Source organism: Hordeum vulgare, chromosome 6H (genome assembly GCF_904849725.1).
Source record: "Hordeum vulgare subsp. vulgare chromosome 6H, MorexV3_pseudomolecules_assembly, whole genome shotgun sequence".
In the NCBI taxonomy this organism is placed as follows: Eukaryota; Viridiplantae; Streptophyta; class Magnoliopsida; order Poales; family Poaceae; genus Hordeum; species Hordeum vulgare.
In genome coordinates, this window is record NC_058523.1 from 527694032 (window position 1) to 527766120 (window position 72089).

At 44.8% G+C, this 72089-nt stretch overlaps 3 protein-coding genes and 1 pseudogene across 4 annotated transcripts; 2 read left to right on the plus strand and 2 right to left on the minus strand.

Annotated features, from left to right (window-relative positions):
- Positions 1–9471: 9471 nt before the first annotated feature.
- On the plus strand, positions 9472–14123 carry LOC123403212 (fatty-acid-binding protein 2-like). 2 transcript variants are annotated; one of them, XM_045097161.1, is made up of 11 exons: positions 9472–9880; positions 10807–11393; positions 11564–11774; positions 12082–12157; positions 12275–12377; positions 12795–12863; positions 12985–13021; positions 13109–13183; positions 13260–13311; positions 13538–13582; positions 13711–14123. In XM_045097161.1, the coding sequence occupies exons 2-11, from the start codon at positions 10888–10890 to the stop codon at positions 13806–13808; spliced, it is 1272 nt and encodes a 423-aa protein (XP_044953096.1). In that variant the 5' UTR covers positions 9472–9880; positions 10807–10887; the 3' UTR covers positions 13809–14123. The 2 variants fall into 2 exon arrangements, with proteins under 2 accessions (XP_044953096.1, XP_044953097.1); XM_045097162.1 differs by having other exon boundaries at positions 9473–9623.
- A 27457-nt stretch (positions 14124–41580) lies between these two features.
- Positions 41581–46400, minus strand: LOC123405758 (annotated as a pseudogene).
- A 12432-nt stretch (positions 46401–58832) lies between these two features.
- On the plus strand, positions 58833–61157 carry LOC123404201 (endoglucanase 8). Its single transcript, XM_045098118.1, has 2 exons — positions 58833–59136; positions 59600–61157. Exons 1-2 carry the CDS (start codon positions 58903–58905, stop codon positions 60854–60856), a joined length of 1491 nt encoding a protein of 496 aa, XP_044954053.1. The 5' UTR covers positions 58833–58902; the 3' UTR covers positions 60857–61157.
- Positions 61158–63322: 2165 nt separating this feature from the next.
- On the minus strand, positions 63323–68662 carry LOC123405759 (probable CCR4-associated factor 1 homolog 11). The gene is made up of 2 exons (XM_045099326.1): positions 68314–68662; positions 63323–64269 (listed from the first exon to the last, which is right to left on the minus strand). Exons 1-2 carry the CDS (start codon positions 68660–68662, stop codon positions 63323–63325), a joined length of 1296 nt encoding a protein of 431 aa, XP_044955261.1.
- Positions 68663–72089: the final 3427 nt, after the last annotated feature.

The window sequence follows — 72089 nt, forward strand, 5'->3', positions numbered from 1 at the left end:
GTGGCACAACAACCCCCCTCTACGGCGATGGGATCATGCCTCTAACCTTGACTGAATCGTAGAAGGGCGTTGGTGGCACCCCTGCCCCTCACTTATGCTTCAGGATCTCGCCACTTACCACTGCTCTACGGAGACTCAACAACAATGAACAGGTAGCAGGTCCTGGGATTCACCAAATCCACAATGTGCGTGGTTGTATGGTCATCTATGCACAGATAGAATCTATGGACCTCGAGCGCAAGAAATGCATCACCATCCAATCGAATGCTACCTTCTGTACCTAGAATGGATACGAGGTCCATTTCTCTCCTTTTTTCACTCATTTGCAATTAATCCATTTAGCTCTCTTTGGTTGGTTGTTAATGAAAATAATGGGAACTTGGGTTATCATACAATGACATGATACATTTGATGTGAGAGAATGATCTATTACCTCATGCCTTTCCACTGTTTTGGAGCTAACTGTAACTCGGTTTCGTTAATCAGTGTGACAATATAGCATTCTTTTGGGTGCTTCTTTCACAAATTAGTAGCACATATGGTTTCTTTCGTAGAAGCTTAATTGGTCGATGGGTGTTGGGGAACGTCGCATGGGAAACAAAAATTTTCCTACGCGCACGAAGACCTATCATGGTGATGTCCATCTACGAGAGGGGATTTCCGATATACGTACCCTTGTAGATCGCACAGCAGAAGCGTTAAGAAACGCGGTTGATGTAGTGGAACGTCCTCACGTCCCTCGATCCGCCCCGCGAACCGTCCCACGATCCGCTCCGATCTAGTGCCGAACCGACGACACCTCCGCGTTCAGCACACGTACAGCTCGACGATGATCTCGGCCTTCTTGATCCAGCAAGAGAGACGGAGAGGTAGATGAGTTCTCCGGCAGCGCGACGGTGCTCCGGAGGTTGGTGGTGATCTAATCTCAGCAGGGCTCCGCTCGAGCTCCGCAGAAACGCGATCTAGAGGTAAAACCGTGGAGGTATGTGGTCGGGCTGCCGTGGCAAAAGTTGTCTCAAATCAACCCTAATAGCTCCATATATATAGGAGGAGGGGAGGGGAGGCTTGCCTTGAGGCTCAAGGAGCCCCAAGGGTTGCGCCACCAAGGGGAGGAGGAGTCCTCCTCCAATCCTAGTCCAACTAGGATTGGAAGGTGGAGTCCTTCTCTTCCTTCCCACCTCCTTTTTTTCTCTTTGATTTTTTATCTATGGCGCATAGGGCCTTCTTGGGCTGTCCCACCAGCCCACCAAGGGCTGGTGCGCCACCCCCAAGGCCTATGGGCTTCCCCGGGGTGGGCTTCCCCCCCGGTGAACATCCGGAACCCATTCGTCATTCCCGGTACATTCCCGGTAACTCCGAAAACCTTCCGGTAATCAAATTAGGTCATCCTATATATCAATCTTCGTTTCTGGACCATTCCGCAAACCCTCGTGACGTCCGTGATCTCATCCGGGACTCCGAACAACATTCGGTAACCAACTATATAACTCAAATATGCATAAAACAGCGTCGAACCTTAAGTGTGCAGACCCTGCGGGTTCGAGAACTATGTAGACATGACCCGAGTGACTCCTTGGTCAATATCCAATAGCGGGACCTGGATGCCCATATTGGATCCTACATATTCTACGAAGATCTTATCGTTTGAACCTCAGTGCCAAGGATTCATATAATCCCGTATGTCATTCCTTTGTCCTTCGGTATGTTACTTGCCCGAGATTCGATCGTCAGTATTCGCATACCTATTTCAATCTCATTTACCGGCAAGTCTCTTTACTCGTTCCGTAATACAAGATCCCGCAACTTACACTAAGTCACATTGCTTGCAAGGCTTGTGTGTGATGTTGTATTACCGAGTGGGCCCCGAGATACCTCTCCGTCAGAGGGAGTGACAAATCCCAGTGTCGATCCATACTAACTCAACGAACACCTTCGTAGATACATGTAGAGCATCTTTATAGTCACCCAGTTACGTTGTGACATTTGATACACACAAAGCATTCCTCCGGTGTCAGTGAGTTATATGATCTCATGGTCATAGGAACAAATACTTGACACGCAGAAAACAGTAGCAACAAAATGACACGATCAACATGCTACGTCTATTAGTTTTGGGTCTAGTCCATCACATGATTCTCCTAATTATGTGATCTCGTTATCAAGTAACAACACTTGCCTATGGCCAGGAAACCTTGACCATCTTTGATCAACGAGCTAGTCAACTAGAGGCTTACTAGGGACAGTGTTTTGTCTATGTATCCACACAAGTATTGTGTTTCCAATCAATACAATTATAGCATGGATAATAAACGGTTATCATGAACTAAGAAATATAATAATAACTAATTTATTATTGCCTCTAGGGCATATTTCCAACAATGGGTGCATCAACTGCCTTTACTAAATCCCAAAAAACAACCTTGAAAAAATTATAAGAGATCCAACCTTATTTGTAACCAACTAGCAAAGTTTATGTTCTCGTGGATATATTAGCTTTAACTAATAAATAGTCTGTAAGTACGTCTAAGTGTTATATATTCACCGGGAGTTTAAATACTAAAACTAAGTTGATTGATAATATTTATCACAGGACAATAGTTTGTTGTCGTACTTATTATTTATTATCCGCAAGAGTCCTTACTGAACCTTTCAATTTTGTGTTCCACTCGGTACTGAAAGTTTGTTCAATGTTGCATTGAGATATTGAATCAGACCTTTTGTTTAGAGTATTGCAGTCGTATATTGATATCTGTAGCTTTTGGTGCCTACACCTCACCAAGATGCTTGTGCCAGCGGCCCGGGGGTGACACACATGAATGGTAGGTGTAGCCGTGTTTCGTCATCTTCTTCCCATGCTAGCTCAAACCTTAAGTGTGCTGAGATCCATACCCTGCCCCCGCTGGTTGTTACATTGGTATTCTTCATTGGCCTCTCAGGAGCTTGATTTGTGACTTTCCTGATCAAAGAATGTAGTAAAGCCTTTTATATGGAAGAGCTAACCTTCTCAACACGTACTCAATCAAGATTCACACCCACATATTACTTTTACGTATCTTAACTTTACCTTATATTTGTGGATGGCATTTTTCTCCAATAGGTTTCACTGGTAAGAAAACATTTCTTGATTTATCACCGATGTTGTTTGTTTGTTCGCAAGGGAGAAGTGCTGGCCTCCCACTTCACTACATGTCCGTTACTTCTTATGTTCTTGGTATCATAAAATTGTTAAATTCATGAATTATAAATTTTTAGGTACCCACACGGCCACCGTCATGGTTCAAGCTTAGTTAATATGGAACTTGGTTGTGTTGATTTTGTAAGGAAAGATGACTCTAAAACAGAGGTGTATGGGTTGGTGAGAAGACCCGTATCAAGTATATGGTTTTGTATCAAGGGCTCATAGCCTCATACCTACCATAAGTTGTGATCAGCTCTACATACCTGCAATGTTATCTCGTGACATTTTTGTGGCAAGAAGGTCAAGACAACACATATGTTTGAAAGTTGAATGTTGATCCTAAATAAAAATATCAGGAAAATTCTTGTACTACAAATGTATACAATATATTGTTTTCATGATTTATGCCCAGCGAGTGTTAAGATTCTACAAGTCATGACATGCATTTTTTCACCATATCTTTATTATTTGATACTAAGTTTGCTATGGTTATGTGCTTGACAATAATCTTATATAATGTATGAGTAAAATATAGAGTTTATAGTCAGTTAATAAGGATAAGCATTTTCTTGGTTAATGCATAAAAATTAGTTTCCAGGCTGAGTATGGAAGCAATCTATGGAAGCAATCTATGTTAAGCATGATTGTTATTGTAAGAGTCAAGTCTACTTTAAACCTCTCCTCGTGCTCTGAGTTGAACCTCCAAGTTCATTACTAATAACACCCCCTTTGCAGATCAAATGAAATTTACCACTCATTTTGATCATCACTGTTCTCCATTTTTGCAAACTGACCAAAGTTGGAAAAGTTTTCAACTCGATTATTAACAAAATATGGCTCAGTTTACACACTTTCGACATACCTATCATTCTAAGTAAAAATGGACGGGCGTAGCAACGCGCGTCATTAGTGAACTAGTATTTCTAAAGCTAGCTGCTTTGGGCCCACCCAATGAAGCGTGTGTAGCTCCGCCACTGCTCACACATTCCTCCAAAAACAAAGTCAGTATATGTAGTAGCGGCCAGGAGCTGGTCAAGGTGAGCATAGAAAAGAGAAAAAAAATTCGCTTGTACATGATTTTTTTTATGTATTAGGCATGGTTGAATGACAAGTAGGTTTTGTGTTTTGCTTGATCGACCTATTTTCCTTGTAGGATTCCATTTCCTATTTTCCAAACTAAAAGTTTGCAATTTTTCCCATGTTCTTCAAGCATGTGCTTTACACATGGTTTTCTTTCTTATTTCTCTATTTTTTCTATTCCCTTATGTTGCATATCTACCATACGTTTTAATTGAGAGTTCGTAAATTTACCATACACCTTTTTTTCGCTGAACAATTCAGATCACCACCATATTGTTACTGATAGAAATAAAACTATTTTTAAATCAGGTGTTTTGTAAATAGTACTCCCTCCGTCCCAAAGTTATTGTGTTGGATTTGTCTAGATACGGATGTATCTAGTTATCTAAATGAATCCATATATAGAAAAATCTAAGACAATAATTTTGGGACAGAGGGAGTAGGAAATTATATGTTCTTTCAAGAATAGAAAATTACATAGATGTTTGCTATACTTTCTTTAGTTCTTTTAGGCACTAAAACTTAAAATATTTTTCCTTAAATGGGGAATTTACTGTCCACTTAATGTATGCGCATCTGTTTGATAATCATGAACAGATTGATCACAGATTTATTTGGATAATTGAAATTCTACTAAATGTTTTTTCTGTGGTGTACGGTTAGCAGAAGGGAAATTCACAACAAACACAAATAAGAGGATAGCTTGTCATGGATTGCCTTGCTGATGTTGTAATAAAAGTGTATTCCACATCATTTCAAGCTAGCAGCCTAGCTAATTGAAGCAACATTACTCAGTCTTTATCATGCCAGTAGGCTAATGTGGCGAAATTAGATAACAGGGAAGGTAGAAAGTCACCAACCCCGAAAAGCATATAAAATATTTCAGTTTTAGGCCACTGCTCAATTTTGAAGAGCCATTTGCGTGAACTTTTTCTGAACTTTGGGACTTTTCGAATCATACTTCCGCTGTCCCAAAACTTTTGTCTTAGCTTTGTCTATAAATAAATGTATCTAAATAATAAAAACTTGATTAGATACATTTATATCTAAACAAATTTAAGAAAATAAATTTTGGGATGGAAGGACTACAAAATAGGCATCAAACATTGATTTTCTTACTTCTTTAGTATATTTTATACATTCGGTTGTTGAGCATGACAACCGAGCAACCTGAAATATACTTCAAAATATGGTAAGAAAATTTCATAGGACATTTTTAGCTCCCAGGAAATAATAAACGTTAAACATTAGTAGCTTTCTTACACATAGGATATGAGTGTAGCTTTTTTTTCCGCGCAGACATAGGAGTGTAGCTTCTTGACCTCTATGATTTAGAGCATCTCTAGCAGACCATGTAAAAACGTAAACTGTAAAACTGAAATACATGTAAAAAAAAGGCATTTTAAGGGTCCATTTTTGTTATGTCCGAATAAAAACTGCAAAACTGCCGTAATGAGCTTCTTCATTCAGTTCGGCGGCCGGCCGTGCCGGCCACGTCCAACCCCGTCGGACGCGCCCCGTCCCCTGTCGGTTGTGCCCCATCGCCCGTCGGCCGCAGCCCGTCCCCGTCTGCCGTGCCCCATCACCACGCCGGTCGCGCCCAGCCTCGCCGGCCATGCCTTGTCGCCTTCGTCGTCACCGACTTGCTCTGTTGCCAGCCGTGCCGGCCGAGCCGTGCACCTTTGCCTGCCGCCCTGGGATGATTCCGACGGCCAGGCTGAGGTCATGGGAGGCCATAGCGAGATCGAGCTCGTCCAATTCAAACCGACGGCGATCGATTGCGGCGTCCAACGACCTTTTCCGGTGTGGGTGATGAATTCCGGCAAGTTTAGGGTTTCGGCAAACTCCGCGGCGGGGTGTTTGCTCCGCGGAGGCCCTTAGAATCGGTCTTCCAACCTTCAAAAATAAGGGTTTCGGATGTGGCTTTACCGTGCCCCTTAAAATTTTACGGGTTGGATCACTTTTACGTTTTTTGTTCTGCATACTTTTTACGACCAAAACTGTAGAATGCAATTTTTTTACAGGTTTGACCACTTATACAGAGTCTGCTAAAGATGCTCTTATGGTTTGGAAAACCTGTAGCAACGCACGACCAAGTTTTCTACTCCCTCCGTCCGAAATTACTTGTCGCAAAAATGAGTAAAAATGGGTGTATCTAGAACTAAAATGCATCTAGATACATCCACTCCTTTCACAAGTATTTTCGGACGGAGGAAGTGGTTTATTTTTAATAGGAGGGTTTATGGATAGACCGGGTATATATGGATGATTTGAGGGGTTAGGTTAAATCATTTTATTCTTCCTTTTTCTGTTCGATCATTGATTACAAATGTGTGGGAGGTGGTTTGAAACGTCCGGATGTAGATACGCGGCAGCGATAGAAATGAGTTTGTATGCCCATGCACACGGCTCGTAGGATCCCCGGAGGAGAAGGACAGCTTGGCCGTTTTGCGAAGAGGCTCGGCTCACCTTCCCACCGTTGGGGATTCCGGGCCAGGTTCAGTGAACACGCGGCAAAGCAGCAGGATGCATCCCGTCATGTCGCGTAGCTAGCTCTACAACGAGATGTCGCACGAATCATCAGGGGCATGCATGCAGACATGTGCACCGGGGCGAACGGGCGAATGCGGTTAACCAGCATGCTGATGCCGCATCATTATTCGTTGCTTAGAAGTTGATGAAGCCTTTGAAGGGAAAGTTGGGCGAGCAGAAGCAGCCCAGTCGTCCATGTGAGCGGCAATAAGTTAAGCAGCAACAAGAGAAAGCTGTCATGCTAATCGATCACTCCATCAGTCCGGTCCGGGGTCCCAACGAGTGGACGAGAGAGGGCCCTGTCCATTGCCAGCATAGTTTATCAGCAGGAATGTGCCAAGATCAATCACTTACACGCTAAAAATAAATGAAGTGGAGTTAATTGTATATATACTTACATGAGTGTCGCCCTCGTCTGATGGAATGTTACGTGCGGGAAAAGATGATTACTGGTTGCCGGCCGTGATGGTAAACGTCCACGTCCCGTCTCCGCGGAGGCCTGGACGATTCCCAGAATCCACCGGCCGATTCGACGGCCGTGCGTACGTGCCGCTCGCAGGCAGCCTCCAACGTGCGACCGAGGACAGCATATGCCGGGAGCCCGGGATTCCATTTTTTTACCCCAAAATTCGCAGGCGTTCTCTTCTCCTACAGATCACAGTCACAGGTGGTGTTATGCGTTCAGGTGGCTAAGCTTTTGTATAATTCGCGATTTTCTACGGAAGGAGGATGAGTAACAGGGCGCTATTTGTTACTGCAGCTAGTTTTGCATTATTTCAGGCGTTTAATAAAGTTTCTAGAGAAACTAATCTAAGACTTTACCCTTATTTTCTTTGCAAATTTGAATAAGACACACCCTCTCCCGTCTAAAACAACTGTCATGGTTTTAGTTTAAACTTGAACTTGGGCCGCGACACTTATTTTATATCAGGGCGGTGTATGTTGCCATAGGGTAGAGGAGTGGTCAAGCGAGGATTCTGGGGCCTCCAAGCTTTAGCGAGCCATCGTTTCAAAATGTACGCTTCAAAGGGATTTTAGGATCCGTGCAAAAATAAAAATAAAAGATCTCAGGAAAAAGATATAATGAAATATGACCGTCAAAAATTCTGTAGAAAATGTTTTCGAGAGGTGCATGCACAAAAAGGGGAGAACGTATATCTTGGTCTGAAAATGATAATCATGTATTGACTACTATTGTGGTAGTAAGAATCATCTTACATGGTTTAGCCCCTCCTAAAACTTATGATCAAGCTCCGCCATTGCACGTCGTTACCATGCTCCGGGACCTCGAGCGACTGTCATGACATAGTGTAATTACTGTCACCATACGATCATCATATTTTTGCTGCTTCTCCTGCGCAGCTTTGCTAGCCTTGATCAACAATAGACGGTGGAACAAAAAACAGCCACCGAGTCCTAAAACCAAGGAAGGGCGACTCACCCCTGCCCTTCCCGATCGGGAGCACCAGCGGTGGCTTCCGATGCGCCTGCCTTTCCCTTCACCTCACCACTTTGGTGGCTCTAGGGTGGTGGAGAAAAAAGAGCCTATGGTGGCTGAACTCCACCCTTCTCCTCGAGTGCAGTGGCGGCAACGGCTGTCGATGTGTCGTCAACTCACTACTCCTTCCCACATCGGTGGCCATTAGGAAGGGGCTAGTTCATGCTGGAGTGGCGCTAGATTGAAGGACCCGCGCCGAGGTGGAGCCTAGCTCCCTTGGCGTTTGACAGCGAGAAGCCCTCCCTGTCAGTGTGGCGGCCCTAGACAGAAGGATGGTGGCGCGAGGCGGTCGAACGACATTCCACGATGGCTCTGCATGGCTTGTCAGTTCGTGCAGGATGGTGTTGTGGTAGCAGCGTCGACCCTATGCACGATAGATCTAATGTTTGGCAATGGCGTGTACAAGTTTGATGGTCGGCATGTAGTCAGGCTCCCGATCTATGATGGAACATGGAGGCATCGAAGGCTCCTCCGTTCACTTGAAGAACGTTGGGGCAACAACCTTGGGGTTATGGTGGATCCTGCAGGCCGGCTCACGCTGGTATGAGGTGCATCGACTACTTCTCCAATGCGGCATGGCCAGCCTACTGATGTCCATGGTGATGGTCTTTGGTGGGCTTACATACCACACATCCGCTAGTGCCACCCTGATCTAGCGGTGAGGATTGATAGACGTAATTTTTTGAATATCCGTTGCCAAGATGGTATTTAAAGCACACTTCATGTCCGGGGTGAAAACCCTTGTCCCGTCCTTTGTTGGCCGGGTTTAGCCGCGGCGAACTCGCGTTGCTCTATCGATGAAGGCGTTGCCACAGTGACTAGGACGGCGTCAGGGAGTATCCCTTCGTGTAGGCGCCGTTGTGAAAGAAGTCGACATAGTCCTATATGCTACTACATTCATGTGTGTATAATGCGTGTATCGTAATTGCTTTCGTTACGAGGTCCCAACCTTATTTTCGAGAAACACAGAAAAAGAGCTTTGCTAGCCTTGTAAACGTGTGCTTCATTTTTTATGCCCGGATGGAAAAGCCCTTTCGGAAGAAAGAAAGAAAGAAAGAAAGAAACTGGGATCGAAAAGCAATCAGCAGTTTGGGCCTGAGAAGAGTTTGGACGTAACAAGAGGGCCGGCACGAAAAGAAGTCCGGTTCGTCTTAAAAGTTAAGACCCGTAGCACAAATCAGACGGACGCCGACCCCGACCCCAAAGCCAAAGCATCGGCGCACGTGCCGCTCGCCGCGCCCGCACGCACGGACGGACGGACGGGGGAGAGCCGGCCAGCCAGCCCGAGCCGCCGCCGAGAAAGTTTCCAGCGGCAGTTGGGCGGGCCTTGGGGAGGTGAGTTAACACGAAACCGAACCCTCCTCCCGCTTCCGGTTCGTCATTCATTCACCACCGCCACCGCCACCTTCCCCTCTGCCTCCCCCATTCCATTCCATTCCCCTGGGTCCGGTTTGGAATCCGGGGGGGAAGCCACCGGCAGGCGGAAGCCACCGGCGCACGGCATCCCCCACCCCCTCGTCCCCAGCCGCCAGGCGTGCCCCTCCTCCCCGATCCGCCGGCAGCAACGCGCGATTCCGTGCGCCCAAGGCCTGGTGAGCTTCCTTCCTTCCTCGAGCTCTTGCTTTCCGCCCCCTCCTTCTCTACGCGCGTGTCGCTCTAGACGGGACGAGCGGCGGAATGCGGGCTGTTTGCATGATTCGTGGGGGGGGGGGGGGGGGGGGGGGGTTCTGGCTGGCGGCGGCCCGTGGACGATGGGTTTGGTGGCGTTTCTTGCGCGTGAATCTGGCGGGGTGTTTGCGGGATCATGGTGCGTGTTTGTTGCTGATCCGGGCGTTCTGGGCGCCGTGCTTGTGGATTTCTGTACAATCTCTGTGCCCGTGATTAGGCGAGGGAGGGGGAAATTCTGATCCAGCCAGGACAGAACCGTGTTGTATGTAGCTGCTCGGCGTTTTCTGTATTTTTCTTGGCGTCAGCGGGATCATAAGATTTCCTTTCCCTTTTGTGCTGATGGATAACTTTTGGGGAGCTCCAATTGCTGTTTTTTCTCATGGTTAGTTGCTGCTTTCTTATGCCAAACTACTGTGAATGGCTTGCTTCCTGGTGCCAACTACTGTCAATGGCTTGCTTTGCTGTGTCAACTACTGTGAATGCCTTGCTTTGCTGTGTCAACTACCGTCAATGGCTTGCTTTGCTGTGTCAACTACTGTGAATGGCTTGCTTCGTTGTGCCAACTACTGTCAATGGCTTGCTTTGTTATGCCAGCTACTGTGAATGGCTTAAGGGGTAAAAAATCACTAGCTCATGTGTGGTGAACGGATGGCTTCTTAGAGTGTAGTATCGCTTAATGACGAATCGGAAAGTAATATGTCAAGATAACATGAGGGCTTCGTTTGACATTAGTTGATACATTTTGATGGGTAGGCGCAAACACCGTCGTAAAACTATTGTATGCAAGCAGGCGCCAAATTCGTTAATATATGTGTTGCATCTGTGCCCTGATTCAGTTCCTCTGTTCCAGTTGACAGATCCGGTTAAGTTCTCCTGTTGGCAAACTCCCTGACCTGGTTTAAAGGCTTCTGAAGCTGCATTCTGGCACAATATGAAACCTGATTGGTTGATTTTCTCCAAGCTTGATCATAATGGAGGATACCTGCATAAGTTTCCAATTGGCTCTCCAATATCGCATGACATCGGGTTAGGATTGGTATCACAAGTTGGAGCTTTAGTCGAGAGTTCCTTTCAGCATCCGCGGCATGTATCTTTTACAGCAAGTGGTGCAGTTCAGGAAGCATTCAGCTGCTTCAACAAGGTTGCTGGGGCTTTCTATTTCTGCCTTTCTAGAGCATCAAATCCCAAGATTTTACACAGGTTGTCAGCTATTGCGGGCTCTGGTTCAAGAGCCTGTCGGGCACAAATAAAGCAAGCGACCTCTTGCATGCAGCATTTGGCTGGATTGCAAGTCAGAGAAGAACATGCTGTACAAATGCTCTTAGCCAAGCTTGCAAACGCAACGCTTGGGCGAGTGTGGAATGAGGTTGAGGAGCGTCATGCCTGTAACATTCTTATGCTAGCTGCTGCTAGTGTAATACCACCATTTGAAAACATGTAAGGTTCGAACCCCTGCTTTTTATAGAAAGGGAATACAATGCTCTATCGTGATATATCTTGTTGGATTGCTACTGCTTCCTTTCTCTGCCCCGTTTATTCCTGTAGGCTATGCTTTTATTTCATTTTTTTTGCTTTATTAACTGATCATCATTATATGCATTGATAAGATCACCAAAGATGCTTGCGGATTCAATGATGTTGGGAAAAGATGGTGGCCAAATCAGAGAACATGTTGATCAGCCTTATTTGGACGAAAGGCGCCCAGGTTGTGCTCGTGTTGCTGTGCCAAGAACAATATTGCCAGAAAATCTGACAGAACCAACAACTGGGATCAAGTTCCCTACTCTTCTTGAGGAGAATTCCAATCCAACCGCAGAGGTCCTTTTTCCTACTCTCTTTTGTGGATAATTGTGTCATGCACCATTTCCCTTCATACCAAACATTGTTTCCTTTCCTGTTGACCTATTACATGTTCTGCTCTCAGTGTTGTGGCAATTATTTGGACACTTTTGTCTGTATCTTGTTATTTTGACAGTGTCACAATGTTTTATACTCCCTCCGCAAAGAAATATAAGAGCATTTAGATCGCTAATGCTCTTATATTTCTCTACAGAGGGGGTATCAAACTTTTAATCTTTCTTAGGCCTTCAGCATTCCCTTTGACAACAAACAATTAGAATTACAGGTGCTTGTCGGGATGGGTTACAGAAGTATGCGGGTAATGAAGGTCAAAAACCTGAATCTTTATGCCTTTGGATTATGTGAGTAGGCTAAATTTCCCTGTCTGCTGCTATTACTTATGAACTGATAAAAAACTGAGGTACTGCTTAAAGGATGCTCCTTTGAGTTACTGATGTCGTATTCGACTATTCTTATAGATATACAACCAGATTCTATCTGCAACAAGCTGGGTTCAAAGTATGCTTCTGTTCCAGTTGCTGAGCTGAAGGATCACCCGGATTTCTATGAAGATCTTCTGAGGTGTGAATGCTTTATTGATCATGTACATGTGTTAAAATTCTTTGTATGAAGATCTTTCCCATATTCTTGAGCTTACACAGCCTATTTACATGTAACACTTGTGTAAGCTGAACTAGAGAAACGGTTCCATCTGGCAAAAATTCTGGAAATCGTCAAGAAAGATAGCCGTTTAATGTGTCTGTTCATAGAGAAACGGTTCCAAACCTGCAATTCTTTCATGTCATTTTTAGGATTCCCTATTTACCAGCTGTCAGTAGATTCCATCTGTAGGACGCTGTAGGATTACGAGTTTTGATGATGTGTAGGATTTTTCTTTTTCCCTGATACTACATCAGAAACATTCAATTTCTTCCCCACCTGCAACTCATTTGCCTCTGTTGCTAATAAAGTTTTCATTATACTTGCGCTGTTATGCAGGGAAAATATTCATATGACAGTCAGACTGGTAGTTAGCTACAATGGGCTAAGCATAAGCGCAGTGCGAGAGTAAGTATTCTTAAATTCTCGTGCCAACAGTAGCATATTTTGATCCTTATCTATGGTTCAGAAGATATGGCCAAATGCAAGATTGAAGTTAATCGTTTATTTGTATTAACAAACTTTTCAGTGCATTTGAGAAATCTCTTGGCTTTCGTCTGCAAAAGGTGATTGTTGTTAATTCAGCAGCTAGTTTAATATTCTTTGCTATCTGTGATAGGCTTAACAGACCTTTTTGTTTACTTTACGGTCAGATGAATCCTAATACTGATTACCATTGCTTGAAGACGTTTGGGTCTTACTTCAGGGAAGACATCCAAATACCTGTTGTAAGCTTCTAGCCACATCTGGTTAATATTATTTGTTGCGCTTAGCCATGGGATACTATAGTCAGTTTAACTGCAGGGTACAAAGATCGACTTCCGTCAAACATGTGATGGCCAGCTTATAACTGAAGGTTAGTACTTACATGTACGATAATAAGTGCTCCCTGCTTCCCAGAAAATAAGCCCTTCAAGTTTTGTCGTCAAGTCAAGCTTTCTTAAGTTAAACCGAGTTTATGGAAAAAAAAATCAACATCTACAAGACAATGAAATATGTGTTCACAGTATAAATGATTCTTTTAGTACGATTTGAGTTATTTTCCACTATAATATACATTAACAAGGAAACTCTGTGTGCAGTTGATGGCAAACAAATCGGTGCTGTCCAAAGCAAAGATCTTTGCAGTAAGTGCATGCTCCTATATATTTTTTCTGCTGCAGAACTATAGATCATTTACTTACAGCGAGAAGCCTTACGTAAATTACTCTGTCTGAGTTATAATACGCATTTACTAAACCCTGTCTACCAACAGGGGCTTTCTTCGATATGTATATTGGTGACCCACCTGTTTCAGTGGAGACCAAACAAGACATTGCCCAGAATGTGGGTGGACTCATTAGAAGATGCTAGGGTAGCCGACGGTTGAAATTATTTGATTCTTCTATAAGGGGGAAACAACATATATATAGACGGGAAACCAGGAGAAGATCGCTTGTATGTATAGTAAGTAATATATCCGTAACTTGTATACTAGACTAGACTGTGCAAACCTGTAGCGTACACAGAGGCTTGACGTCTTCTCCTGGGCGGATGCCTCCATGATTTTCATATGGGCTGGCATTTGCTATTCCCTGGCCATTGTATCATGTACACTGATTCGGTTATAAGTGTAGCAGAGAGCGCGTGTTTCCTGCATCAATAACAAAACAATGGCTTCGTTTTTTCCGATTGATATCCATGATGCGGTTTTTTTTTAAACCGACCCTCCCATTTTCAGTAAGCAAAGCTATGGCGACAACGGTAGATTGTCTTGAGCCTTATTTCCCCTTTTTACCTGTGATGCGCACTGGATTTTTGGTAGATAAGATCAAGTTATCGGACACCACTCTTTGCAGGTTTTTGTGCAGTGGCGACACCGCTGTCTGGTGATGAAACAACACTTGGTGACCCTTTTCTGTTCTGGTACTTATTTTGTGCCTATGCACACAAAAAATAGACATGGCATTTCAGACGAATTCCATTGCTTCCAGGTGAGATAAATTCACCAGCGGTCATTGTATTTGATAAGGAAATTCACTTTAGTCATTGAACTATGGAATACCCTAATTACGGTGTTTATTGTCACGTTAACGAACATTGCCGGTCACCGCGCACGCTGTATCGATGTATTTGGCACACATGGCATGCTATTTGACCTTTTTGTTAAAAGTAAACGAGAGAGAGAAGCGAATGATTGAAAACGAACAGTCTTCTCATTGATGAATGTTGGGGTATTTATACCCAGTACAAGGCGCTAACTGCACAGGCAGTAACTAGACGGTTGCTAACTACACAACCGACATAAAGCATGGATTATTAGGATGTTAATTAATCCTTAACACTCCCCCTAATCTATGCTTGACTAGGTTAATGTACATCATTTTGATAGACTCATCCTAATATATAGCCGCCCTTGAAAATGTTCATCATCTTCATCTTGAGAAATCCTTGTATAATCTTTAAAATCTCCTCCAAAAATCCTGTGAGAAAAATATGAGGAGAATAGTGTAGATATGTTGCTAAAACTCCTTTAAAACCCCGTGGGGAAAAATAAGGAAAAAATGGTACAACATATAATGATTATTGTCTCGTGATAACTCATTTGAGAAAACCTTTGTAGAAGGATAAAACTCATCTTTGAGTTTAGAGAACAATAAATATGTCTTGAGTACTTCCTTTAAAAAACCCGATAGGAAAAATAGAAAGTATAACATTTGATGTTTGATAACATATTTCCTCATTAAAAACCATTATGAGAAATTTTGAGAGAAAATTCATAAAGGAAAAGAGTGCATCTGACATGCCATTGAAAACTTCTTTAAAACCCAGTGGAAAAAATATAAGGAGAAAATGATATGATATATACAAACACTTGTGTTTATATTGTCTCGTTAAAAACCTTTTATGAGAAACCATTAGGGAAAAACTCATCAAGGGAAAAAGAGTACAATATATGCAATCTAATGATTGCTAACATGTTATAGTTTGGGAAATTACTCCCCCTAAACTTTGCAAATTTGGAGGATGTGTCATACTAATTCCATTGATATGATCATGACATTGTGAATAATCTGTTGGATTTTCATAGTATTTTGTTTGCAAATGATTTCCTCACTTTTCTATAACTATGAGGATAAGTAATTTAGGAGCAATGTGATTTATGATATCGCTCTTCATATAACCTGTAGGTATTGAGTAACACAAGTGGAAGTATCTTGATAAATCAAGTTATGTGATTCTGATGAATCTCAATGACATGATTTTGAGTGTGGTTAATCATTCTGCCGAGTCATACATATTTTTCAATGCTTTTAGATAAAGCAATTATGTCAGAATGATAAGTGAGAATAATCATTAAAGTCCATTTACATGTCTTCCATATGAAGGCTATTCCAGCAAATTCAGTCATTTGATATGGCATCGTTTGGATCAAATAAAGAACCAATATCATTACATCATATCATGGTCATATCTTCTATTTCCTCATGGAAATATCCAAGATTTATTGTAATCTTCAAATATAGGATGATATTCCATATATCAAAGCTTGTACCTTTTGTTGGGGGTTGCACTCTAAACAAATATAGAAAATATGGTGTCAGGCCTGACATAGTTTGCAATCATATGAGTTCTTTGATATTAGTGAGATAGAACTTCGCGTCTTTATGTCACTTTATTATCACCCATATGTAAGAATATATTTGTACCCGATCGGGGCAGTATGACCATACATGTCATTTATTATTATGATATATCCAAATCGAACTTCTCGTATATGTTTGAATATATGTAGAACGATATGTATTCTTGAGAGAATGCTCAAGTTGTAAACTTAAGCTTTTGGTTAAATTCAAAATTTCCGTCTTGAGATGATTTTATGTATGTTTAGGTCTTGTAGAGACATTGATGACAAAATCATCGATATACACAGAGGTGATGTAAGGAAATAAAATTTTGAGATTCCTTTATTAATACATCAACAATTATCATCCTTTGAGTAATCCTTTGAAGAAGGAACTCATTTAGTCGGTAGTACCATATGATTTCCGACTATTTTGAGCCATAGAGTGACTTCTGAAATTTTACACAAATATGTTGCGATTTATTTTGGATTCGGAATTGTAAGCCCTTCAGGGACTTTGTTATAAATTTCCGAAACGAGTGACCCATATGAGTATGTAGTCACTGCATCCATTAACTGCATGGATAATATTATTTGTACTGCCAATTATATTTATTATCTAAACTTAATTCCACTCATACCAAGAGGGTATCTTACATCATAATTTGATGTCGGGTCTCTGCGTGAACCCTTTTGCTACAAGCCTTGCTTTCTCACCACCTCATTGACTTTGTCTATGAATGAGAAGTTTTTAGTATCCCATATGGAAGACACTTATGAGGAGTAGGTATTACTGTGGTAAATACCACTCGTTTGTAGAGCGAGGCTATTCTTCATTACTTGCTTCCTTTTATGTGAACCAACATGAGTGCAAGAGGCACTCTACCATGGATTTTGGTTCAGGGCCCAAAAGGTTTTAGCAATTTTCAGAAGAAATATATGTCGACAAATGTAGACTTAAGTTATATGATTCTGGAGGAATCAATGAAATTTGTGGAAATGTATTTATTCATTTTAACTCCTTATGATTTCCTACAACAATGGAGTCAAGGTGTTTCGATGTCCCGACACAAAAACATTTGTGCACATTTATGTCAGGCTTTGGATGATGAGCATCCAGTGAGGTGTTCTTTCAACTTGATGTTGAATTACATTTACTGGTTGAGGATTTGATTTCCTCTATTTCCGCGGAAGCATATGCGAGATTATATCTCGTGTGGTCAGATTTCTCCCCCTCTTGCTCTCATTTCGGGAGAAGAGTGGATTATTAGGTACCTCCACTCTTTCTGACATTTTACTGTAGGAATATAAAATTGAGTGACACCTTTGTCATGAGTAAATGTATGTGGCAGATTTGCAATGAGTTGCAAATATGTGATTCTAAACTTCTTGTTCAGATTCTTTGAGTGCGTGGATATAATGACTGAATGTCAATAACATATCTAATTTATTTTTCGGCATTCTTTGTGGTACTAATCTCCCCCTAATGCCAGAAATGTCCTTATTGCTAATGCAATCAGCATACGGGCTGTGAATAATTTGATTGACGGATAAATTGTTATTCCTCACATAGATCCCTATTTTTCTGTGAGAGCCCATTGATGTATGCTGGAGTGGTGATATTGGTATGTAACTAGATTATCGCAGATAGGAAATACTTTGTTGATTTCCATGTAATTACTACAAGGGAAAATAGTATGGTATGCAGTTGGTATGATTTATATCATACTTACGGTGTGTAATGTCGTATCTGTCTAGCAAGAGGCTAGTAAATTGCAATTCTATAAGTTTGGTCATGTTATTGATTTCACTATCTTTGATAAGATATTTAACTAAACCATTCTGGGTATGCACATACAGTATTATGTATAATCAGACATTGCTTGTGAAATGAGTTCAATGAAGTTGTCCATTCGAATGGATTTATCCCTTTTTAGGATAACTTGCTCTTACTTTGAGAATTTGAGCAATTAATTTAGTTATATCATTCATGATTTTGTGTGACAAGAGACACACTAGAAATCATTTTATAAATGTTTCCAGGAGTGCCATGAAATATCTATATAATACCACATAATGGTTGAGTAATCCACATATATCTTCTGAATGTGTTCAAGAAAAAATGAGTGGCTCATTTAGAATCTTAAGGTGAGAGAGCCTTAGAACTTATTTCCCCTATGGCACATGCGGTGCATATAAAATCTTATGATTGGGGAAGTATTGTAACTTAGAAAGTTGTGACCAATAGAATTTCCAATAATTTTTCTAATCAATCCCAAACCAGGATCGTAAGGCTTAAAGCCAAGTATTTTGTAAGATTTAGAAAATTATTTTGTACGCAACAAAACTGAGTATGAATTGATTCATACATTCAAAAATTATCAAATATAATGTCCAAGAAATAGGATATTGGACATTGCACTACATGTAGCAGTACAAGTATAGCCAAACAATATTTTGGGAATAATCAAGATATTATATGAGGTCTCCCATATTATTGAAAAATGAATTACGCAAACATATCATAAGCGCAAACGAATTGATCATTCTTTTCTTGCACTATGTTTTTGATTCTCCTTGTGATGAAGATTCGAGAACATCAATTACCAGAATATTTTCTGGTTGTATGTTTGCAAATTTTCAAATATCCCAATGAACTTATTTTCCTTTTAATAAATTTGCGATGTGGTTTGACCATATGTTTGAGGGTTTGGTAATCATATGTACGATATATATGTAACCACACATTTGACATATGTGGTTTGACCATATGTTTGAGGGTTTGGTAATCATATGTACGATATATATGTAACCACACATTTGACAAATTTGAGAGTTGTCTTTGTGATCATTTAAAAACGATCAATTACCATTTAAAAGGTAATTATGTCATTGGTTGTCTTTAGCCTCCACTTTACTTTGAATTTCTCATGGTTCTATTTTGTGACCATTGACTTGCTTCTTAATACTAGCAAATATTTTGAAATAATGGTATAGCACCCATTGGGTGAATATGATGATTTTAAGAAATACTATGTTTCTATACCATGAAAATGGTAATGTCATCATAAGAGGATGTAAAGTGTATTATGGGATATTCAATCGGATTCAAATATGAAAAATATCTGATCATAAAATCTCAACTTCAAGTTGATTGTATAATTACCAAAATTGTAAGGTGCGGTAGACTTGAGGCCTTGAAAAATTATTGGGTGATCCTTCTAAATGTGCTCATGGCAGCATGTTTCTCTTAAGTGAAATATTCAAGGTGAATAAATATTCGTCCATTATGTACTTAGTTTGAGAACTAAGTGAAGTTGGTGATAGACGAAATACATACGAACATAATTAGATATTAAGAGAATAGCCATGGCACATATTCCGAAGGAGGAGTTATAGTGGCCACAGATGCCGCATGTGGATACAATGACTGATGTCATGAATCATCTTACAATAAATACTCCCACAAAATCATGTGTTTACTGTATTTGGAAATGTGCCATGCATTACTTGAAAATGCTAATGCATTTATTTAATTTACTGCTAGGAGTAAGTGGCATCTATGAATAAATGATTTGTTTGAGAACAATCATGGCCAAGGTGATCCTTGGTAAACCTGGGTGTATCCTTCAATATAACACATGTGATAAAATCATTGCTAATGTTTTGGATGTCATTCTCGAGGAAGTGTGTGACTTTAGAGTCATTGCCAAAACGTATAGATTTTGCCTGTTTAACATTGGTTAGTCACTGTGAAAGTATAACCACGATGTGATGTGGACCTTGCATAAGTGTTGAGACACTCAATCATTGCCATAAATTATGGGGTCCATCTTGATGGTGGACGACACTATAATTAGAAATAATGACGTAGGCTCCATTTTCATGTATTTTACCAATGTAATAAAAGGTAATCATTGGAGTATGCAAATTTTTGCATAATTTTCCAAGACCGATTCAAGCAAATTTAGGCTTGAACAATTCATAATGGCACAAAAATACCATTTTAGTATATCACAAATGTGCAAGAGCAATATTTACTATGAGAGTAAAATATTTTGGTGAACAACAACAATGAATGCTTTAGAGGAACAAATTCTAGTACGATTGATGCCTTATAGCCATATGTGTAGACCTCAATTTATATACGATAGCACTTTGAAGATAATCACCAATATGGTGTAGATCTCACAGTAATAGCAAACATAGTCTGACTTTTGTCAGTAGATGTTCATAATTCTATTACCTTATGTTATGCTATAAGAAAATCACTTTGAAGGTAGTCATCAGTCAGAATGACATGATGTAGACCTTGTAGCAATAGTGAATAGTATGCAAAAGTTTGCAGTAGATACCAATATTACCTTATGATATCTTGAGGTAGTCAAATATTAATTTTTGAAAGAGCACTTTGAAGGTAATCATCTTGTAAAATTGACAAGATGTAGACCTTAGAGTAATGGTGAATAATCTGCAAATGGTGCAGTAGATGTCACCAACACCTTGTGTTTCACAAATAATATTTAGGCTATATACACATTAATATTTGGAAAAACACGTTAAAGATAGTCATCTTGCCAAAATGACAAAATGTAGATCTCACAGTAGTGATGGATAATCTGCGAAATATACAGTAGATCCCATCAAGTACCTTGTGATTCCAAATTCAGTTTTAATTATATAATATAGTTGTTGCACTAAAATTACATGTTACGGTGAATGCTTGAGGCAGACACAATGAACATGTTCATTTAATTTCTCTAGATAGAATTGTCATTTACAATCTTAAATGCAGTCTGGAAAATGAGTCTCGTGTCCAAACTTGCAAAATATTTGATCGCCAAGTCTACTATTTAAAGTACGTACACATACTTGATGGAATATTTTGCATGCTATGTACAGAACATAGTTCCAAAATGTTGGAGAACTAAACCGAAGGTTTAGTAAATGCTATAGTAACCCAGGTTTCTGTACAATAAAACTGCATGGACATGTATTGATTATACAGAAGTACAAGGGCGAAATTGAATAATAGACGAAGAGATAAGGTTCGTTCTGGCCTTCCTTCCTCTCCCGTGCGGTTAGGGATTTATTCCCCAAATCCACCGCCGCCAAGGCCAGCCGAGCGCCGATGCTAGAAGGAGGAGCCGCGCTGGAGGGCTTCTTTCCTTCACGCGCCGGAAGGCGTCACCATGCCGTGCACCGGCCGTTGGCCGCTGCCACCGCTGTGCGTTAGGCGGCGAGCGCCGCGCTTGGAGCAGCCTGGCCGAAGGATGCAGCCACGGTGTAGCCGTCCCGCGAGGAACTTGGCCGAGGAGGCGTCTTCCGGACCATGGGTCGTCATTGGAGCTTGCCTTGGACAACATTGATACGCCGTCCTGGAGGTTAGTCTGTCGTCTCTCTACGATTTACCTTTTGGAGATCGTGTTTGAGGTGTTTGGTCGTTGAATCGATGTATTCTTCTCTATTCTTCTGCTATGAACTCAGATGGATGTAATTCTCGTGAGTGTTGGGGAACGTCGCATGGGAAACAAACATTTTCCTACGCGCACGAAGACCTATCATGGTGATGTCCATCTACGAGAGGGGATGAGTGATCTATGTACCCTTGTAGATCGTACAGCAGAAGCGTTAGAGAACGCGGTTGATGTAGTGGAACGCCCTCACGTCCCTCGATCCGCCCCGCGAACAATCCCGCGATCAGTCCCACGATCTAGTACCGAACGGACGGCACCTCCGCGTTCAGCACACGTACAGCTCGACGATGATCTCGGCCTTCTTGATCCAGCAAGAGAGACGGAGAGGTAGAAGAGTTCTCCGGCAGCGTGACGGCGCTCCGGAGGTTGGTGATGACCTTGTCTCAGCAGGGCTCCGCCCGAGCTCCGCAGAAACGCGATCTAGAGGAAAAACCGTGGAGGTATGTGGTCGGGCTGCCGTGGAAAAGTCGTCTCAAATCAGCCCTAAAACCTCCGTATATATAGGTGGGAGGGAGGGGAGGAGGCAGCCTCAAAACCTAAAGGTTTGGCCGAAATTGGAGGTGGAGGAGTCCTACTCCAATCCTACTTGGAGTAGGATTCCACCTTCCCACTTGGAAACTCTTTCCACCTTGTGTTTTTTCCTTCTCAAACCTTATGGGCCTTAGTGGGAACTCATTCCAGCCCACTAGGGGCTGGTTTATCTCTTCCCATAGCCCATGAGACCCCTTGGGGCGTGACACCCCTCCCGATGGTCCCCGGCACCCCTCCCGGCACTCCCGGTACACTACCGATGAGCCCGAAACTTTTTCCGGTAATGCACGAAAACCTTCCGGTAACCAAATGAGGTCATCCTATATATCAATCTTCGTTTCTGGACCATTCCGGAAACCCTCGTGACGTCCGTGATCTCATCCGGGACTCCGAACAACATTCGGTAACCAACCATATAACTCAAATACGCATAAAACAACGTCGAACCTTAAGTGTGCAGACCCTGCGGGTTCGAGAACTATGTAGACATGACCCGAGAGACTCCTCGGTCAATATCCAATAGCGGGACCTGGATGCCCATATTGGATCCTACATATTCTACGAAGATCTTATCGTTTGAACCTCAGTGCCAAGGATTCGTATAATCCCGTATGTCATTCCCTTTGTCCTTCGGTATGTTACTTGCCCGAGATTCGATCGTCGGTATCCGCATACCTATTTCAATCTCGTTTACCGGCAAGTCTCTTTACTCGTTCCGTAATACAAGATCCCGCAACTTACACTAAGTTACATTGCTTGCAAGGCTTGTGTGTGATGTTGTATTACCGAGTGGGCCCCGAGATACCTCTCCGTCACACGGAGTGACAAATCCCAGTCTCGATCCATACTAACTCAACTAACACCTTCGGAGATACCTGTAGAGCATCTTTATAGTCACCCAGTTATGTTGCGACGTTTGATACACACAAAGTATTCCTCCGGTGTCCGGGAGTTATATGATCTCATGGTCATAGGAACAAATACTTGACACGCAGAAAACAGTAGCAACAAAATGACACGATCAACATGCTACGTCTATTAGTTTGGGTCTAGTCCATCACATGATTCTCCTAATGATGTGATCCCGTTATCAAGTGACAACACTTGCCTATGGCCAGGAAACCTTGACCATCTTTGATCAACGAGCTAGTCAACTAGAGGCTTACTAGGGACAGTGTTTTGTCTATGTATCCACACAAGTATTGTGTTTCCAATCAATACAATTATAGCATGGATAATAAACGATTATCATGAACTAAGAAATATAATAATAACTAATTTATTATTGCCTCTAGGGCATATTTCCAACAGTCTCCCACTTGCACTAGAGTCAATAATCTAGTTTACATCACCATTTGATTCCAATGAATCCCACACCCATATAGTTATGGGGTCTGATCACGTCTTGCTTGTGAGAGAGGTTTTAGTCAACGGTTCTGAAACTTTGAGATCCGTGCATTCTTCACAAATCTTTATGTCATCTTATAGATGCTGCTACTACGTGCTATTCGGAAATGCTCCAAATATCTACTCTACTATACGAATCCGTTTCACTACTCATAGTTATTCGGATTAGTGTCAAAGCTTGCATCGACGTAACCCTTTACGACAATCTCTTTAACCACCTCCATAATCGAGAAAGATTCCTTAGTCCATTAGTTACTAAGGATAAATTTTGACCACTGCTAGTGATTCAATCATGGATCACTCTCTGTACCTCTCAACAGATTTTGAGTCAAGGCACACATCAGGTGCGGTACACAGCATGGCATACTTTAGATTCTATGGCTAAGGCATAGAAGACGACCTTCGTCTATTCTCTTTATTCTGCCGGGGTCGGGTTTTGAGTCTTACTCAAATTCACACCTCACAACGCAACCAAGAACTCCTTCTTTGCTGATCTTATTTTGAACTCTTTCAAAACTTTGTCAAGGCATGCATCTTATTGAAACTTTCATTAAGCGCTTTTGATCTATCTCCATAGATCTTTGATGCTCAACATTCAAGTAGCGTAATCCAGGTACTCCTTTGAAAACTTCTTTCAAACAACCTTGTATGCTTTACAGAAATTCTACATTACTTCTGATCCACAATATGTCAACCACATATACCTATCAGAAATTCTATAGTGCTCCCACTCACTTCTTTGGAAATACAAGTTTCTCATAAACCTTGTACAAACCCAAAATCTTTGATCATCTCATCAAAGTGTATATTCCAACTCCGAGATGCTTGCACCAGTCCATTGAAGGATCACTGGAGCTTGCATACTTGCTAGTATCTTTAGGATCGACAAAACCTTCTGGTTGTATCACATACAATGTTTGCTCAAGGAAACCGTCGAGAAAACAATGTTTTGACATCCTACGTGCAATATTTCATAAATAATGCATCAACAACTAACATAATTCTAACATACTTTTAGCATCGCTACGAGTGAGAAAGTCTCATCATAGTCAACTGTTTGATCTTATCGAAAACATCTTTGCGACAAGTCGAGCTTTTCTTAATAGTGACTTATCACCATCATCGTCTGTCTTCTTTTAAAGATCCATTTTTACTCAATAGTCCTATGTGTTGGGGAACGTCGCATGGGAAACAAAAAATTTCCTACGCGCACGAAGACCTATCATGGTGATGTCCATCTACGAGAGGGGATGAGTGATCTACGTACCCTTGTAGATCGTACAGCAGAAGCGTTAGAGAACGCGGTTGATGTAGTGGAACGTCCTCACGTCCCTCGATCCGCCCCGCGAACAATCCCGCGATCAGTCCCACGATCTAGTACCGAACGGACGGCACCTCCGCGTTCAGCACACGTACAGCTCGACGATGATCTCGGCCTTCTTGATCCAGCAAGAGAGACGGAGAGGTAGAAGAGTTCTCCGGCAGCGTGACGGCGCTCCGGAGGTTGGTGATGATCTTGTCTCAGCAGGGCTCCGCCCGAGCTCCGCAGAAACACGATCTAGAGGAAAAACTATGGAGGTATGTGGTCGGGCAGCCGTGAGAAAGTCGTCTCAAATCTGCCCTAAAAGCCCCATATATATAGGAGGAGGGAGGGGGACCTTGCCTTGGGGTCCAAGGGACTCCCAAGGGGTCGGCCGAGCCAAGGGGGGGAGGACTCCCCCCCCAAACCGAGTTGGACTTGGTTTGGTGGGAGGAGTCCCCTTCCCTTCCCACTTCTTCCCTCCTTTTTTTTTCTTTTCCTTTGATTTTCTTTTCTTGGCGCATAGGCCTCCTTGGGGCTGTCCCACCAGCCCACTAAGGTCTGGTGTGTCTCCCCAAAGCCTATGGGCTTCCCCGGGGTGGGTTGCCCCCCCCCCCCCGGTGAACTCCCGGAACCCATTCGTCATTCCCGGTACATTCCCGGTAACTCCGAAAACCTTCCGGTAACCAAATGAGGTCATCCTATATATCAATCTTCGTTTCCGGACCATTCTGGAAACCCTCGTGACGTCCTTGATCTCATCCGGGACTCCGAACAACATTCGGTAACCAACCATATAACTCAAATACGCATAAAACAACGTCAAACCTTAAGTGTGCAGACCCTGCGGGTTCGAGAACTATGTAGACATGACCCGAGAGACTCCTCGGTCAATATCCAATAGCGGGACCTGGATGCCCATATTGGATCCTACATATTCTACGAAGATCTTTATCGTTTGAACCTCAGTGCCAAGGATTCGTATAATCCCGTATGTCATTCCCTTTGTCCTTCGGTATGTTACTTGCCCGAGATTCGATCGTCAGTATCCGCATACCTATTTCAATCTCGTTTACCGGCAAGTCTCTTTACTCGTTCCGTAACACAAGATCCCACAACTTACACTAAGTTACATTGCTTGCAAGGCTTGTGTGTGATGTTGTATTACCGAGTGGGCCCCGAGATACCTCTCCGTCACACGGAGTGACAAATCCCAGTCTTGATCCATACTAACTCAACTAACACCTTCGGAGATACCTGTAGAGCATCTTTATAGTCACCCAGTTACGTTGCGACGTTTGATACACACAAAGCATTCCTCCGGTGTCCGTGAGTTATATGATCTCATGGTCATAGGAACAAATACTTGACACGCAGAAAACAGTAGCAACAAAATGACACGATCAACATGCTACGTCTTATTAGTTTGGGTCTAGTCCATCACGTGATTCTCCCAATGACGTGATCCAGTTATCAAGCAACAACACCTTGTTCATAATCAGAAGACACTGACTATCATCGATCAACTGGCTAGCCAACTAGAGGCATGCTAGGGACGGTGTTTTGTCTATGTATCCACACATGTAAATGAGTCTTCATTCAATACAATTATAGCATGGATAATAAACTATTATCTTGATACAGGAATTATAATAATAACTATACATTTATTATTGCCTCTAGGGCATAATTCCAACAGTCTCCCACTTGCACTAGAGTCAATAATCTAGCCCTCACATCACTATGTGAATTACATTGTAATAAATCTAACACCCATACAGTTCTGGTGTCGATCATGTTTTGGCCGTGGAAGAGGTTTAGTCAGCGGGTCTGCTACATTCAGATCCGTGTGCACTTTGCATATATTTACGTCCTCCTCCTCGACGTAGTCGCGGATAAGGTTGAAGCGTCGTTTGATGTGTCTAGTCTTCTTGTGAAACCTTGGTTCCTTTGCTAAGGCAATGGCACCAGTGTTGTCACAGAACAAGGTTATTGGATCCAGTGCACTTGGCACCACTCCAAGATCCGTCATGAACTGCTTCATCCAGACACCCTCCTTAGCTGCCTCCGAGGCAGCCATGTACTCCGCTTCACATGTAGAATCTGCTACGACGCTTTGCTTGGAACTGCACCAGCTTACTGCACCCATTAAGAATAAATACGTATCCGGTTTGCGACTTAGAGTCGTCCGGATCTGTGTCAAAGCTTGCATCGACGTAACCTTTTACGGCGAGCTCTTCGTCACCTCCATACATGAGAAACATCTCCTTAGTCCTTTTCAGGTACTTCAGGATATTCTTGACCGCCGTCCAGTGATCCACTCCTGGATTACTCTGGAACCTACCTGCCATACTTATGGCCAGGCTAACATCCGGTCTAGTGCACAGCATTGCATACATGATAGAGCCTATGGCTGAAGCATAGGGGACGGAGCGCATATGCTCTCTATCTTCATCAGTTGCTGGGCACTGAGTCTTACTCAATCTCGTACCTTGTAACACCGGCAAGAACCCTTTCTTGGATTGTTCCATTTCGAACCTATTCAAAACTTTATCAAGGTATGTGCTTTGTGAAAGTCCTATCAGGCGTTTTGATCTATCCCTATAGATCTTAATGCCTAGAATGTAAGAAGCTTCTCCTAGGTCCTTCATAGAGAAACTTTTATTCAAGTAACCTTTTATGCTCTCCAAAAGCTCTACGTTGTTTCCAATCAGTAATATGTCATCCACATATAATATTAGAAACGCCACAGAGCTCCCACTCACTTTCTTGTAAATACAAGATTCTCCAACCACTTGTATAAACCCAAATGCTTTGATCACCTCATCAAAGCGTTTGTTCCAACTCCGAGATGCTTGCACCAGTCCATAAATGGATCGCTGGAGCTTGCACACCTTGTCAGCATTTTTAGGATCGACAAAACCTTCGGGTTGCATCATATACAACTCTTCCTTAAGGAAACCGTTAAGGAACACCGTTTTGACATCCATCTGCCAGATTTCATAATCGAAAAATGCAGCTATTGCTAACATGATTCTGACGGACTTAAGCATCGCTACGGGTGAGAAGGTCTCATCGTAGTCAACTCCTGGAACTTGTGAAAAAACCCTTTGTCACAAGTCGAGCTTTATAAACGGTCACATTACCGTCAGCGTCCGTCTTCTTCTTAAAAATCCATTTGTTCTGAATAGCCTTGCGGCCCTCAGGTAGTATCTCCAAAGTCCACACTTTGTTCTCATACATGGATCCTATCTCGGATTTCATGGCTTCTAGCCATTTGTTGGAATCTGAGCCCACCATTGCTTCTTCATAATTTGCAGGTTCATTGTTGTCTAACAACATGATTGACAAGACGGGATTACCGTACCACTCTGGAGCAGCGCGTGATCTCGTCGACCTGCGTGGTTCAACAGAAACTTGAACTGGAGTTTCATGATCATCATCATTAACTTCCTCCTCAATCGGCGTCGCAACGACAGAGGTTTCCCCTTGCCCTGCGCCACCATTCAGAGGGATGAGAGGTTCGACAACCTCGTCAAGTTCTATCTTCCTCCCACTCAATTCTCTCGAGAGAAACTCCTTCTCGAGAAAAGTTCCGTTCTTAGCAACAAACACTTTGCCCTCAGATTTGAGATAGAAGGTGTACCCAACTGTCTCTTTTGGGTAACCTATGAAGACGCACTTTTCCGCTTTGGGTTCCAGCTTTTCAGGCTGAAGCTTTTTGACATAAGCATCACATCCCCAAACTTTAAGAAACGACAACTTTGGCCTTTTGCCATACCACAGTTCGTATGGTGTCGTCTCAACGGATTTCGATGGTGCCCTATTTAAAGTGAATGCAGCTGTTTCTAATGCATAACCCCAAAATGATAACGGCAAATCAGTAAGAGACATCATAGATCGCACCATCTCTAACAAAGTACGATTACGACGTTCGGACACACCATTACGCTGTGGTGTTCCAGGCGGTGTTAACTGCGAAACAATTCCACATTGTCTTAAGTGAGTACCAAACTCGAAACTCAGATATTCACCCCCACGATCAGACCGTAGGAACTTGATCCTTTTGTTACGATGATTTTCCACTTCACTCTGAAATTGCTTGAACTTTTCAAATGTTTCAGACTTGTGCTTCATCAAGTAGACATAACCATATCTACTTAAATCGTCAGTGAAGGTGAGAAAATAATGATATCCGTCGCGAGCCTCCACGCTCATTGGACCACACACATCAGTATGTATGATTTCCAACAAGTCACTTGCACGCTCCATTGTTCCGGAGAACGGAGTCTTAGTCATCTTGCCCATGAGGCATGGTTCGCACGTGTCAAGTGAATCAAAGTCAAGTGACTCCAAAAGTCCATCAGCATGGAGTTTCTTCATGCGCTTTACACCAATATGACCCAAGCGGCAGTGCCACAAAAATATGGCGCTATCATTGTTTACTCTAACTCTTTTGGTCTCAATGTTATGTATATGCGTATCGCTATCAAGATTCAATATGAACAATCCTCTCATATTCGGTGCATGACCATAAAAGATGTTACTCATAGAAATAGAACAACCATTATTCTCAGACTTAAAAGAGTAACCGTCTCGCAATAAACAAGATCCAGATATAATGTTCATGCTCAACGCAGGCACTAAATAACAATGATTTAAGTTCATCACTAATCCCGATGGTAGTTGAAGTGACACTGTGCCGACGGCGATTGCATCAACCTTGGAACCGTTTCCTACGCGCATCGTCACTTTGTCTTTCGCCAACCTTCGTCTATTCCGCAGTTCCTGCTTCGAGTTGCAAATGTGAGCAACAGAACCGGTATCGAATACCCAGGCACTACTACGAGAGCCGGTTAAGTACACATCAATAACATGTATATCAAATATACCTGATTTTTCTTTGCCCGCCTTCTTATCTGCCAGATACTTGGGGCAATTGCGCTTCCAGTGACCCATACCCTTGCAATAGAAGCACTCTGTTTCAGGCTTAGGTCCAGCCTTGGGTTTCTTCGGCGGATTGGCAACAGGCTTGCCGCTCTTCTTCGAATTGCCCTTCTTGCCTTTGCCGTTTCTCTTGAAACTAGTGGTCTTGCTCACCATCAACACTTGATGCTCTTTATGGAGTTCAGACTCTGCGACTTTCAGCATCGCAAACAACTCGCCGGGAGACTTGTTCATCCCTTGCATGTTGTAGTTCAACACAAAGCCTTTATAGCTTGGCGGCAGTGATTGAAGGATTCTGTCAGTGATAGCTTCTTGCGGGAGTTCAATCCCCAGTTCAGCTAGACGGCTTGAGTACCCAGACATTTTGAGCACATGTTCACTGACAGACGAGTTTTCCTCCATCTTGCAAGCATAGAATTTATCGGAGGTCTCATACCTCTCGATCCGGGCGTTCTTCTGAAAGATAAACTTCAACTCCTGGAACATCTCAAATGCTCCATGACGCTCAAAGCGACGTTGAAGTCCCGGTTCTAAGCCATACAAGACTGCACATTGAACTATTGAGTAGTCCTCCTTACGTGCTAACCAAGCGTTCTTAACATCCTGATCAGCCGTAGCGGGTGGTTCATCTCCTAGCGCAGCATTAAGGACATAATCCTTCTTTCCAGCTTGTAAGATTAGCTTAAGATTACGAGCCGAGTCTACAAAGTTGCTTCCATCATCTTTCAACTTAGCTTTCTCTAGGAACGTATTAAAATTCAGGATGACACTTGCGTGAGCCATGATCTACAACACAAATATATTCAAAGTGGACTTAGACTATGTTCAAGATAATTAGAGTTCAACTTAATCAAATTATATGCTAAACTCCCACTCAAAAAGTACATCTCTCTAGTCATTTGAGTGGTTCATGATCCACTTACACTATCCCTAGTCCGATCATCACGTGAGTCGAGTATAGTTTCAGTGGTAAGCATCCCTATGCTAATCATATCAATTATATGATTCATGATCGACCTTTCGGTCTCATGTGTTCCGAGGCCATGTCTGCACATGCTAGGCTCGTCAAGCTTAACCCGAGTGTTCCGCGTGCGCAACTGTTTTGCACCCGTTGTATGTGAACGTTGAGTCTATCACACCCGATCATCACGTGGTGTCTCGAAACGACGAACTGTAGCAACGGTGCACAGTCGGGGAGAACACAATTTCGTCTTGAAATTTTAGTGAGAGATCACCTCATAATGCTACCGTCGTTCTAAGCAAAATAAGGTGCATAAAAGGATTAACATCACATGCAATTCATAAGTGACATGATATGGCCATCATCACGTGCTTCTTGATCTCCATCACCAAAGCACCGGCACGATCTTCACCGGCGCCACACCATGATCATCCATCACCGTGTTGCCATCGTGGTTGTTGTGCTACTAATGCTATTACTACTATAGCTACATCCTAGCAAAATAGTAAACGCATCTGCAAGCACATATGTTAGTATAAAGACAACCCTATGGCTCCTGCCGGTTGCCGTACCATCGACGTGCAAGTCGATATTTCTATTACAACATGATCATCTCATACATCCAATATATCACATCACATCGTTGGCCATATCACATCACAATCATACCCTGCAAAAACAAGTTAGACGTCCTCTAATTTTGTTGTTGCAAGTTTTACGTGGTGACCAAGGGTATCTAGTAGGATCGCATCTTACTTACGCAAACACCACAACGGAGATATATGAGTTGCTATTTAACCTCATCCAAGGACCTCCTCGGTCAAATCCGATTCAACTAAAGTTGGAGCAACCGACACTTGCCAGTCATCTTTGAGCAAAGGGGGTTACTCGTAACGATGAAACCAGTCTCTCGTAAGCGTACGAGTAATGTCGGTCCAAGCCGCTTCAATCCAACAATACCGCGGAATCAAGAAAAGACTAAGGAGGGCAGCAAAACGCACATCACCGCCCACAAAACCTTTTGTGTTCTACTCGAGAAGACATCTACGCATGAACCTAGCTCATGATGCCACTGTTGGGGAACGTCGCATGGGAAACAAAAAATTTCCTACGCGCACGAAGACCTATCATGGTGATGTCCATCTACGAGAGGGGATGAGTGATCTACGTACCCTTGTAGATCGTACAGCAGAAGCGTTAGAGAACGCGGTTGATGTAGTGGAACGTCCTCACGTCCCTCGATCCGCCCCGCGAACAATCCCGCGATCAGTCCCACGATCTAGTACCGAACGGACGGCACCTCCGCGTTCAGCACACGTACAGCTCGACGATGATCTCGGCCTTCTTGATCCAGCAAGAGAGACGGAGAGGTAGAAGAGTTCTCCGGCAGCGTGACGGCGCTCCGGAGGTTGGTGATGATCTTGTCTCAGCAGGGCTCCGCCCGAGCTCCGCAGAAACACGATCTAGAGGAAAAACTATGGAGGTATGTGGTCGGGCAGCCGTGAGAAAGTCGTCTCAAATCTGCCCTAAAAGCCCCATATATATAGGAGGAGGGAGGGGGACCTTGCCTTGGGGTCCAAGGGACTCCCAAGGGGTCGGCCGAGCCAAGGGGGGGAGGACTCCCCCCCCAAACCGAGTTGGACTTGGTTTGGTGGGAGGAGTCCCCTTCCCTTCCCACTTCTTCCCTCCTTTTTTTCTTTTTTCTTTTCCTTTGATTTTCTTTTCTTGGCGCATAGGCCTCCTTGGGGCTGTCCAACCAGCCCACTAAGGGCTGGTGTGTCTCCCTAAAGCCTATGGGCTTCCCCGGGGTGGGTTGCCCCCCCCCCCGGTGAACTCCCGGAACCCATTCGTCATTCCCGGTACATTCCCGGTAACTCCGAAAACCTTCCGGTAACCAAATGAGGTCATCCTATATATCAATCTTTGTTTCCGGACCATTCCGGAAACCCTCGTGACGTCCGTGATCTCATCCGGGACTCCGAACAACATTCGGTAACCAACCATATAACTCAAATACGCATAAAACAACGTCAAACCTTAAGTGTGCAGACCCTGCGGGTTCGAGAACTATGTAGACATGACCCGAGAGACTCCTCGGTCAATATCCAATAGCGGGACCTGGATGCCCATATTGGATCCTACATATTCTACGAAGATCTTTATCGTTTGAACCTCAGTGCCAAGGATTCGTATAATCCCGTATGTCATTCCCTTTGTCCTTCGGTATGTTACTTGCCCGAGATTCGATCGTCAGTATCCGCATACCTATTTCAATCTCGTTTACCGGCAAGTCTCTTTACTCGTTCCGTAACACAAGATCCCACAACTTACACTAAGTTACATTGCTTGCAAGGCTTGTGTGTGATGTTGTATTACCGAGTGGGCCCCGAGATACCTCTCCGTCACACGGAGTGACAAATCCCAGTCTTGATCCATACTAACTCAACTAACACCTTCGGAGATACCTGTAGAGCATCTTTATAGTCACCCAGTTACGTTGCGACGTTTGATACACACAAAGCATTCCTCCGGTGTCAGTGAGTTATATGGTCTCATGGTAATAGGAACAAATACTTGACACGCATAAAACAGTAGCAACAAAATAACACGATCAACATGCTACGTCTTATTAGTTTGGGTCTAGTCCATCACGTGATTCTCCCAATGACGTGATCCAGTTATCAAGCAACAACACCTTGTTCATAATCAGAAGACACTGACTATCATCGATCAACTAGCTAGCCAACTAGAGGCATGCTAGGGACGGTGTTTTGTCTATGTATCCACACATGTAAATGAGTCTTCATTCAATACAATTATAGCATGGATAATAAACTATTATCTTGATACAGGAATTATAATAATAACTATACATTTATTATTGCCTCTAGGGCATAATTCCAACACTATGACCATCAAGTAGTTCTACCAAAGTCTACACTTTGTTTTCACACATGGATCCTCTCTCGGATTTCATGGCTTCCAGCCATTTGTCGGAATCTGGGCCCACCATCGCTTTCTCCATAACTCGTAGGTTCACTGTTGCTCAACAACATGACCTCCAAGACAGGGTTACCGTACTACTCTGCAGCAGTACACGACCTTGTCGACCTACGAGGTTTGTAGTAACTTGATTCGAAGCTCAATGCTCATCATCATCAGCTTCCACTTCAATTGGTGTAGGCGCCACATGAACAACTTCCTGCGCCCTGCTACACACTGGTTGAAGTGATGGTTCAATAACCTCATCAAGTTCTACTACCCTTCCACTCAATTCTTTCGAGAGAAACCTTTCCTCGAGAAAGGATCCGTTTCTAGAAACAAACACTTTGCTTTCGGATCTGAGATAGGAGATGTACCCAACTGTTTTGGATATCCTATGAAGATGCATTTATCCGCTTTAGGTTCGAGCTTATCAGACTGAAACTTTTTCACATAAGTGTTGAAACCCCAAACTTTCAAGAAACGACAGTTTAGATTTCTCTAAACCTCAGTCTAAACTGTGTCATCTCAACGGAAATACGCGGTGCCCTATTTAAAGTGAGTGCGGTTGTCTCTAATGCATAACCCATAAACGGTAGTGGTAATTCAATAAGAGACATCATAGTATGCACCATACCAAATAGTGCGTGGCTATGACGTTCAGACACATCATCACACTATGATGTTCCAGGTGGCATGAACTGCGAAACAATTTCCACATTGTCTTAACTGTGTACCAAAACTCGTAACTCAGATATTCATTTCCATGATCATATCGAAGACAGTTTATCCTCTTGTTACGACGAACTTCACTTTGAAACGGAATTGAACTTTTCAACATTTTAGACTTGTGATTCATTAAGTAAATACTCCTGTATCTACTCAAATCGTCAGTGAAGTAAGAACATAATGATATCCACTGCGTGCCTCAGCACCCATTGGACTGCATACATCAAAATGTATCACTTCCAACAAGTTACTATCTTATTTCATCTCAATGAAAACAAGGCCTTGCTCATGTGGTATGATTCGCATGTCACTAGTGATTCGAAATCAGGTGAGTACAAAGATCCATCAGCATGGAGCCTCTTCATGCAATTTATACTAACATGACTCAAGCGGCAGTGCCACAAGTAAGTGGTACTATCATCATCAACTCGTATCTTTTGGCACCAATATCATGAACATGTGTAACACTATGATCGAGATTCAATAAACCATTGAAGGTGATTATTCAAGAAAATAGAGTAACCATTATTCTCTTTAAATGAATAATCGTATTGCAATAAACATGATGCAATCATGTTCATGCTTAACGCAAGCACCAAATAACAATTATTTAGGTTTAACACCTATCCCGATGGTAGAGGGAGCGTGCGACGTTTGATCATATCAATCTTGGAAACACTTCCAACACGTATTGTCACCTCGCCTTTAGCTAGTCTCCGTTTATGCCGTAGCTTTCATTTCGCGTCACTAATCACTTAGCAACCGAACCGGTATCCAATACCCTCGTGCTACTAGGAGTAATAGTAAAGTACACATCAACATCATGTATATCAAATACACTTCTTTCGACTTTTGCCAGCCTTCTTATCTACCAAGTATCTTGAGTTGCTCCGCCTCAGTGATTGTTCCCCTCATTACAGAAGCACTTAGTCTCGGGTTTGGGTTTAATCTTGGGTCTCTTCATTAGTGCAGCAACTGTTTTGCCGTTTCACGAAGTATCCCTTCTAGCCCTTGCCTTTCTTGAAACTTAGTGGTTTTACAAACCATCAACTATTGATGCTCCTTCTTGATTTCTACTTTCGCAGTGTCAAACATCGCGAATCACTCAAGGATCATTGTATGTATCCTTGATATGTTATAGTTCATCACGAAGCTCTCACAGCTTGGTGGCAGTAACTTTGGAGAACTATCACTATCTCATCTGGAAGATTAACTCCCACTTGATTCAAGCGATTGTCGTACTCAGACAATCTGAGCACATGCTCAACGATTGAGCCTTTTCTCCTATGCTTTGTGGACAAAGAATCTTGTCGGGGGTCTCGTACCTCTTAACAAGGGCACAAGCATGAAATCACAATTTCATCTCTTTAGAACATCACTTATGTTCCGTGACGTTTTACAACGTTTTCGGCGCCTTGCTTCTAAGCCATTAAGTATTTTTGTACTGAACTATCGTGTAGTCATCAGAAACGTGTATGTCGGATGTTCACAGCATCCACAGACGACGCTCGAGGTGCAGCACACCGAGTGGTGCATTAAGGACATAAGCCTTTTGTGCAGCAACGAGGACAATCCTCGGTTTTACAGACTCAGTCTGCAAAGTTTGCTACTATCAACTTTCAACTAAATTTTCTCTAGGAACATATAAAACAGTAGAGATATAGCGCAAGCTACATCGTAATTCGCAAAGACCATTAGACTATGTTCATGACAATTAGTTCAATTAATCATATTACTTAAGAACTCCCACTCAAAAAGTACATCTCTCTAGTCATTTGAGTGGTACATGATCCAAATCCACTATCTCAAGTCCGATCATCACGTGAGTCGAGAATAGTTTCAGTGGTAAGCATCTCTATGCTAATCATATCAACTATACGATTCATGCTCGACCTTTCGGTCTCATGTGTTCCGAGGCCATGTCTGCACATGCTAGGCTCGTCAAGCTTAACCCGAGTGTTCCGCGTGCGCAACTGTTTTGCACCCGTTGTATGTGAACGTTGAGTCTATCACACCCGATCATCACGTGGTGTCTCGAAACGACGAACTGTAGCAACGGTGCACAGTCGGGGAGAACACAATTTCGTCTTGAAATTTTAGTGAGAGATCACCTCATAATGCTACCGTCGTTCTAAGCAAAATAAGGTGCATAAAAGGATTAACATCACATGCAATTTATAAGTGACATGATATGGCCATCATCACGTGCTTCTTGATCTCCATCACCAAAGCACCGGCACGATCTTCTTTTCACCGGCGTCACACCATGATCTCCATCATCATGATCTCCATCAACCTGTCGCCATCGGGGTTGTCGTGCTACTCATGCTATTACTACGAAAGCTACGTCCAAGCAAAATAGTAAACGCATCTGCAAGCACAAACGTTAGTTATAAAGACAACCCTATGGCTCCTGCCGGTTGCTGTACCATCGACGTGCAAGTCGATATTATCTATTACAACATGATCATCTCATACATCCAATATATCACATCACATCGTTGGCCATATCACATCACAAGCATACCCTGCAAAAACAAGTTAGACGTCCTCTAATTTTGTTGTTGCATGTTTTACGTGGTGACCATGGGTATCTAGTAGGATCGCATCTTACTTACGCAAACACCACAACGGAGATATATGAGTTGCTATTTCACCTCATCCAAGGACCTCCTCGGTCAAATCTGATTCAACTAAAGTTGGAGAAACCGACACTTGCCAGTCATCTTTGAGCAACGGGGTTACTCGTAGCGATGAAACCAGTCTCTCGTAAGCGTACGAGTAATGTCGGTCCAAGCCGCTTCAATCCAACAATACCGCGGAATCAAGAAAAGACTAAGGAGGGCAGCAAAACGCACATCACTGCCCAAAAAAACTTTTGTGTTCTACTCGAGAAGACATCTACGCATGAACCTAGCTCATGATGCCACTGTTGGGGAACGTCGCATGGGAAACAAAAAATTTCCTACGCGCACGAAGACCTATCATGGTGATGTCCATCTACGAGAGGGGATGAGTGATCTACGTACCCTTGTAGATCGTACAGCAGAAGCGTTAGAGAACGCGGTTGATATAGTGGAACGTCCTCACGTCCCACGATCCGCCCCGCGAACAATCCCGCGATCAGTCCCACGATCTAGTACCGAACGGACGGCACCTCCGCGTTCAGCACACGTACAGCTCGACGATGATCTCGGCCTTCTTGATCCAGCAAGAGAGACGGAGAGGTAGAAGAGTTCTCCGGCAGCGTGACGGCGCTCCGGAGGTTGGTGATGACCTTGTCTCAGCAGGGCTCCGCCCGAGCTCCGCAGAAACGCGATCTAGAGGAAAAACCGTGGAGGTATGTGGTCGGGCTGCCGTGGAAAAGTCGTCTCAAATCAGCCCTAAAACCTCCGTATATATAGGTGGGAGGGAGGGGAGGAGGCAGCCTCAAAACCTAAAGGTTTGGCCGAAATTGGAGGTGGAGGAGTCCTACTCCAATCCTACTTGGAGTAGGATTCCACCTTCCCACTTGGAAACTCTTTCCACCTTGTGTTTTTTCCTTCTCAAACCTTATGGGCCTTAGTGGGAACTTATTCCAGCCCACTAGGGGCTGGTTTATCTCTTCCCACAGCCCATGAGACCCCTTGGGGCGTGACACCCCTCCCGATGGTCCCCGGCACCCCTCCCGGCACTCCCGGTACACTACCGATGAGCCCGAAACTTTTCCGGTAATGCACGAAAACCTTCCGGTAACCAAATGAGGTCATCCTATAAATCAATCTTCGTTTCCGGACCATTCCGGAAACCCTCGTGACGTCCGTGATCTCATCCGGGACTCCGAACAACATTCGGTAACCAACCATATAACTCAAATACGCATAAAACAACGTCGAACCTTAAGTGTGCAGACCCTGCGGGTTCGAGAACTATGTAGACATGACCCGAGAGACTCCTCGGTCAATATCCAATAGCGGGACCTGGATGCCCATATTGGATCCTACATATTCTACGAAGATCTTATCGTTTGAACCTCAGTGCCAAGGATTCGTATAATCCCGTATGTCATTCCCTTTGTCCTTCGGTATGTTACTTGCCCGAGATTCGATCGTCAGTATCCGCATACCTATTTCAATCTCGTTTACCGGCAAGTCTCTTTACTCGTTCCGTAATACAAGATCCCGCAACTTACACTAAGTTACATTGCTTGCAAGGCTTGTGTGTGATGTTGTATTACCGAGTGGGCCCCGAGATACCTCTCCGTCACACGGAGTGACAAATCCCAGTCTCGATCCATACTAACTCAACTAACACCTTCGGAGATACCTGTAGAGCATCTTTATAGTCACCGAGTTACGTTGCGACGTTTGATACACACAAAGTATTCCTCCGGTGTCCGTGAGTTATATGATCTCATGGTCATAGGAACAAATACTTGACACGCAGAAAACAGTAGCAACAAAATGACACGATCAACATGCTACGTCTATTAGTTTGGGTCTAGTCCATCACATGATTCTCCTAATGATGTGATCCCGTTATCAAGTGACAACACTTGCCTATGCCCAGGAAACCTTGACCATCTTTGATCAACGAGCTAGTCAACTAGAGGCTTACTAGGGACAGTGTTTTGTCTATGTATCCACACAAGTATTGTGTTTCCAATCAATACAATTATAGCATGGATAATAAACGATTATCATGAACTAAGAAATATAATAATAACTAATTTATTATTGCTTCTAGGGCATATTTCCAACAGTGAGCACATAGATGTGCGCAAGAGAAAAAATATATATGAATAGATCGTTGATTCATGGAAAGAACCGAAGAAGATAAAGCAAATGGATAAATCTTCAGATCCAGTTTTCCCCTTTTTTTTGATGATACATCCGTGTGATTCTTGCCGTGGTTCGAGTTGCCTTTTGCTCTCGGTTACAAGCATGATGTGGCTGATGGATTCCTTTTCTTGCTTGGGTTATCGATTATATTTCTTGCACACAGTCTGTGTGTTGATTAGTTACTACGGTACTTACTACTAGTAGATCTTTGATTTAGTCGAAAAGAAACAACAACTCCCGATTCATATCTTGTAGGGATGCATGATCTTCTTTGCCGTGAAGATGGAGGGGCTGTTGAGACTGCCGGAGATGCTGCCTCGATTCTTGCCCGGATGGTACCATTCATGGCTTGACGCTGAAGATTCCGTAGCCGGACGACCGCCACGCTCCGGTCGTATTGCCACCAGATGCAAGAGATAGCCTCGACGCCTCGCTGCTGTTAGGCTGCCTCCCCGTCGCTTTCTTCTTGTGTTGGGTTGGCCAAAACGCTCTCGGATACGAGCGTGCTGATAACGGAGTAAAATGCATGTATGGTCCTTCAATTTGGTGGCTATGCCCACAATGATCCTTAAACTCAGAAACTGCTTCAGTACGGTCCCAGAACTTGAGAATACTGTTTTAATACAGTCCTTAAACTTGACAAACCCGTCTTATGATCGTTTCACATACTCCCACCGGTTCCAAATATTTGTTTTGGATTTGTCTAGATACGGATGTTCTAACACTAAACATGTATAGATACATCCATATCTAGACAAACTCAAGATAAATAATATGAACAGAAGGAAGTACATTTCTTGTACTCCACAACTTTTTTTTTCAGAAAACCGTCTCATAATTTATTTAATTACAAAAAGCCTAATGCCAGAAATATGGGTTGCACATGTCGGTACGGGAAAAGAAAAAACAATAGCTATATGGAGGATCGAACCTAAAGAACTGCAGACTATCGGTCAATTAGTGCACACAAGCAAACCACCAGGTCATCAGTTGCTTCGCGTAAATTGTTGAGCTAGAGGTTATCTTTCTATGTACCTCTTAAAGCATTTTTTATGTAATTTTGTATATGGCCTAACTATAGGCCCGCACAAGTTTGTTTTATTCTTTTCAATATATCTATTTTGTGAATTTTAAAATAAATTTGCCATAAAACTTAAACAAAGTGTTAGTCCATTTAAAAAGATCAACATATTTTTAGAAACGTTTCATGTGTACTAAAAACTATAATAGTGTTTTTGAAAAGTATTTCATGTGTATTAAAAATTGCAAACGTGTTTTTGAAAAATGTTCGTCATGCATTCAAATAATGGTCAACATGTACTAACAATATATTGCTTAAAATAATTCTTACATTTCCAAAACCACACTTAACATGCTTTTATTACGTTTCTAGAATTTATTATTATGACACAATAATTTTAAATACACACTAAACACTTTTCAAAATACAACATTGTCATTTTTTTAATAATTGAGTATTTTAAGTATAGAACGAAATACACAATAATTGTCTGTGCTTGTGGCCATTTTTTAAATGCATAACAAACATTTCTTAAAGACGTTTGTAAATTTTTATTACACGTGTAACATTTTCCAAGAAGATATTTACAGTTATTAATACACATGAAATTTTCCCACTTAGGTTTTCCTTTCATTTCTGTTTCCAAATGGAAAAATAATAATATAAAAACATGAACTTGAAAAAACTAAAACAAACTTCTGTGGTGCAATAGGAGTGCCATATATAATAAATATAGATATAGAAAAACGATTGACGAGGAACGCAAGAACACTATAATTTAGGTCAAGTAGAGCATTACATGGTGGTCAGCTTGTGTGTACTAAGCAAACCGCACTAGAAGACCTGGAGGTCTTATGTTTGACCCTCTGTATTGGGATTTTTTTTTGTTCCCCATACTGATAGGTGAAAACCACATTAGACATTTAACTTTAGGTGTTTTCTTGCAATTAAATATAATTAGATGCAGTTTAAAAAAATCGTGCAATACACGAAACATATGTGAGACGTATCACAGGACCAGTTCGTCAAGTTTAAGGACCGTATTGAAGCGGTATTCTCAAGTTCTGGGACCGTATTGAAGCAGTTTGTGACTTTGAGGACCATTGTGGACATTGCCACCAAGTTTGAGGACCATACATGCATTTGACTCGCTGATAATGTGTTAAAAGTAAACGAGAGAGAGAAGCGAATGATTGAAAATGAACAGTCTTCTCATTGATGAATGTTAGGGTATTTATACCCAGTACAAGGCGGTAACTGCACAGGGAGTAACTAGACGGTTGCTAACTACACAACCGACATAAAGCATGGATTATTAGGATGTTAATTAATCCTTAACACTTTTGACTAGCTATATTTGGCACACGTGGCATGTTGTTTGACCTTTTGACTAGCCACGTAAACCTTTTGACTAGCCACGTAAGCCAGGTAGGGGTTCTTTTGCTCTAGCCGGTTAATTGGAGGGGTCAATGTGTAAATTTCTAGACGGGGGTCGTTGCAAAATAGAGCTCCTCTGCTTTGCTCTGTTTTCTTCCGGCGCCCAACGTCGCACCGCAGCCCCACCTCCACCAGCCTCTCCGCGGCCGCCACGGGAACGAGTCGCCCAGCCGCGGGTCCACCCAGCTCCGCACCCGCCCCCTCCGGACCGCCTCCGCTACCACCGACACCCGCACCAACTCCTTGGTGCCGCGATCGAACCGCCGCCGACCCGGCCAACAGCCCCAGCAGCAGCACGCCGAACGCCCGCACGTCCCCCGCCTCTCCTCCCTTGGACGACGGCTGCTCCGTGGCGTCGGCGTCAGGGGCGGCGAAGTGGCTCGCCCCGAAGTGGGTGAGCACGGCGCGCACGCCCTTGCTGCTGCCGGCGTCGGGGACGAGCAGGACGGACAAGGGCGAGACGCGGTCGTGCGGGGCGTCGGCGCGCGTGCGCGTACTCGATGCCCTCCGCCACGCCCACGGCGACCTGCACGCTGGACAGCCACGCGGGGAGGACCGTGTTGTTGCTGCTGCCGTCGCCGGCGCGCGAGGAGCTGGAAGAGGGCGGCGTGGCGGGAGCAGCGCCAGAAGGTGGCGTCGGAGGGGCTGCGCTTGGCGAGGAAGCTGTTGGTGGCTGCGGCGAGCTCGTGGAAGGAGTAGAGGACCGGCTGGGAATAAGCTAAGGATGCAAATACAACGTTGGTGGGGTGGAAGACGGGGTCGCCGGAAGAAAAGAGAGCAAAACAGAGGAGCTCTATTATGCAGCGACCCCGTCTGGAAATTTGCACATTGGCCCAAAAGAACCCCCGCCTGACTTGCGTGGCTAGTCAAAAGGTCAAACAGCACGCCACATGTGTCAAATACATTCAAAAGGTCAAATAGCACGCCACATGTGTCAAATACATCGATACAACGTATGCGGTGACCGACACTGTTCATGGACGTGATAATAAGCACCGCAATTAGGGTATTCCACAGTTCAGCGACCAAAGTAAATTTTTGTATCAAATACAGTGATCGCGGGTGAATTTATCTCCTTCCAGGTCTATGTTGGCCCACTTGCCACTGGTGCTAGTATTTGACATTCATGAACATCTGGTGCTGAAATATCAAATGGAGATTACAGTAAAGAAAATCAAATGGAGACGCTTCACTGCTCTCCCTGGGAGGGAAATTGCAAGTAAATCAGTAGTAATATGTTTTTCGCTGCTCCCAACTGCAAGCAAATCGCTACAGTTTCTTTGTTCAGTTGAAGCAACTAATACAGTACTGCAGTACTACCCTAGTGCAAACAGAGTAGATTTTCCTGGTGTGATGTAAAACCACCCCCATTGCTCCATTCCTACTCGGTCGCTTCGATGGTTACTTAAGTGAAAGCTGGCACCGCTGGGCATTAGAGCGTTTTCCTGGTGTGATTGTTGGAACTCTAGACCGACCTCACCATGGCATTGCTGGTTTGGAGGTTCAACGATGTAGAGGTCTTTGGCCAACATTACTTACCGTGGGTGCACATGGCATGGTAAGGTAGAAACGGTCTTCATGAGACATCCTTGTGAGTCTTTCTTCTTCTTTCTCTTTTGGGCTTCCCATTTGACATTTCATTTTACTTTATTTTTGTAAAAATAATAATTCCAGATCTATGATAGAAGTTCATCGAAAGTACAAAACACCTCAAATATAATAAAAATTACACCGAGCCCCTTAGACCACTGAACGACCACTGTCGCTACCAGAACGAGCCGCCAAGGCGTTGTTCCTTTATTGGAGCCGGCCTGACCTTGTGGATAATAACTCGAGAGTCTTTGTGCACATGCCCTTTGTTGGAAATATGCCCTAGAGGCAATAACAAATTAGTTATTATTATATTTCATTGTTCATAATAATCGTTTATTATTTAGAATTGTATTGATTGGAAACACAAATACATGTGTGGATACATAGGCAAAACACTGTCCCTACTCCCTAGTAAGCCTCTAGTTGACTAGCTCGTTGATCAAAGATGGTCAAGGTTTCCTGACCATAGACAAGTGTTGTCACTTGATAACGGGATCACATCATTGGAAGAATGATGTGATGAACAAGACCCAAACTATAAACGTAGCATATGATCATGTCAGTTTATTGTTACTGTTTTCTGCATGTCAATGTATCTGTTCTTATGACCATGAGATCATGCAACTCCCGGACACAGGAGGAATACCTTGTGGGTTATCAAACGTCGCAACGTAATTGGGTGACTATAAAGGTGCTCTACAGGTATCTCCGAAGGTGTCTGTTGGGTTGGCATGGATCAAGACTGGGATTTGTCACTCCGTGTGACAGAGAGGTATCTCGGGGCCCACTCGGTAATACAACATCACAATAAGCCTTGCAAGCAATGTGACTAAGGAGTTAGTTACGGGATCTTGTATTACGGAACGAGTAAATAGACTTGCCGGTAACGAGATTGAACTAGGTATAGAGATACCGACGATCGAATCTCGGACAAGTAACATACTGAAGGACAAAGGGAATAGTATACGGGATTATATGAATCCTTGACATAGAGGTTCAACCAATAGAGATCTTCGTAGAATATGTAGGAACCAATATGGACATCCAGGTCCCGCTGTTGGTTATTGACCAGAGAGTGTCTGCATAGTTCTCAAACCCGCAGGGTCTGCACACTTAAGGTTTGGTGACATTTCAGTATAGTTGAGTTATAGGTGTTGGTGACCGAAGGTTGTTCGGAGTCCCGCATGAGATCAGGATGTCACGAGGGTTGCCGGAATGGTCCGGAAACGAAGATTGATATATAGGATGGTTTCATTTGGTCCCCGGAAAGATTTCGGACATTACCGGCAGTGTACCGGGAGTGACGAATGGGTTCCGGATTTTCACCGGGAGGGCCCCACCCACCCGGGAGAGAGCCTAATAGCCCAAGGGTGGCGCACCAGCCCTTAGTGGGCTGGTGAGGCCAGCCCATGTGGGCTATGGCGCCTCAAGAGAAAAAACCAAAGAGAAAGGGAAAAAAAGAGGGAGGTGGGAAGGAAGAGGAGGACTCCTCCTTCCCGAAACCGAATTGGAGTTGGAATCCTCCTCTCCTCTCTCCGCCGGCGCCCTTGGGGCTCCCTTGAGCCCCAAGGCTAGCCCCTCCCCTCCTCCTATATATACTAGAGGTTTTAAGGTTTTGAGACACAAGTTTGCCCACGTGCAACTCAAACCTCTACTTTGTAGTTTTTCCTCTAGATCAGTTTTCTGCGGAGCTCGAGCGGAGCCTCCAGGAATAGATCATCACCATCACCGGCGCGCCGTCACGCTGCCGGAGAACTCATCTACTTCCCTGCCCCTCTTGCTGGATCAAGAAGGCGGAATTCGTCATCGAGCTGCACGTGTGCGGGACGCGGAGGTGCCGTCCATTCGACACTTGATTGGGACGGATCACAAGACGGTTCGTGGGACGGATCGTGGGACGGTTCGAGGGACGGATCATGAAGACGTACCACTACATCAACCACGTTTATTAACGCTTCCGCTTAGCGATCTACAAGGTATGTGGATCCGATCTCCCTTTCGTAGATGAACATCACCATGATAGGTCTTCGTGTGCGTAGGAAAATTTTGTTTCCCATGCAACGTTCCCCAACACCCTTAAGAGCATCTCCAGCAGTTCGGAACCCCAAGGGCTTGAAATAGCGCCGCTTGGGGGCTAACAAGTGATATATTTGGTGGGTGGGGGGTGGTGGTGGGGGGGGGGGGGCTCGGGTTCCTATTCGATCCACCAAGTTCGTCGCCCCAACCGCCGTGTTCGGCCCAAATTTGGCGCACATTTCGTCCAAATTCGGCACACTTCGACACAAATTCAACAATTTTTTTATCACATAGTTCATCACAGAAATCAATACAAATCAAATAGTTCAACGAAGCAAGCTCATAATTCAAAGAAAAGTTAAAACACATCGAACTAGGCGTTGCCCTTGAGCCTCCATAGGATTTCATAGGTGCTCCGCCAGATCGTGCTGTAGTTCTTGATGCACCTATGGGTCCCGAATCTCCTGACGCATAATGAGGAATGCAACCCATGTTGTCGGTACATGGTGATCAACAACTACAAGAGGACCCTGCCTGAAATATGGTTCAATGTCAAACAGTGGCTCCTCCTGCCCGCTCTCAATGATCATGTTGTGCAAGATGACACAAAAATTCATCACCTCCCACATCTAAGATTTCGATCAGGTCAGAGCGAGGTACCGAACAATAGAAAATCAAGATTGGAGCACACCAAATGCCCGCTCGACGTCCTTCCTGCAAGCCTCGTGACACTTAGCAAAGTAGGAGTTCTTGCCTCCTAGCATAGGGTTTGAGATAGCCTTCACAAATGTGGACCATCTTGGATAGATGTCATCTGTTAGGTAGTATCCCTTATTGCAGTGACGCCCATTGACCTCCAAGTTCAGCAGAGGATCATGACCTTCAACAAGCGTGACAAAAACATTCAAGCACTGCAGTACGTTGATGTCATTGTGAGTTCCTCGCAATATGATGGAAGGAGTGCCAAATCGAGAGGTCATGTGTGGCCCTGCCTCAAGTACCACATTGCAAGCTCCTTTGGCGCCTTTGTACATTCCCTGTCAAGCAAATTGATAGTTTTTCCATGCCCAATGCATGCAGTTGATGCTTCCAAGCATCCCATGAAATCCTCTTGCTGCATTCTGTGCTAGGATCTGAGCAGTGTCTTCGACATTGGATGATCGCAAGTGTCATGATTCAAACACAGCCACCACTGCCCTGCAAAACTTGTACAAACGCTCAATGGTGGTGGCCTCAGCCATGCGTCCACAGTCTTCCCGTATATCACCGGGAGCTCCACGTGGAAGCATCCTCATAGCTGTCGTGCACTTCTGGAGTGAGGAGAATCCAACTGTGTCGATGCAATCCTTCTTGCAAATGAAACAGCTGTCGAACTCCTGGATGACATTCACGATCCCGAGGAAGAGCTTTTATCCCATCTGATAACTGCGCCGTAATACTTTCTCGCCGTGCAGTGGAGCGTTGCTGCTGGCTACGCCTATAGGGATTTCCTTGGCAAATATGCAAAGAATTCCCCCGCGGCCTTGGAGCCTTGCGTTGGTGTTCCCTTGAAGAGGAAAGGGTGATGTAGCACAGCGGCGGTAAGTATTTCCCTCAGTTTGAGAACCAAGGTATTAATCCAGTAGGAGAATCGCGTCAAGTCACACGTACCTGCACAAACACAAAGAGCTTGCACCCAACGCTATGAAGGGGTTGCCAATCCCTTATAGATTGTTTGCAAAGTGAGAACTGAAAACAAAAAGTAAACAAAGCAAAGTAAAAGTAAAAGCTGAGATGATAGTTGTGAATAGACCCGGGGGCCGTAGTGTTCACTAGTGGCTTCTCTCATGAAAGCAAGTAGACGGTGGGTGAACGAATTACTGTCGAGCAATTGATAGAACCGCGCAAAGTCATGACGTTATCTATGGCAATGATCATACATATAGGCACCACGTCCAAAACAAGTAGACCGATACTTTCTGCATCTACTACTATTACTCCACACGTCGATCGCTATCCAGCATGCATCTAGTGTATTGAGTTTGTAAGAACAGAGTAACGCCTTAAGCAAGATGACATGATGTAGATGGACAATCTCAAATATATGATGAAAGCCCATCTTGTTACCCTTGATGGAAACAACACGATGCGTGCCTTGCTGCCCCTTCTGTCACTGGGAAAGGTCACCGCACGGTATGAACCCAAAACCAAGCACTTCTCCCATTGCAAGAATCATAGATCTAGTTGGCCAAACAAAACCAAAGACTCGGAGAGACTTACAAGGATATCAAATCATGCATATAAGAAATCAGCAAAGACTCAAATATAATTCATAGATAATCTGATCACAAATCCACAATTCATCGGATCTCGACAAACACACCGCCAAAGAGGATTACATCGGATAGATCTCCATGAAGATCATGGAGAACTTTGTATTGAAGATCCAAGAGAGAGAACAAGCCATCTAGGTACTAACTACGGACCCGTAGGTCTAAAGTGGACTACTCACGAGTCACTGGAGAGGCAATGATGTTGATGTAGAAGCCCTCCAGCTCCAAAGTCCCCTCCGGCAGGGCACCGGGAAGGGTCTCCAGATGAGATCTCGCGGAAACGGAAGCTTGCGGCGACGGAAAAGTGGTTTCGTGGACGCCTTTATTTTTTCTGGGATTTTAGGGAATAAATAGGCCAAAGAGCTAGGGCAGGGGAGCTCCAGGGAGGCCACAAGCCTGGTGGCCGCGAGCCCCCTGGCTGCGGCTACACGGCTTGTGGGCTCCCTGTGGGCCTCCTGCCTTGGCCATCAAGTCCCCCGATCTTCTTCTGTTCTGGACAAATTTATTTCGGGGATTTTATTCCGTTTGGACTCCGTTCCAAAATCATATCTGAAAAGAATCAAAAACACACAAAAAACAGGAACTGGCACTTGGCACTGAATTAATAAGTTAGTCCCAAAAAAGATATAAAAGGTATATAAAACATCCAAAGTTGACAAGATAACAACATGAAAGCATCAAAAATTATAGATAGGTTTGAGACGTATCAAGCATCCCCAGTCTTAACTCCTGCTCGTCCTCGAGTAGGGAAGTGATAAAGAATGAATTTTTGATGCTTTCATGCTACCTAGCATAGATGTCCTTTGTAACTCCTCTTATGTGACATGAATGTTCAGATCCGTTAGATTCAAAATAATAGTTTGCTATTGACGTGGAGACAATAATAATTCAAGCAAACTATCAAGGTAATCATGAACTTTCAAAATAACAAAGCCAAAAGAAAGTTATCCCTACAAAAGCATATAGTCTGGCTATGCTCTATCATCCTTGCACAGCGAATTTAAATCATGCACAACCTCGGTATTGGCCAAGTAATTGTTTTCGCACCTTTACTTTCTCAAACTTTTTCAACTCTCACGCAATACATGAGTGTGAGCCATGGTTTTAGCACTATAAGTGGAATGGAGTGTGGTGGAGGTTGCAAGGCAAACAAGGAGAAGACGGTCACATTGACTAGGTATATCAATGAACTATGGAGATGCTCATCAATAGATATCAATGTGAATGAGTAGGGATTGCCATACAAATGATGCACTAGAGCTAAGAGTAAGTGAAAGCTCTTAAAGAAAACTAGTGGGTGTGCATCCAACTTGCTTGCTCACGAAGACCTAAGGCAATTTTGAGGAAGCCCATCATTGGAATATACAAGCCAAGTTATATAATGAAAATTTCCCACTAGCTATATGGTGGTGACAAAACGAGAGACTCTCAATCATGAAGATCATGGTGCTTAATAAGCACACGTGTGGAAAGATAGTAGCATTGTCCCTTCTCTCTTTTTTCTCATTTTTTGGTGGGCTCTTTGGCCTCTTTTTTTATTTTTTATTTTTTATTTTTATTTTTGTGGGCTTCTTTGGCCTCCTTTTATAAATGAGCTTCGCTGGCCTCTTTTATTTCCTCACATGGGACAATGCTCCATCAATGATGATCATCACACTTACAACTCAAAACTTAGAGCAATGAGGGCTCTATATGGAATGCCTTCGGTAGTGTACCGTGACAATGATCTAGCATGGCATAGACATCAATGGAAACATCATGCTAGCTATCTTATGATCATGCAATGGCAATGTAGAAGCTGTGGCACATGTCATGGTGGTAGTTGCATGGCAATATATCTCGGGGTGGCTTTGAAAAAGCCATAGTAGGTAGGTATGGTGGCTGTTTTGAGGGAGGCTAATGGTGGTTTTATGCACCGGCGAAAGTTGCACGACACTAAAGAAGATAGTGATGGTGGAAGGTGAAAGTGCATCTAAACCATGGACTCGACATTAGTCATGAAGAACTTATATACTTGTTGCAAAAGTTTTAGTAGTAATCGAAACAAAGCATTCAACGCATACTCCTAGGGGAAGGGTTGGTAGGTATAAACCATCGCGTGTTCCCGACCGCTACACAAAGGATGACAATCAATAAACTAATCATGCTCAGACTTCATCACATCGCGGTTCACCATACATGCATGCTACGAGAATCACTAACTTCAACACAAGTATTTCTAGATCCACAACACCTTACTAGTATAACTTCAATATTACCACAACCACAACTCAAAACTAAGTGAGATGAATCAAACTTCTCTAACTACTCAATGCACATGAATATCCAGTCCACTAAATGCTAGGCGTAATGAGGATAAGGGCCTCCAAAAAACTTCTTTTCGTTCTATGAACTTTAAGGTGTATGAAGTCTCATAGTTAACTCTTGCAGTGGAACGATAGAGACTCCATTTCACTTAGGTTGATTCAATTTAGACCAGAGGCAGACCTAAGTCAAGGTAATCTTCCTTTGAATAGTATATATGTAGAATGTGTATAAGAAATATCAATATTATCCCAACAATCCCTATTCTGGTGTGGTATGTCTAGTGCGCATCTAGATGTGATATAGTTATTGCATATCTAAATGACTAAATCAAGCATAAAAAGAAAAAGAAAAAGAAAATAACCACATGAATCTTCAGGTAAGATCAATGATATATGATTTAGATGTGCAATGCTTATCTCACATCTAGATGCGTTTCAGCAAAATCAATTTTGGTGTACTAGTTTGGAGAATTAAACATCATCAAACTTGATAACTCACGGTTGTCTAGAATTTTAATAAACAGTTTTGTTAAGTCTCAGTCGACTAAAACTTCGTTATGTCTCAATCTAATCCATTGATCTTACATGGAGATTTGGGCAAATGATTTCTTTTCAAAAAAAACTTCTTACATACTACTCCGTATATTATTCGACTCAGTCAACTGAGACCTAGTCACACCCTTTCAGAAATTTTAGTCACCTAAATTTGCCTCGCACATTGCCAAGAAGTGCACTATTAATTCACTGCCCACAAGATACCTTTTGTTGAAGGTCGTCGCGGGCGCCCCTTTGTTTAATTATAGCGAGATGCAAATCTCCCCTGGCGGCAGCGTCTAGGGTTTATCTCCCCTGGCGGCAACGTCTAGGCTTTATCCCGATTGGAGTCCGACTCCAACTCCCCCTCGGTGCGATTGAAGGCCATCCATATAGACGCACCGGATCGGGCAGATCATACCCTGTGCTAGGGTTGGTATCGCTGGCTATGGCGACTTCGGGCTCGAAATCGTCGGCTAATAACACGACCATGGCGGACAAGTCGATGGGGGTGGATGATCTGATAGGGAAGCTAAACCTGCAAGGGAGAGAGAGGAGGATGATCTCAATTTTGATGAGGAATTTCCAGATGAGACCGGGGAAGCGGAGTTCATGGTGATTGCCAAAGTACACACCGATAAACCCTTCTCCAGGGGGGCTTTCTATGAGAGTATGCGCATGGCGTGGAGCTTGGCACAGGGTGCTACTTTCAGCGCATTGGGCGAAAATCTCTTCTCGATCACGGTAAACTGTCTGGGTGATTGGAAGAGAATTACTGAAGAAGGACCTTGGCTCTTCCGGGATCATGGGGTTTTGATCGAATCATACGATGGCTTCACGAAATTTGATGAGGTGGCTCTCGATAAACTGGCAGTTTGGATCCAGATAGTTGATCTCCCTCCAATGTATAGGAAGGAGCAGGTGGTTCGATCTCTCACCAGAAAAGTTGGGGAGGTGTCGAGCGTCATGTTAAACCCTAGATGGGGCAACGACAGGATTGTCAGGGTCCGGGTCAGGTTGGATGTGAACGAACCACTGATGAGGTTTGTCTCTATAACTAAAAACCAGCGGAAAGTGTATTACTCCATCCTCTATGAGAAGATGTCGGTGTTTTGTTACGTGTGTGGACATATGGGGCATACTTTCTTGGAGCATGGTAATGGGAAGCATAATAAAGATTCCATGGCATGGGGTGACTGGATTCTCGCCCCTCGATCGGGAGGCCAATCTCAAGGGCCTAGACAGAATACTACTGCGGGACATAAACCTAATCCCCAGGGTAGAGCTGAGAGTGGGAAGCCCTCGGTGAAAGAGCTACAGGATGACGCCAATAGTCCTCTTAAAGCTGGAGATGGGAACAAGCATGAAGGCGAGAAATCCCACAAGAGATTAACGTATGAGGAGCCGGCCACAGAACCTAGTAGCTCAAAGCTACCTCTTCTCGTGGAGGCCGCGGCTGTGGGAATAATACCGATGGAGAACTTTGGACCTAACCCTGTTGCATATGGGGGGGAGGAGGACGATGTGTCTTCACAAGACTCAAAGCGATCAAAGACAAGCTGCAATACTGTCATGGATGTTAGTCATCAGATATCGGCGAGCTCCGAGAAGGAGCTCGATCGGACGCAATGAAACTGTTATGCTAGAACTGACGTTGGTTGCGGAAGCCTGCGGCAGTGCGTGCGCTTGTGGGGATCCACGGGCGAGCAAGACCAGATGTGCTTTTCCTGTCTGAGGCACATCTGAATAAAGCTAAGGCAGGGAAGCTGATGAGATGCTTATGGTTTGATCAAATGGCTGTCTCGGAGAGCGACAGGTGAAGTGATGGTTTAGTGATGCTCTGGCATACTAACTTGGGAGTCACGTCGATGGAAGTACATACAAACTTCATCGATATTCGGATCAATGAACATAATCCGGATGGTTGGTGTTTCATGGGGCTGTATGGCGAACCCAGCGGAGAAAGAAAACACCTTATTTGGGACTACCTACGACATCTACATGCGATGATAAGTCTCCCTTGGCTCATCGCGGGTGATTTCAATGAAATTCTGCACAATAATGAGAAGGAAGGAGGTACCTCACGACCGCTATGGTGTCTCCGTGGGTTCAGCGATGCACTGACCGACTGCGGGCTGGATGATCTAGGCTATGCGGGTGACATTTTTACTTGGCACCGTGGAAATATCCGTGAGCGCCTGGATCGAGAAGTGAGCAATGTGAGGTGGGCGGATATGTTCCCGGATTACGGTGTTTCAAATGAGGATTATGACAAATCAGATCATCGTCCTATTCTCATTAACACGGAACACAACACGATATTACAGCAGAGGACGAGACCTGGTACTCTCAAGTTCGAGGCACGATGGCTAGTAGAGGAAAATGTGGAGACCATAGTCCAAGCGGCATGGAACAATAGGAAGGACGAATGCCTGGGTCCGTAGGCAGACATAGTTGCTGGGGTGCTCGCTGACCTCCATCGATGGGATAAGGAAACACTAAAGGGACCAAGGGCGAAGTTACGAAACTGCAAGCTGAGCTTAATTCTGTGCTTTCGGGACCTTTAACTGATGAGGCAATAATCCAACAGCATAAGCTCCACATTGAGATCTAGGAGATGCTCGAGAAGGAGGAGCTTTATTGTATGCAAAGGGGTAGAGCCGACTGGCTTGCAAAAGGAGACCAGAACACATGGTTTTTTCACCGAGCAGCTAATGGTAGGAAGAAGTGGAACTCGATCGTGAAAATCAGAGGTTCTAATGGCGACTGGGTGGATGACTCGATGACATACATGAGCATATCTCGGCGTATTTATCCACTCTCTTTACCACTGAATTACAGGGGAATGACGGCGGTCTAATTCAGAAAGTAGTTCCAAGGGTTACAGCAGAGATGAATGCTGATCTTAATAAACCCTATACCAGGGAAGAAGTGAAGAAAGCCCTGTACAGTATAGGTGATTTCAAAGCCCCGGGACCTAATGGACTCCATGCGGTGTTCTATAAGAGGTTTTGGCACATTATTAGAGATGGCTTGGTGGATGAGGTATTAGAAGCTATACATAACAAGAAAATCCCAGTTAGTCCTTATACCCAAGGTGGAAAATCCAGAATATGTAACACAATTCAGACCTATTAGTCTCTGCAATGTCTTATACAAAGTTATCTCCAAAGTCCTGGCGGGGAGACTGAAATTTGTATTGTCTAATATCATATCTCCCAACCAGAGCGCCTTTGTTCCTGGACGACTAATTACGGATAACTTCCTCGTGGCTTTTGAATCATACCATGCAATCAAGAGGAAAAACTCCGGTTATGGAACATGTGCGGTTAAGCTGGATATGCACAAGGCATATGACCGGGTAGAGTGGTCTTTTCTCGAGAAGATGATGATCAAACTAGGGTTTTCAGCCGAATGGGTGGCCCTCATCATGGAATGCATATCCTCCGTGCAGCATCAAGTTCGTATCAATAACGAGTTCTCAGAATCTTTCACACCAACAAGGGGCCTCCGTCAGGGTGATCCGCTGTCGCCCTGCTTGTTCCTTATTTGTGCAGAAGGTTTGTCAAGCCTGTTAGCGTTCGAAGAGACGACAGGAAATATCACTCGGATAAAAGTGTGCCGAGATGCTCCCTCAGTCTCCCATCTTCTTTTTGCTGATGATTCTCTCATTTTGATGCGTGCGGACCAAGGAAATGCAGCAAGCCTCCGACAATCCCTAGATGAATATTGCTTGGCTTCGGGCCAGCAAATCAGTGAGGCTAAGTCTGCAATTTTATTCAGTCCATGCACACCTGTTCAAGCTAGAGCGGAGATTTGTACCACCCTGAATATCATGGCCGAAGCCCTCTCAGAAAAATACCTTGGGCTGCCACCAATTGTCGGGGTAGACCGATCTGATTGCTTCCAACATCTAGTTGAAAGAGTATTGAGCAGAATAAGAGGATGGAAAGCAAAGCTTCTGAAAGGACGTCGATGTCGCCTAGAGGGGGGGGGGTGAATAGGCGCTTTAAAATAATTACGGTTTAGGCTTGAACAAATGCGGAATAAAACTAACGTTTAATTTGTCAAGCACAAAACCTACAACAACTAGGCTCACCTATGTGCACCAACAACTTATGCTAAGCAAGATAAACAACTAAGTGATAGCAAGATATATGACAATAAACAATATGGCTATCACAAAGTAAAGTGCATAAGTAAAGGGTTCCGGTAAGAGATAACCGAGGCACGCAGAGACGATGATGTATCCCTAAGTTCACACCCTTGCGGATGCTAATCTCTGTTGGAGCGGTGTGGCGGCACAATGCTCCCCAAGATGCCACTAAGGCCACCGTAATCTCCTCAAGCTCTCGCACAATGCAAGATGTCGTGATTCCACTAAGGGACCCTTGAGGGCGGTCACCGAACCCGTACAAATGGCAAACCTTGGGGGCGGTCACCGATACCCGTACAAATTGCTCGGGGCAATCTCCACAACCTAACTGGAGACCCCGACGCTTGCCCGGAGCTTTACACCACAATGATTGAGCTTCGACACACCACCAAGCTTCTAGGACGCCAAAGCATCCATGAAGAACAATATCTAGGGTACTAAGTACCAAAGGTAATAAGCTTCTCAAACTTCACTTCCACGTATCACCGTGGAGAACTCAAACGATGCAACTAATGCAATGGCAAGGGCGCACGGAGTGCCCAAGTTCTTCCCTCCCAAATCCCACCAAAGCAACTAATGCTAGGGAGAAAAATGAGAGGAAGAACGAAGAAGAACACGAAGAACTCCAAGAACTAGACCCAAGGGGTTCCCCTCACTTAGAGGAGAAAGTGATTGGTGGAAATGTGGATCTAGATCTCCTCTCTCTTTTTCCCTCAAGAACTAGCAAGAATCATTGGAGGGATTGAGAGTTAGCAAGCTCGAAGAAGGTCAACAATGGGGGAAGAACACAAGCTAAAGAGATAAGGTTCAATGAGGAAGAAGACGCCCTTTTATAGGTGGGGAAAAATCCAACCGTTAAGCCTCAGAGCCCGCACAGAGCGGTACTACCGCTCGGTAGGTTCACCAACCATGATGAGGCCAAAAAGTATGCAAAAAACAGTCCGACGGAGCGGTACTACCTCTCCTGGAGCGGTAGTAAAAAATCACTACCGCTCCGGGGGTGGTACTACCGCTACACGAGTGGTACTACCGCTCGCACGAGGAGCGGTACTACCGCTGTATACTGAAACTGCTGTCATACGGACTCCGAATTCAACGAAACCAAGTTTGTTGGAAAGCTAATGACATGGGCTAACACAATATTGACAGAAATATCAATAAGAAGCAAGTGATAAAAGTCCCATAAGAAAAATGGTGAGAACCCTTCTTCGAGTAAGACCGGTAAAAACTCCCAACATCGAAAACATCATAGAAGATGCATATGGACTCCGTTTTCGATGAACTCAAGCCTCTCATGAAGATGAACATAAGCTCTAAAACTCACAAAGAGAAACACCAAACAAGAACCAAGAAGTATGATGCAAGGATGCAAATGGTTTGAGCTCTCAACGAACGATACGATCAAGCTACTCACTTGAGAGCCCCCCTTGACAGTATGACAATCTATCCTAAAACAGAAAACCTATCAAGGGCAAACCTATACCTTGCACCTCGTCCTCTTGAGCTAGATGATGATGATCTTGGCTTCCTCAAGATGGACCACCTTTCTTGATTGCGTTGGCTTGATGAAGACTAGTTGATTGCTCCCCCATACACACTATGGGTGAGCCGCTCTTCAGCATATCTTCACAAGTCCATTGCCACCACAATGGATGGCAAGAATCAAGCATGATATATTCGTGCTGATCCACTTGAACTTGCACACCGCAATCTTGATGACGATCACCACTTGACGTCATCCTTCATGGGTTGTATGAAATCTTCCTTTTGACGCAAGCCCATGGAAGCACACCTAACCCCCACATAGAACTCTCACAAAGACCATGGGTTAGTACACAAACACGTAATGGACAATGCTTACCATACCATGGGATCACTTGATCCCTCTCGATACATCTTGTACGCTTTGTGTGTTGATCATCTTGATTTACTCTTTGTCTGAGATCTTGATCAACCTTGTGTCTCTATGACCATTCTTTGGATAATACCTTGAATACCATCTTGGTCATCATATAAACTCCTTGAACCCAACAGATGGACTTCAAGAAGTGCCTATGGACAAATCCTACAAATATAACTTAAGGCAACCATTAGTCCATAGGAATTGTCATCAATTACCAAAACCACATATGGAGATATATGCTCTAGCAGCTTCTCTCTGTGGGGGGAAAAGAGATACTGCTCAAAGCGGTAATACAAGCTATTCCATCATATGCTATGTCAGTCTTCAAACTGCCGAAGGAGATATGTAATGATATTAATTCGGCAATGTCAAAATACTGGTGGGGTGATGACGACCATAAGAAACATATGCACTGACTTGCATGGTGGAAGATGTGTGTGCCGAAAGAAAAGGGAGGCATGGGTTTCAGGGACATCCATTGCTTTAACCTAGCTCTCCTAGCAAAACAGTCTTGGAGACTCCTAAGCTTCCCGGAATCATTATGTGCAAGAGTGCTTCGCGCTAAGTACTATCCTGACGGTGATCTTCTGAACTGTTCTCTGAAGAAAGGAAGTTCATATACATGGCAGAGTCTGTGGAGTGGCCTGCAAACGTTCAGAAAAGGCATCATATGGCGAGTGGGAGATGGTGTTTCCATTAACATCTGGGAAGATCCGTGGATACCAAGCAGCCCAAGCAAGAAGCTTATGACGCCATGGAACAATATAGTCCTTACTAAAGTCTCCGAACTTATAGATGGAGACAGCAGAACGTGGGATGAGGAGCTTATAAATGATCTTTTCTGGCCGATGGATGCACACCGCATTCTAAATATCCCATTGGCTTTGGGGATGATGAACGACTTCGTATCTTGGCATCTTGACAAGCGCGGCATATTCTCTGTTCGATCGGCGTATCATCAAGAATGGGACACCCAACATGGGCGAAAGTTGAGGAGGACAAACACAAACCATTCCTCAGGTAATAACCCTATTTGGATAACCATTTGGAAACTTCGGCTACCTGCAAAGATAAAAATCCACTTGTGGAAATCCCTACTGGGTGCAATACCCTGCTACGGCGTTCTGGCGAATCGACACATCATGACTAGTTCCCAGTGCCCGTTGTGCACAATGGATTGTGAGAGTATTAAACACGTTTTCTTCCAATGCTCGAGAGTGCAGGAAATCTGGAGGGTTTTGGGACTCTCGAGTTTGGTGAAACAAATTTGCTCCCTGGAGCAAGATGGGAGTGGCGCTCTATCTGAAATGCTCCTATCTAAGAGCACAATCAAGTCGCACATATCGGACGTGGGCCGTGGTGAACTGATCGCAACGACAGTCTGGTATGTTTGGTGGGAAAGAAGGAGTTTCACTCATGGCGAGCAAATCTCTGAACCCCCCAGATCGGCGCATGCAATATCAGTTCTTGCAAAGAACTTTGTCAGGGCGAGGAATAAGCAACGAGGTGTTATTCGGCACGGGTGGCAGCGGCCGCCTGAGGGTCTCTACAAGCTCAATGTCGATGCTGGCTTCTCTGGTGACTCGGGGACGGGTAGCACAGGCGCTGTGCTGCGCAATGACAGAGGAGTCTTCATCGCCGGCTCGTGTAGTGCTATTTCCTTTGCCGAAGATGCCAGTTCAGCCGAAGCAAGAGCTCTTAGAGATGGACTTATCCTGGCTAGCGAGGTGGGTGTGCAAAAAATCGTAGTCGAGTCCGATTGCCAAGAGGTGATCGACACCATGTTGCTCGACGGCAATTCGCTTGGACCGGCAGCTGCAGTTTACGAAGAGTGTTCCTTTTTTGCAAAGAACTTTAGCTTTATTCAGTTTGTCTTCTGCCCCACGAAAGCAAACATGGTCGCACATACCCTAGCTAGATTTGCTGAACGCACTAGAACTATAAAGTGGATGGAGGAGCCTCCTGGCTTTCTCATAGATACTCTAGCGAATGATGTAACTATTCTTTCACATGAAATATTCAAAAAAAAAATTCACTGCCCACAATGTTAGCAACACCTAGCAGCACTTTTGAACGGAAATTAGTAGGATGATTGATGATCCAAGCTGCAATGACTAACAAGTATGCTCCACTGTTGCCCTAAAAAAAACACGAGTGCGTTTTCTTTGTCGGTTTTTGCCATGCATGACAGGCAGGAGAAACTAACCGCCAGGGAGGGAGACCAGCAGCTGACCGTCTGAAACCGAAGGCATTCTGGGCCGAACACTTCGCAACCTCCTCAACTCCCTCTCGCCCCTCCCCCTTTTAGCTTCCCTCCCTCCCTCCCTGCCTCCCCGGCCACCCCCCACACGGACGGCACGCCCACGCCCCGCCCTCGGCCTCCCCCTCCCTCCACCACGAGCGCGGGCGCCATGAAGAAGAGACACACCCCGGCGACCCTCGGCGGCGGCGTCCGCTGCGCCGCGCTGCTCCTCGCGGCGCTGGTCATGTCCGGCGACGTCGCCGGCGCCGCCTCCTTCAACTACAAGGACGCGCTCACCAAGTCGATCATGTTCCTCGAGGCGCAGCGGTCCGGGAAGCTGCCGCCCGACAACCGCATCAAGTGGCGCGGCGACTCCGGCATGGAGGATGGCAAGCTCGCCCATGTACGTGTTGCGGGCCGGCGTTATCGCCGCCGTTGATCTTGCATGCATGCTCCCCGGCCCGCTTAATTTCTTTCCTTCGCTTTTCATATCATATCTGCATGCATCCATGAGCTTCTTGGTTTGGTCGATCACGTCCTTCGCGTTCCTGTCAGCATCATGCATGATCGAATTTCTCGATCGGTTTGGTCGCGTCCATGTTGAATGCAAGCGTGCGTATGTTAAATGGGTGGAGCGTTCATGGCGTACGTTATGAGATCACCATGCGTGATTCACGCACATATAACTGCTAATTAGCGTCGATCGGCCATTCGCATTTGCATCATACAGTACGACATGAATCACGCCCGTTGATCTCTTTTTGAGCTAAATACATTGATGGAACGTCGCCTGGCCAACATGCATTTCAAGCAGAGCTTGTGCATGCATGAATGACGAAACCGTTGTCATTAATTGGATGGTTCAGGTTGATCTGACCGGCGGGTACTACGACGCCGGCGACAACGTGAAGTACGGCCTGCCGCTGGCGTTCACGGTGACGACGCTGGCGTGGGCGGCGCTGGCGTTCAAGCCGGAGCTGCAGGCGGCGGGGGAGCTGAAGCACGTGCAGGAGGCCATCCGGTGGGGCACCGACTACTTCCTCAAGTGCGCCACCAAGAAGAACCACATGTGGGTGCAGGTGGGCGACCCCAACCTAGACCACCAGTGCTGGGTCCGCCCCGAGAACATGCCCACCCCCCGCACCCTCTACCAGATCGACGACAAGACCCCCGGCACCGAGATCGCCGCCGAGACCGCCGCCGCCCTCGCCGCCTCCGCCATGGTCTTCCGCAACGACAAGAACTACGCCCGCCGCCTCCTCAACAAGGCCAAGCTGCTCTACGACTTCGCCAGGACCCACCTCAAGACCTACGACGGCGAGTGCCCCTTCTACTGCTCCTACTCGGGCTACAACGACGAGCTGCTCTGGGCGGCGACCTGGCTCTTCCTCGCCACCAAGCGCCAGGTCTACGCCGACTTCATCTCCCACGAGGCCATCTCCTCCAGCGTCGCCGAGTTCAGCTGGGACCTCAAGTACCCCGGCGCGCAGATCCTCCTCGCCGAGCACAACATGACGGCCAGCGGCGGCATGCAGAGCTACAAGACGCAGGCCGACAACTTCGTCTGCGCCGTCCTACCCGACACCCCCTTCCACCAGGTCTTCATCACCCCGGGCGGCATGATCCACCTCCGCGACGGCGCCAACTCGCAGTACGTCACCGGCACCGCCTTCCTCTTCGTCGTCTACGCCGACTGGCTCCACACAGCCGGCCAGAACGTCATGTGCGGCGCCACGCCCATCAAGCCGGACAGGCTCAGGGAGTTCGCCAAGCAGCAGATGGACTACCTCCTGGGGGCCAACCCGAGGGGGAGGTCCTACGTCGTCGGCTTCGGGGCCAACCCGCCCACGCAGCCGCACCACCGCGGCGCATCCACGCCGGTGCTCAAGCCCGGGACGGTGGTCAACTGTGGCATGAGCTTCGGCGACTGGTTCGCGCCGGACAGGCCCAACCCGAACGAGCTCACGGGGGCCATCATGGGCGGGCCAGACGGCGCCGACAACTTCATAGACAAGCGAAACGCGTCGGCGTGCACCGAGCCCTGCACCTACATCAACTCCCTCGCCATCGGCGCGCTCGCCGCGCTCGCCGGACGCGGCCCCAACCTCGTCGCCTCCCACTGATACCATGAGACGTATCCATGGGTTGATTCGTTGAGCCGGCCCGTCGATCCATGCCACACAACCCACATGCTCGAGTAGCATCTTGCATGCATGCGAACTCGCGTCATGTTGGCTCCTCGATCGAATAGTTTCTTTCCCACTCTCGCTTTGTCTCTGCTTCTTCAGTTTAATTTTAGGACAGTGCCTTCTTGATTAATTAATTGAGTTTTTTTATATTTAATTCGTACTTTAAGATCAGTTGATGTGTATGTGTCCGTTATTAGTACTTAATCAAGGAGTATGTCGCATTATTCAGACTAAATGAGTACTTTCAGTTGTTTACATGTTTGGCTAATTCTGGGTTGCCTTGTAAAAATCTTTAGATTCAGTGATTCACTAAGCCCTCTTGGATTGGAGCTGTGAGCCCCTTTCCAGTGCTAAGGATGCCACGTCGTCAAGAAAGTGATGTAAGAAAACAATTAAAAAGGAGAGAACATTATGGTGACAAAAAAAGGATACTAAACACGTAAACCTATGTAAAATGACTACTAACCAATGCATACAAAAATTTAATTATTGAACAATTTCATGAGGGAAGCTTAGCAACAAAAACTAAGCATCTATGTTGAAAAAACTACTCCCTCTGTATCAGTTTACACGGCATGTGCGTGGTTTTGGGTCATTGGTTTGACTAATTATACATTATATGTCATAAAAATATATCATTGAATTCTTAAGTGGATATAGTTTTTAAATATATATTTATCGTCACATATGATGTATATTTAGTTAGTTAAATCAATGATCTAGAATCACGTGTTTGCCCTATAAACTGAGACGGGAAAGTAGTTGCTAAGGTTTTTAATACACTTAGCCCCTCATCTAAGCACTGATGCACTGAAAAAAAAGGAAAACTCTATTGCTCAACCGGCTGATGCACGTGAATCATCCGCCGCTTGCTTAGCCGTCGGATTGGTCTTAATCGAGTGCTCGTCGCTGACGACAAGTCTCGTGCAGTCAGTTTTCCTTTCATGCAACAAGAGTATTGTTTCAGAAGGTTTCTGCAACACATGTACTGTTTCAGAAAAAAGTTTGGTCGTGAAGTTTTTTTCAGCAATTGGCTAGTTTCAAAAGATTTCCGCAACACAGTATTTTTTTAAAAAGAAAAAAGGGTTCAACAATGAATATATTTTTCTTCCGCAATAAGGGTCTTGTTTCAGAAACATAACTCAGCTTGAAGAAAGTGTCGGAGGAGTGCTCGGTGTGAGAACGTGCAAGGTAAAGTTTTTGGGAACATGACCTTCGTTGGAAAAAAAAATCTTCCGCAACAGTACATATGTTCCAAAAAGACGAACAATTTTTTTCTACAACCTCACATATGTTGTAAAAGTTTTTTGCAACATGACATTTGTTGCAAAGATTTTTACGGCACGACCTCTGATGCAAAGATTTTTACAGGGCAACGAGCTCGTTTCTGCAACTGGACCATTGCTTCAGGAATTAATTGGTCAGAGGAGGCGATCAAATCGCATGCCAGCAAATAAATCGAACGACTGATTTTTACGGAGCGGCCTCTGATGCAAAGATTTTTGCAGGGCAATGAGCTCGTTTCTGCAACTGGACCGTTGCTTCAGGAATTAATTGGTCAGAAGAGGCAATCAAACCGCATGCCAGCAAATAAATCGAACGGCTGTGAGCGTGTACATCGAACGGCTATTTCGGTGATCGATGTTTAGTATGGATCCATCGGTAGACGACTAGCAGCTCCTATTGAAAAAGGCCTGAGGATTTTATCATGCCTATCGATTTTCATGTCTGCTTTGATTTTGACTCGGTCGTGCGTTGGGAGCATGGTATCCAAATGTCTGCCCCAATATGGCAATATGATACCCTCCTTTTCTTTAATGATGAAAATTGTCCAAAATATATAAACTTTCTTTGGTTTGTAAATTATTAGATTTATATATAATTCGCCCGGTTTAAAATGTATGCAGATTGCTTTGAATGTTGGTCTTCTGTATGCGATGTTTAATTTACAGGTCATTATTGAGGATGCTTTAAGATAGTTGTGCATAGGCTAATATAACTGCTCAACAATATGGGTGCAAAGACTGTTAACACACAACGCTGGTAGGCAGTGTAGCCAAGAAAACTGGATATCTTTATATAACTTCTTATTAATATCTGGTTACATGGGCAACATTACTATGAATCACACTAAAATAATCAAATATTTTGACCCATAAAACTACAATACCAAATTACTAATCTTTTATGCATACTCCATCCGACTCAAAAATAACTGTTGTGACAAAAATAAGTGTCGTGAGTATACAAAAATCAAATACATTGTCCTACGAAACTTGCGGTACCAATTTACCAATCCTCTTTTTTGGGACCAATCCTTGTTTTCAAAGACTCGATCAGAACTACCGCTAGCTTCAGTCTGTTGGACAAATTCAGGTTGTCGACGTACGACCTAGCTATCTAGTGCAGGCCTTGAAGCAGGCCTTGGTGCCTCTCCACGTCGCCGCCCAACTCTCCGTACTTGAGCCGCATGAAGACCTGCAGCGCGTGCACGCCGGCGGCAGCCGCGAGGCAAGGGCTCCCCAAGGGAGACTGGAAGCCGAGGTGAGCGGTGATGCGCTCCAGCCCCAACGGCATGGCCGGGCAGTCGGCCGCCATCCTCGCGACGTCGTAGACCTGGTCGCCGAGGTAACTCCGCACGGCGTCGACGAACCCCGCCATGTCCTCCGGCAGCGGGGCGCCGCCGGTGAGGAGCTTGAGGAGGTAAGAAACGTGGTAGGCCCCGGCGTAGACGATCCACGATCGCCCACCCCGAGCGTCCAACAGGCCGGAACACAGCAGCGCCTCTCTGAGCATCTTGGCGCTGAGGCCGCGGACACGGAGCTCGTCGACGTTGAGACCGCGGTCGTCGAGGTACTTGAGGGAGTTGCCGTCGCACGGGTCGGCCAGCCGGCAGAAATCACGGAGATTGAACTCCCACGCGCCGAGGTGCCGGCCGTCGGCGTCGCGGAGGGCGACGCCCACCTGGAGCGGCTTGAGGGTGTCCACGTTGGCCTTGACGACGGAGTAGCGCTCCTCCACGGTGAGGACGTTGTGGTCCTTTCCGGCGTGGTGGTGGACGAGGCCCGGGTACTGCACGTTCACGGCGACGTACCTGGCGTTCCAGGCCATGCGGCGGAGGTTGTGAGATTCGTCCCTGAAGTTGGACGCCCACACGGAGCACACTACCGGCACCGGAGCTGCATTGTGGAAGTAGAACGGCGGCGGGGGCGCGGGGAACGTGTGGTAGCTGAAAGGCATCTCCGGCGGCGGTGGCGGCGGAAACATGGGGAACATGCCGGCGGCTGGGTTCATGCAGATCGATCGATCGATGCTTCCACGAGCCGGGTGCTGAGCTGAGGAGTTCCCTTTACATATATATAACACAAAGAAGATGCAGAGGGGTTGGATCGGCGGAGTCGTAGCCGGAGTCGGAGACGGAACACGAATTGGCCGGTGATTCGGGGAAGGTAGCAGGTCGCGTCAATGGCCGATCCTACTCTGGGACTGGGTACAGCTCGGAGAATCCTACGGCGTGACGCTTGGCGCGGCTGTGATCTCAGTGCCAGTACCAGCGCCCCCGCGCGATGCCATCGGCCCTTTGTTGAAGCCGTAGATCAACTAGGCATAGATAAATCCGGAGTTACCATTGTACTCACCTAATCCCGAGCCCGAGGAACTCCCTGTTCCGGCCATCGGTGCCGGTGTAGTCGTCGGTGACGTGAGGGAAGAGGTGTGGTCGTGGGTAGTGCTTTCCGTGAGCACTACGCTAACCCTAGATCGGTAGGGGATTTATGTGGGGAGTCTGGCGGCGCGGTGAACCTCGTACCGTGCGCCCCGGCCCCCACCACTTTATTTATAGCGCAGGTCACAGGGGCCCACCAACCATAACGGGTTGGGCGCCCCCGATCAGGGCGCATAGATCAAGGGCCCGGTGGGCCGTTGGGCCCACGCGGAAGAGATCAACCTAACATTCTCCCCCTTGATCTCAACTTTCACTTTGACTTTATACTTTTATTTGTTCCATCATATATAGGCGTGTAGAGCATGTCTCATCGTCACAGCTTAATTGCCGATAGAATCATACAACCATAACACACCTTTTGTTTTGAAACAAATCCATTTACTTCTGGGCCTCTTATTATCCAGGAATCATAGGCTTTCCATCAAACCCATGCCGGCTAAGTGTTCCTTGAACACACTGGGTGGTAGGCCTTTCGTTAGCGGATCCGCAAGCATATACTTCGTACTTATATGCTCGAGACTTATAGTTTGATCCTGGATTTTATCTTTCACAACATAATACTTTATATCTATTGTCTTGGCAGCATTGCTGGACTTGTTGTTGTGAGCATAGAATACTGCGGGCTGGTTGTTGCAGTATATCTTTAGTGGCTTGTGGATACAATCTACCACTTTCAAGTCGGGTATAAATTTCTTTAGCCATATCACCTGTCCGGTGGCTTTAAAACATGCTATGAACTCTGCTTGCATCGTAGACGATGCAACTATGGTCTGTTTAGAGCTTTTCCATAAAATAGCCCCCCCTGCGAGAGTGAACACGTCCCCAGACGTGGATTTTCTATCATCTCTATCTCCCGCAAAATCGGCGTCTGAGTACCCTTTTATCTCTAGGGAATCAGATCGCCTATATGTCAGCATGATTTCCTTTGTGCCTTGCACATAACGCAAAGCTTTCTTTGCCATCTTCTAGTGCTCTTGGCCTGGATTTGCTTGATATCTACCGAGTACTCCGATGATAAAATCTAAGTCAGGGCGTGTGCACACTTGTGCGTACTGTAAACTTCCAACAGCCGAAGTATACGGTACTGTTTTCATTTCATTGAGCTCGTACTGATTCTTGGGACATTGATTTTCCCAAAACTATCGCCCTTGACTATGGGAGCAGGTGTGGCTTTGCTCTTATGCATATTATACTTTTGGAGAACTTTCTCTAAATATGCTTTCTGTGAGAGTCCTAAGACTCCATTCTTCCTGTCTCGGTGAATTTCAATGCCCAAAACATATGAAGCTTCACCAAGGTCTTTCATGTCGAAGTGTGAGGATAAAAACTTCTTTGTCTCTTGTAGTAGACCAATACCATTGCTTGCAAGCAAGATATCATCCACATACAAGATTAGGAAAATATATTTCCCATGTTTAAACTTAGCATAAATGCAATTATCCTCAACATTCTCTCGGAATCCAAATCTTTTAATGGTATCATTGAACTTGATGTACCACTGTCTAGAGGCTTGCCTTAGCCCATAAATGGATTTCTTTAGACGGCAACCTAGATCATCCTTGCCTTCCATGATAAAACCCTTGGGTTGTTTCATGTAGACATCTTCTTCTAAATCACCGATTAGAAACGTCGTCTTTACATCCATTTGATGAAGCTCTAAATCAAAATGAGCAACTAGTGCCATTATGATTCTGAAGGAATCCTTACAAGAGACCGGAGAAAAGGTCTCATTGTAATCTATCCCTTCTCTTTGTGTAAATCCTTTTGCCACAAGTCGGGCTTTATACTTGTCTACATTTCCATTAGAGTCATACTTTGTTTTGTAGACCCATTTGCAGCCTACTGTCTTTGCTCCTTTAGGAATAATCTCTAAGTCCCAAACATGATTGGAACTCATCGATTTCATCTCATGTTCCATTGCCTCTATCCATTTTGATGAGTGAGGGCTTTTAATGGCCTCCTCATATGTGGTGGGATCACCTTCCATATGAGCCATTTCTGTGTTGTATACTTTATAATCAGTAGAAATAGCAGGTCCTCTTGTTCTATTAGACCTTCTAAGTGCCTCATTGTCGGGCACACTTTCTACTATTTCTTGCTGCACTTCCAATTCATGATCAACAATGGGTTCAGTCGGCTCCTGAAGGACAGGTTCCGGGTCTTCTCCCGCAGTTGTCATGGTTGGAGTTACAGCGGGTAGTGAGAAAAATGGCTCTTGAATCATCGGAATGGGTGCATGCACCCTTTTCTCCTCAAGATCAATTTTCCGAGCTACCCGGCTCCCCCTCATCATATCGTCCTCTAAGAAGAAAGCATGTCTCGTTTCCACAAACTTTGTGTGTCTAGACAGTAGAAACGAAAACTTTTTGACCTATCAGGGTAGCCAATGAAATGGCAACTCACTGTCTTCGGGTCTAACTTTCCAAGATTTGGATTAAACATTTTGGCCTTAGCAGGGCATCCCCACACTCTTAAGTGTTGTAGGGATGGCACTCTTCCTGTCCAGAGCTCGTGCGGTGTTTTGGGCACCGACTTGCTTGGAACTCTGTTGAGAATGTGAATGGCGGTTTTAAGCGCCTCCATCCACAATCCCAACGGAAGGTCTGAGTAGCTCTCATGCTGCGTACCATATCCATGAGAGTACGGTTACGCCTTTCAGCTACTCCATTTTGCTAAGGCTCGCCCGGCATGGAATACTGGGCAACAATGCCAGTCTCTTGCAAGAATTTTGCAAAAGGTCTAGGGACTTGGCCATATGGAGTGTGTCGACCGTAGTACTCCCCCCCACGGTCAGACCTCACTATCTTAATATTTTTATCAAGCTGATTTTCAACTTCAGCTTTGAATATTTTGAATTTATCCAATGCTTCATGTCGGTCTTTGATTGGATAAATGTAACCAAAGCGGGAGTAATCGTCTGTGAACGTTATGAATGAATCATAACCATCCAGACTTTTCACCGGAAACGGTCCACAAATATCAGTGTGGACAATTTCCAGTGTTCCTGTGCTTCGGTTTGCTCCTTTCTTTATTTGTTTTACATATTTTCCTTTAATGCAATCCACGCATTGTTCTAAGTCAGAGAACTCCAACTTTGGAAGAATTTCATTTTTGATTAATCTTTCTATTCTCCCCCTGGAAATATGGCCCAATCGACAGTGCCATAGTTTCGAGGAGTCGTGAGTTCCTTTTCTTTTCTTTTGATCGTTGTTCGACGAAGTACTTTGTTCATTCACATTCAACACATAGGGCGCTTTTTCACATAGCGATAATAAATAAAGCTCATCATATAGAAATGCATCCCCAACATAATCATTATGAGACCAAATGGCACATTTGCCATGTCCAAAGAAACATTGATAATCGTCTTTGTCTAAACTGGAAACACTTATTAAGTTCCTATTACATGAAGGTACGAAAAGCACATCCCTAAGTAGAAGTTTGAAACCACCGGCTAGCTCCAAGGAGACGTCACCCACAGCTTCAACTTCGGCTTGGACACCGTTCACAACTTCAATTCTTCTTGAATTTCTTGGCAAAGTTATCGTCGAACTGAATCCCTCTAAAGAATTTGCAACATGAACAGTTGCTCCTGAGTCAATTCACCAAGTAGATTTCATAAAATTTGTATACAAGGATTCATTAACAAAAGAAACTATATCTTTACCTCTCTTAGCCATGAAGGTCTTTAGAAAAACAGGGCAATCCTTCTTGTAGTGCCCTTTCTCCTTACAGTGGACGCCAGTTTCCCTGTCCACTGGAATGTGCCTATGCTGATAATGGACAGGAGCTTTGCCATTGCCATTGCCATTGCCTTGTGGCTTGGAGGGGGAACCTTTGTTAGGCAGAAAGCCCTTCTTCTTTTCCTTCACATAGTTAAGAGAGCCACCATGTAAGGCCGTAATCCTCTCCTCCTCTTGTGTGCACATTGCGATGACCTTTTCAATGTCCCAAGTCTCGGGCTGCATGTTGTAGTTGACTACAAAGGTCTCGAACTCCTTAGGCAACGAAGCCATCACCAGGTGGACAAGGAGAGCTGGTTTTATCTTCAGATCCGCATCCATAGGTTTGAGCTTAGCCGCCGTGTGGCTCATCCTAAGGATGTGCTCCCTTATGCCATGGCCACCACCATGGTAGCTCTCTGTCACCAGTTGTTTGATCAACTAGGTGGCATACGTCTTAGAAGAGCCAGTAAACTGACTCTTTATCTTGTTCAGCATTTCTTTTGCCGTAGGGCAATCAGCAATTGATCCCACGATAGTGGTCTCAATGGTGTTCTTTATAAACGCCAAACATTTCTTGTTGGCATTTAACCATAGCATGTTGCTGATGGAGTGGGACATCACCTCTTTTTCATAATTTGCTTGCCTTTTGTCCCAGCTCTGATCATCCTCATCAGCCTCTCTGACTGGGTCTGCAGGTGCAGCTGGCTGTGGTTCCTCCAGAACCCAGTCCACCTCTGCAATGCAGAGAGCCATGTCCACCTTCTTCCTCCACTCAAAGTAGTTGTCCCCCCTGAGTGTCAGAATTTCCTTGAGGCAGCTCATCAGATGGAAACCTCCTGAAATCACCAAATAAGCGAAGTCAGTACGACAATCATATGCATTAAATAACGTTGGTTAAAATAATCATATAATTGCCTATGCATATTAATCTACATTACCGTTGGGCAAATGATAGAAATAAATGCATCATTTTGCAATATGCAATATGACCGTGTGATTAAACAACGCCGGTCAGAATAACAACATTATCATATTCCATATTGCTTTTAGCAGCGGAAATCGTGAAATAAAATTTCATGTGCCTCTTAACTTTACAGAAAATAATTCTGACATTTAAAATAAAATTCATGAATTTTATTAATGCTTTTATAAAATTCATGAACTTTTCCTTTTCTGAGAAAGCTATTTTATTCTCAAAATACTTTCTACTTTTCTTTACAGAAAAATTATATAACAATTCTGTAAATATTCACACAAACTTTGAACATTTTAATTTATATTTTTCTAAACATGTTTTCGTAGGAAAAATGCCTAGAAAAAACTGTTTTAAATCTGCCATAAAAGGGACAGAAATAAAAAGGTCCTTTAAAACAGAAAAATGGGCCGGCCCTGGGATTCCTCCCGCCGGCCTGGGGTTTTTCCCTCTGTTAGCCCGAAGGCCCATCGCCCCTCCTGGCGGTCAAGCGCTGGCTCCCTTGTACGCGACTTAGGGTGCGCCACTTCGGCCTACCACGGCTCGGCCTAGGCCGGCCCTTCTTCCTTCCGGCCCGTGGTGGCCTGCACCGCTTAGGGTTTTGCCCCGGACCGTCGGATTATATCCGACGGCCGGGCACGATTTGCGCTGGGGTAAAACCCCCCCTCTTCCCTGCCGAAACCCTAGCCGCGTTCATTTCTCTCCTCACCCCGCCGCTTTCTCCTTTCACCGAGCCACAAGGAGGCCACTCGCCACCTTTCCTTTGTGGCTGAGCCACGGCGGCCGCCGGTGACGGGGTCGAAGACCGTCGTCCCGTGCGCGCCCCTGGTTCCTCGTGCAGGCCAGCGGTGGCTCTCGCCCTCTCCCCTGCAGCCTTCGGCCCCTCCTCGTGCGGAGGCTTGCAGCCCCGCCGGAGGGTGCTGGGGATGGTCGCTGTGTTGGATAACGTAGCATAAATTCAAAATTTTCCTACGAATATTCAGATCTTCCGATGGAGAGACCAGCAACGAGAGAGGGGTAAGAGCATCTTCATACCTTTGAAGATCGCTAAGCGGAAGCGTTGCTAGAACGCGGTTGATGGAGTCGTACTCGTAGCGATTCCGATCTATGCCGAACAACGGCACCTCCGCGTTCAACACACGTGTAGCCCGGTGACGTCTCCCGCACCTTGATCCAGCAAGGAGGAGGGAGAGGTTGGGGAAGAACTCCAGCAACACGACGGCGTGGTGTCGATGGAGAGACGAGGTCTCCCAGCAGGGCTTCGCTAAGCGCCGGCGGAGAGGAGGAGGAGGAAGAGCAGGGCTGCGCCGAGAGAGAGGGAAAACCGTGCGTCTCAATGGCCAAAACCCCTCTCTATTTATAGGAGGTGGGGGGAGGGCTGCGCCACCCCTAGGGTTCCCTCCCTAGGGGCCGGCGGCCACCAGATGGGAGAGGGGGGCGGCGGCTAGGGTGGGAGGGGGTGTGACGCACCACCTGGTAGGCCTAAGGCCCACCTGCGCCTAGGGTTGCCCCCTCTCCCCACCACTTGCGCATTGGGCTGGGTGTGGGAGGCGCACCAGCCCACCTAGGGGCTGGTTCCCTCCCGCACTTAGCCCATCTAGCCTCTCGGGGTCGTTGCCCCCCTTCGGTGGACCCCCGGGGCCACCGCCGGTGGTCCCGGTACGTTACCGGTGATGCCCAAAACACTTCCGGTATCCGAAACCATCCGTCCTATATATCAATCTTTACCTCCGGACCATTCCGGAGCTCCTCATGACGTCCGGGATCTCATCCGGGACTCCAAACAACTTTCGGTAACCTCGTATAACAATGCCCTATAACCCTAGCGTCATCGAACCTTAAGTGTGTAGACCCTACGGGTTCGGGAGACAGGCAGACATGACCGAGACACCTCTCTGGCCAATAACCATCAGCGGGGTCTGGATACCCATGGTGGCTCCCACTTGCTCCACGATGATCTCATCGGATGAACCACGATGTCAAGGATTCAATCAATCCCGTACACGATTCCCTTTGTCTGTCGGTATAGAACTTGCCCGAGATTCGATCGTCGGTATACCTATACCTTGTTCAATCTCGTTACCGGTAAGTCTCTTTACTCGTTCCGTAGCACGTCATCGTGTGACCAACTCCTTAGTCACATTGAGCTCATGATGATGTTCTACCGAGTGGGCCCAGAGATACCTCTCCGTCACACGGAGTGACAAATCCCGATCTCGATTCGTACCAACCCAACAGACACTTTCGGAGGTACCCGTAGTGCACCTTTATAGTCACCCAGTTACGTTGTGACGTTTGATACACCCAAAGCACTCCTACGGTATCCGTGAGTTGCACAATCTCACGGTCGAAGGAAAAGATACTTGACATTAGAAAAGCTTTAGCATACGAACAATACGATCTAGTGCTATGCTTAGGATTGGGTCTTGTCCATCACATCATTCTCCCAAGGATGTGATCCCGTTATCAATGACATCTAATGCCCATGATCAGGAAACCATGATCATCTATTGACTAACGAGCTACCAACTAGAGGCTTGCTAGGGACACATTGTGATCTATTTATTCACACATGTATTACTGTTTCCTGTTAATACAATTATAGCATGAACAATAGACGATTATCATGAACAAGGAAATATGATAACCATTTTATTATTGCCTCTAGGGCATATTTCCAACAGTCTCCCACTTGCACTAGAGTCAATAATCTAGTTACATTGTGATGTATCGAACACCCATAGC

What these genes read in the sequence shown, in the direction of transcription:
- LOC123404201 (XM_045098118.1), top strand. Translation starts at nt 58,903, where the DNA reads ATGAAGAAGAGACACACCCCGGCGACCCTCGGCGGCGGCGTCCGCTGC. An exon ending in AGGATGGCAAGCTCGCCCAT is followed by an intron (nt 59,137 to 59,599) that starts GTACGTGTTGCG and finishes TGGATGGTTCAG; the next exon opens with GTTGATCTGACCGGCGGGTA.
- LOC123405759 (XM_045099326.1), bottom strand. Translation starts at nt 68,662, where the DNA reads ATGGCTTCGTTGCCTAAGGAGTTCGAGACCTTTGTAGTCAACTACAAC. An exon ending in GACCTTCATGGCTAAGAGAG is followed by an intron (nt 64,270 to 68,313) that starts GTAAAGATATAG and finishes ATATATGTAAAG; the next exon opens with GGAACTCCTCAGCTCAGCAC.
- LOC123403212 (XM_045097161.1), top strand. Translation starts at nt 10,888, where the DNA reads ATGAAACCTGATTGGTTGATTTTCTCCAAGCTTGATCATAATGGAGGA. An exon ending in TTGGCTTTCGTCTGCAAAAG is followed by an intron (nt 13,022 to 13,108) that starts GTGATTGTTGTT and finishes CTTTACGGTCAG; the next exon opens with ATGAATCCTAATACTGATTA. An exon ending in TGGCCAGCTTATAACTGAAG is followed by an intron (nt 13,312 to 13,537) that starts GTTAGTACTTAC and finishes CTCTGTGTGCAG; the next exon opens with TTGATGGCAAACAAATCGGT.